General features: G+C 35.9%; 1 long non-coding RNA gene across 3 annotated transcripts; it reads left to right on the forward strand.

The window, feature by feature from the left end:
- The first annotated feature begins 18211 nt into the window (after positions 1-18211).
- Positions 18212-48875, forward strand: LOC128548880 (uncharacterized). Of its 3 annotated transcripts, XR_008367300.1 has the most exons (6): positions 18212-20992; positions 21859-21912; positions 26462-26634; positions 39030-39082; positions 44187-44273; positions 45232-48875. It is a non-coding gene; the product is annotated as an uncharacterized LOC128548880 (long non-coding RNA). The 3 variants fall into 3 exon arrangements; XR_008367299.1 differs by lacking the exon at positions 21859-21912 and having other exon boundaries at positions 18218-20992; positions 45213-48875; XR_008367298.1 differs by lacking the exon at positions 21859-21912 and having other exon boundaries at positions 18220-20992.
- The last annotated feature ends 12073 nt before the right edge of the window (positions 48876-60948 follow it).

Consider the following 60948-nt stretch of genomic DNA (forward strand, 5'->3'; position numbering starts at 1 on the left):
ACTTGTTGATAAATAAAAATAAAATATCTTAGTTGTTTCTTCACATGTGCCATTTACAAATTGCGTATTGAAACGTCTATCATAGATAAAATTTGTAATATGTTTTGTTTGAAAATGTCACAAGTATTACGCATCACCGATTACTCTGCAAATAGTCCCGATGACAAAAAACTTCAATTTTCTTCTTATGTTGGTCAATGTTCGGGCGCTCGAAACCATGGATAACTCGAGCATTTTGCTCATCCCCATGCAACCTCGAGCGAGCGGTGTTTTACTGTATTATACCTTTTGTATTGTATGTTGCCAGATTATTTTCATTAATATGCAATTCTATAAATAGCACACATAAAAACTTCACTAAGTTCCATTTTAACATCAATAAACATGTAAGATTTTGTTCAGTAACAACAAACAAAAAGATGGAGGTATATAATAAAAGATTCATTATAACGGTAGCTACTGATCTGGGATTTTGTATTCAGCTCTCGTGGATTTTGCAAAATCTGATTTGGCAAAAATCTTGGTCAAATGCAGCATCCCAAATCAAGCTACTTTTACCTATTTAAATTAAATTGGAATTATTCATAGGGACTTCATAATGTTCAGTACGAATTAAATCTTAAAAAATAATAAAATATTAATTCAAATGTTTACAATTTGAAATCCACAAAGGCAGGTGGTGTTCGACAATTTTTAAAATTTAAACCCAGGGTTTTGGGAAGTAAGCAACCCCTGCTTAAGACAAGTGACTTTTTAAAAAGGGTACCACAAAGGGCAAGTTAACTTATTTTATTTTCAGCAAAATGTGAATGAGATAGAGCGCTGTTTCATATACTGAATTTTCACGTCAAACTTTCCACATTTTTGTGAAGGCTCCGGGACAACACTGTTGCGCAGTGGTATTTCAAATTTTTTAAAAACTTCTCTTTAAATAATCCTGTCAGCCATAGCATTGTAATATTTTACAAACTTTTCAAATTTGTATTTAGTATCACCAAGGGAGCAGCTATATTCACCAAGGGACAGCTAGTATCAGCCAAGGAGCAGCATTTTTTGCTGCTGAAGTCAGGTTTTTCCCTTTTAGATAGGTACAGTTAATTGAAAAAGTCGGGTCAGAAGTCACTCAGGCGGCTAAAACCAGGGTTTTTGGCTGCTTAGGGGGTTCATATGTATTTTTTATGAATTTTGGAAAAAAGTGCATTTAAATAGCTGTAGATTTGCAAAGGGGGCATCAACATGATTTGTTTTTTTTTCTTAGTAATACAAATTATTAAAACAGAAAAATGCAAAATTTTACTTTTCATGATAGCTAAATTTTTGGGTGGGGGGGGGTATATAGGATGAATTTTGGGTTTGGTCCATTTTTTTCAGGGTTTCCGGAAAATAACTCAGGGGGGCTTGACAATTTAGATAATTTTTTGCTACCGGGTTAACATCCTAAAATACAGGTCAAGACCAACTTTGAGGTCAGTAGGCATAGGCAAGATCACAATGATCGGGAACGTTAAATGGTTTCGGTGAAAACTTGAGCCGGGGGCCCGGGATCACAAACTTAATAGGGGGGTTTTTCCTTTGACTAGCAAATGACCCCTATATTTTTGGGTAAAGGGTAAGGGTCATCTTGTTCTTCTAAAACTTTTCAGATTTTTTTGTCTCTAGAAAAAAGGTAAAATTTAAAAACGGGGTTATTTGAAAGTTTAAATAGGTCACTAGGCAGATCATTTTATCTCTTTTAAATCTGTTTTAAGTTCAAAACTGGAAAAAACCACAAAACAAAATTTCTGTGTGAAAATATGCACTTTTTAAAATTTTTAAGCATTAACACAGTTTTTTGGATCATTTATTAATGTTTTTCAGATTAATAAAGCAATACTCCACCTTCTTCCAGGGCCCTCTTTTGGGGTTTTGGGCCGAAATTGGGCCCCATTCCCCCCTCGAAATAGTATTTTTTTTTCCCCCCCAAAGTATAGAAAAATTCCCCCCAAAAAAAAATAAAAAAAATCGATACCCGATAGTCTTAGGACCCCGGGGTCCGGAGATTTTCAAAAGCGCTAAAAGGACCCGCATATAATTGCCTTGCTCACTCGGGGCCCCGGGAGACATTTTCACCCCAATGTCACCCCCAAAACTGGGCCCTCGTAAAAATGAAAATGCAGTCCCCTACTCCTCCATACCAACGTTTACCAACCAAATTATCCCAAAATCCCAAAAGGTCATATGGGCTAAATGGTGTTTCAAAACTCCTTCTCCCAAAAAATAGATAAAGATTGGGGTCCCGAGGCTAAAGCCGATCCTTCTTAAAAATCTTGTGAACAAATCTCCCCCACAGTCACTAAGCCTTTCAAAACCCCTTGACACAGGCCTATCCCACACTACCAAGGCCCAAATTCACTCCTTTTTTTAAAAAGGGGTGACAAAAGAAACCCTGCAAATTACCGGCCTATATCCCCTTGCATCCTTTGTAAGTTCTGGAACTATCAACCTCTAATTACCAAGCTTTTTCCATTTAAAAATGTCCTGTATGACCTACCGGGGGTTCGGGAAAAAAGGGTCATTGAAACGCAGTTACTCGAACTTGTAAAATTTACCCCAAAACTAATTAAAGGGCCCCCAGATGGCCCTATCCTTCGGGATTTCTCTAAAGCATTTGAAAAGTAACCTCTGAAATTTCTTATAAACTTCATCAACATGGCGTTCAAGCACCACTTGCAATGGTCAATCTTTTTGTTTGGGCAGGCCAGTCTGCCCTTTGTAATGGTGAAAATCGAAAATTCCTAACGCCGGACCCCCACAGGCTCCGCCTAGCCCCCTTCTTTTCTACTCACATTAATGACCTCCCAAAAAATCTAATTTCACGGTTCGGTTATTCACCTTTCACGCTGTCTACTTAACGAAAATATTTTTCTGCCCAAAAAAACTCCCCAGAAATTTAAATAGGACATATAAAAAGAAAGTGGGACTGAGTTAAACCCCTAAAAATGCACTGTTAGAACATAACAAGTCAAAAAACCCTTTTAAAATAAAATACACCTCCAGGGCCCAAAGTTTTAAAAAATTTTCCTGATGCAAAGACCTTTGGGTCACTAATCTCAGATTAATGGAAAAAACACTAAATTTATCACTCCAAAGCTCCCCGAACACTAAACTTCTTTAAAACAAACATCCCTGCAAAAACCCAAATTTCGAGAAGTAGCTTATAAATCACTATCAGCCACAGCTGAATATGCTATGTTTTTGGAACCCTTACCCCAACAAAACATCCACCAGATCGAAAGATTCGCGGGGGGCAGCGCGAGGGGTAAATCTGACTACTCCCCTTACAGCAGTTCACAACATGCTAGGTCAGCTGGATTGGGGTACCCTTTAAGATAGGGGATCTGATTCACGCCTCCTTATGTTCTACAAAATGTAATGTTTGGTTCTAGCCCTCCCCCCCTAGTCAGCCCCCATCCCCTCTAACAAGACAATCATCCCACTCCTTACTCAACTCTGAACGGACAATGATAAACGGGCCAAATTTTTTGTCCTGTCCTTAGACACCTATTTTCTTTGTGAAGGATATAATATTAGAGTTTGATCACTGTGGTAATGAAAGCTGCTAGGATAGTGTCTTAGTTGATAAACATTAGACAGAATTAAGTTGGGTTATAGCGATATAAACAGTTGTTGAATTGCAAAATGTCTTGTCCATAGACACATGTCTTGTCCGTAGACACTAAAGAAATGAAGGTTTTTTGACAAATATCATCTATAAAATCATACTGGAGCTATTTATCCAGTTTCAGTGATGCTTCACACTTAATGTTAATACAAAATATAGGATAAATATATTTCTAATGAAACTTACTTCTTCCAAATGCAAAATGTTACCCATTTAATCTTGCACATACGATCTGAATCTGATAAGTACAATGGGTATAGAATAAGTTTTAATCTTATACATCACTTTCATAATTGTTAAAAGCTATCAAAAAGGAATAATACATTTCTTTCAAACCCTCCCATTGTTATGGCTAAAACAAGGCATGCAATGAAAGTGTGTATGGACAAGACATTGCGCAAATACTATTCAATATATTTTCTGTTTTCAGTAAAATATTGACACTAGACCTTAGAAATAAATCAAGAGACCTTTGAAGTAGATCAAGAGACCCTGAAATGCAAAACAAACAATCTTAAATAAAACATGTTAGTAGTAAAACAGGAAGAATGAGAAGATAGATGCAAAAACTTAAGCCTGAAAGAAGTCAGGCATATAATCCATTCAAACTGACGGACAGACACAAAGACGGAAGTAAATCAATATGTCTCCCACCACAGTGGTATTGGAGACATAATTAAGCTACTTATTCAAGTGCTAAATTCATTAATGAACAATGATAATGAAAGCTGCATAAGGTCACTTGCTGTTTACCATTTCATGAAGTGTCGGGTCTCTGTGGCCTTACCAACCTGCTTTGAACAAAAACTGATAAATTCTTATAATAAATGAATGTCAGAGGTATTTTGGTACCTAATGTCACCTTTGACCTACAACAATAGGAATAATCAGTCATCATATGATATTTGACAACTGTAGACTAAAACCTTCTCCAGTTATTGCATGGAAACCATTACATGTTTGAAGTTTGTTGTAACCTTGACCTTTTATTAACCCACTCTCAAAATATGGACATCTGTTCACCATATGCAGTCACCTTTTTAAGTTTGGCTCTTGAAGGCCAAAGCATTCTCTACAGTAGACACTATATTATAACCAGAAACTAAATGATCTACCAACAGACACAACAACTACTGGCTAGAAAAAGAGAATGTATGTTGGGAAGAAAAAAGCATAATTTGTAAGTCATTAGCTGACTCAAAACTAAGAGATAAAAGCTCATCACAGTGAGCATTTATGACATGATAAAATTATTCTGTAAACCTGTCAACATTCAAGGGAGTATTATTTCGTAAGAGTATGTAAAATATTTTTTGCTAATTTTAAACTGTTTATTCAGATCGGTAGACTAATATGAGTCATGGATCTCACAGAATAAAAGTCAGTGAATATTTCCAAATATACAGCTATTTAAGCAGTTAGCTAGAGGGTTTGTTTCATTAGTTCTCCTGTTAAGACACAGTTTTAATCTTTTTTAAGATATTGTTCTCAGCTATAAGTTTAACAAGTTCTTTCTACTTTCTTAATGTTTCTATCTTTATGAATTATGTTGGCCGAGGGCAATGTGACTGTCTTGTCCCTATACACTTGCTCATGTTGAGTTTTAACAGACTTCTTCATGTTAAACTTTGTGTTTATACTTTTTTATTAGCTCACCTGTCACAAAGTGACAAGGTGAGCTTTTGTGATCGCGCAGCGTCCGTCGTCCATCCGTCAGTCCGTCCGTCCGTGCGTGCTTGCGTAAACTTTTGCTTGTAACCACTCTAGAGGTCACATTTTTCATGGGGTCTTTATGAAAATTGGTCAGAATGTTCACCTTGATGATATCTAGGTCAAGTTCGAAACTGGGTCATGTGCGGTCAAAAACTAGGTCAGTAGGTCTAAAAATAGAAAAACCTTGTGACCTCTCTAGAGGCCATATATTTCATGAGATCTTCATGAAAATTGGTCAGAATGTTCACCTTGATGATATCTAGGTAAAGTTCAAAAGTGGGTCACGTGCCATCAAAAATTAGGTCAGTAGGTCAAATAATAGAAAAACCTTGTGACCTCTCTAGAGGCAATATTTTTCATGGGATCTGTATGAAAGTTGGTCTGAATGTTCATCTTGATGATATCTAGGTCAAGTTCGAAAGTGGGTCACGTGCCATCAAAAACTAGGTCAGTAGGTCAAATAATAGAAAAACCTTGTGACCTCTCTAGAGGCCATATATTTCATGAGATCTTCATGAAAATTGGTCAGAATGTTCATCTTGATGATATGTAGGTCAAGTTCGAAACTAGGTCACGTGCCATGAAAAACTAGGTCAGTAGGTCAAATAATAGAAAAACCTTGTGACCTCGCTAAAGGCCATATTTTTCATGGGATCTGTATGAAAGTTGGTCTGAATATTCATCTTGATGATATTTAGGTCAAGTTCGAAACTGGGTCAACTGCGGTCAAAAACTAGGTCAGTAGGTCTAAAAATAGAAAAACCTTGTGACCTCTCTAGAATACTTAAAATAGTTGTTCAACATTATCACCCACATCATATGACACAAGGTGCATAACTCTGGCACTATTTTTTCTTGAATTATTCCCCCTTTTTACTTAGAATTTCAGGTTAAAGTTTTGATGCACTTTCACTCTACCTCTGTTATTACTGAATGGATTTGATTCAAACTTAAAATAGTTGTTCAGCATCATCACCCACATCATATGACACAAGATGCATAACTCTGGCACAATTTTTCATGAATTATTCCCCTTTTTACTTAGAACTTTAGGTTAAAGTTTTGATGCACTTTCACTCTACCTCTGTTATTACTGAATGGATCTGATTCAAACTTAAACAATTGTTCAGCATCATTACCCTTATCATATGACACAAGGTTCATAACTCTGGGACCAATTTTTCATGAATTATTTCCCCTTTTTACTAAGAATTTTAGGTTAAAGTTTTGATGCACTTTCACTCTGTCTCTGTTAACACTGAATGGATTTGATTCAAACTTAAATTAGTTGTTCAACATCATCACCCACACTATATATGACACAAGGTGCATAACTCTGGCACCAATATTTAATGAATTATGCCCCTTTTTGCTTAGGATATACTTATATAGTGTTTTGATACATTTTATCTTTACCCCTCTTATTACTTTAAGTCGATATTTTTGACATAGACTCAGGCTATTGTGCAATATCTTCATCCACAATTGGAGTCATTAAACACTCCAGTGACAGCTCTAGTTTCCTCAGATGTGCCCAATTTCACTATCCAGCATCGAAATAGTCGAGCGGGCTGTCATCTGTGACAGCTCTTGTTCATCAAAGGTCACTTGAAAGCCTGCGAATAATTGAAAATATGGAGTTCTGAGCTTGAGCAGCTAACTTATCCTGTGCAGAACTCCAAGATAATTTGGGCGTGAACAATAATCCCATATACTTATAAACAGAGGTAATATTAACTACTTCCCCTCTGAAATACCATTTTTATAATTCCTAAGTATGCCACATTACGGAAGACAATAATTTCCGTCTTATCAAGATTTACCTCCATACCAGTATTTTGACAAAACATATCCACATAGTTTAACTGTTGCTGCAGTTTAACTGCCGTTTCAGCACAGTTTGCTACATCATCAGCAAATAATAGACATATGATATCAGGAATATCATTAGTAATAAAGATAACTGACCCACAATTTTCCCTGCAAAAGGGTTGTTAACTCATCAATGAATAGCATAAAGATTGTAGAAAATGACTTATCCCCTTGTCTTGTTCCGATGTTACATGGAAAAAAGTCTGTAGTCCCACCATTAACTGTTTTAACACAAGATTGCAGATTACTATACATAACCTTCAGTAAATAAAGGAAATTACCATGTAGACTTTTTAGCTCACCTGAGCAATGCTCAGGTGAGTTTTTCTGATCGCTCGATGTCCGGCGTCTGTCGTCCGTCGTCTGTCGTCTGTCAACATTTAGCTTGTGTATGCGATAGAGGCTGTATTTTTCAACTGATCTTCATGAAACTTGGTCAGAATGATTACCTTTATGAAATCTAGGCCGAGTTCGAAAATGGGTCATCTCGGGTCAAAAACTAGGTCACTAGGTCAAATCAAAGAAAAACCTTGTGTATGCGATAGAGGCTGTATTTTTCAATTACTCTTCATGAATATTGGTCAGAATGATAACCTTGATGAAATCTAGGCCGAGTTCGAAAATGGGTCATCTCGGGTCAAAAACTAGGTCACTAGGTCAAATCAAAGAAAAACCTTGTGTATGCGATAGAGGCTGTATTTTTCAATTGATCTTCATGAATTTTGGTCAGAATGATTGCCTTGATGAAATCTAGGCCGAGTTCGAAAATGGGTCATCTCGGGTCAAAAACTAGGTCACTAGGTCAAATCAAAGAAAAACCTTGTGTATGCGATAGAGGCTGTATTTTTCAATTATTCTTCATGAATATTGGTCAGAATGATAACCTTGATGAAATCTAGGCCAAGTTCGAAAATGGGTCATCTCCGGTCAAAAACTAGGTCACTAGGTCAAATCAAAGAAAAACCTTGTGTATGCGATAGAGGGTGTATTTTTCAATTGATCTTCATGAATATTGGTCAGAATTATTGCATTGATGAAATCTAGGCCGAGTTCGAAAATGGGTCATCTCGGGTCAAAAACTAGGTCAAATCAAAGAAAAACCTTGTGTATGCGATAGAGGCGGTACTTTTCAATTGATCTTCATGAATTTTGGTCAGAATGATAACCTTGATGAAATCTAGGCCGATTTCGAAAATGGGTCATCTGGGTTCAAAAACTAGGTCACTAGGTCAAATCAAGGAAAAACCTTGTGTATGCGATAGAGGCTGTATTTTTCAACTGATCTTCATGAAATTTAGCCAGAATGATTACCTTGATAAAATCTAGGCCGAGTTCGAAAATGGGTCATCTGGGGTCAAAAACTAGGTCACTAGGTCAAATCGAAGAAAAACATTGTGTATGCAATAGAGGATGTAGTTTTCAATTGATCTTCATGAAATTTGGTCAGAGTGATTGCCTTGATGAAATCTAGGTCAAGTTTGAATATGGGTTATCTGAGATCAAAAACTAGGTCACTAGGTCAAATTAAAGAAAAACCTTGTGTATGCGATAGAGACTGTTTTTTTCAATTGATTTTATGAAATTTGGTCAGGATGATTGCCTTAATGAAATCTAGGTCGAATTTGAATATGGGTCATCTGAGGTCAAAAACTAGGTCACTTGGTCAAATCAAAGAAAAAACTTGTGTATGTGATAGAGGCTGTATTTTTCAATTGATCTTCATGAATTTTGGTCAGAATGATTGCCTTGATAAAATCTAGGTCGAGTTTGAACATGGGTCATCTAGGGTCAAAAACTAGGTCATATCTAAGAAAATGCTTGTTTTATCGCAAGAGACCAATTTTTTGGTCCAATCTTAATGAAAATTGGTCAGAATATTTGTTTCCATGAAATCACTAGGTCAAACATGTTTTACACTGTTATGGTGTTTCTTAGGTGAGCGACCTAGGGCCATCTTGGCCCTCTTGTCTTTTCTAGTGATTCGAATAGCTTGTCAAAGGCCTTACAGAAATCAACATATAAACAATAAAAACGACAACCCTTTTTGGAGAGATGTTTCTATACCATTGTTTGTAATGAAAATATATTGTCTACCGCAGAGTACCCATGCCGAAAACCAGCCTGAGATTCATCAATTTTATTGTTCATTTCAGCCCAGTCTTAAAGTCACTTGTTCACAACACCTGAAAATATCCTATACATGGCATTTGTTATAGAAATACCTCGATAATTTCCTGGATTACCAGTCGATCCAGATTTGTGTACAGAACAAATAATACTTCTACCCCAAGAATCTGGGAAACTACCTGCTTCCGTAATTCTATTAAACAAAGCATGTAAATATGGTGCTATGAGAACCATAGTATTTTTAAAAAATTCTGATGGAATACCATCAATACCGCAACTTTTACCATTTATCAGCTTTGTAATGGAATACCTTATTTCATAATTGAAAATGGCTCATTTAAACAATTTGCACTCTCATCCAAATTAATATCTGTTGTATCAAATTGAATTGGTTCACTCTGCTCATCATAAAGCATAAAGCAGTGAACTAAAATAGTTATGCCAATCACTAGCTGTTATACTAGGATCAGCAGACTTACTTGTGCATGACTGTTTGAGCAATTTCCACAATTTTGTAGGATTATCTCTAGTTTCTAGAAGCGACTGTCTTCTACTACGTTGGAATTCGGCCATTTTCCTACTACATACATTTTTAAACTCATTTCACCTATCCTTGTATGTTCTCAAATCATCATTTGAACTGGACATACGAAATTTACGCAATGTGGAGTACTAAGCTGCTTTAAGTTTATCACATTCCATGTCTCAAAATGGAGGCTGGGACGCATCTTCCTTCCAGCTTCATAATAAATAGAAGTGATTGTATGTATAGCAGTATCAATATCTTGACTTATATCATGAAAAAAGTTTATCATTATGAACTTGTATCATTTCAGCAAATCTTGTTTGGAAATCTAGACTCTGTTCCCCTCCACCAAATTTAGGTACCATATGACTTTAAAGTATCAATATTCATTGGGTTATTCCCTTTTTGAAGGAAAAAAAAGTTAATATACATGAAATAGGAAAATGACAGAGTCATCACGATCTAGAACATTAAACCCTGATACCAATGGAAATAACCACTAAAAAGCTATTATATAATCTACAACACTGGCTCCATTATTCGCAAAGAAAAGTGAATTACCTTCCCTTTAAATCATCGTGCAATCTACCTTTTTAAAATATGCACATCAAAAATACACACAGATTGCTAGGGTTTTACCAAAATTTCCCCTTAAGTTATCTTAATTGTTTCGTGGAATGTCAAAATTGCTCCCTTTTTCTGTTATTACTTGATGGTTTGCTTCAGACTTAAAATAGTTATTCGCCATCATCTTTGCATATCGCATGAAAAAAGGGGCCCATAACTCTCACACCAGTATTTTTATAAATTATCCCCCTATTTTATTTTAAATTTAAAAAAAATTGAGCATTTTCACCCGATTTTGATTGTTACTAAGTAAAATTTGATTCAGACTTCACATGCTTGTTTCATATCATCACCCATATCATATGACACAAAGTACTTTTCTATGGCAGGAATATATAGAGGATATTTGTTTGTTTTGAGTGAATATGGAATATATCTCACTGAGAAGTGAGAAATTTCAAAGTTTTTCACGAGCGCATAGCACAAGTGAAAATGTGAAAATTTTCTCACTTCGAGGTGAGAGATGTTCCATATTCTCTCAAAACAAACAAATTTTCTTTTTATTTTATGCTTAATTACGTTGAGATGTGCATTCTGCAACAAATTTTAATCTCAGCGCAGGAAACAAGCGCGCGTAAACAGACATGACGTCAGACGTGTTGCGACGTTATAAAGACGCACACACCATAAAGTTCCATTTTATTTTATTTTTTGCTGCATAACATTATGAAATTCTCATTAAATAAAATAATTTGAATCGAGAAATAGTAAAGTGCGACTACCATTTTCATCCTGTTTTAAGCAAAACATTTGAAATTCATACACAGTGTATGCGGGTGGTGGTGGGGGTGCAGAGCTATATCTCTCACAGTGTTAAGATATAGATTTTATATTTTCACAGTGTGAGTGATGAGATATGAAAATATTTAACTGATAGAATACAGTATTTCATTAGTTAGCATAAAATAAAATTAATTTAGTCTCCTTCTGTACTTAAAAATTCCAGTTAATGTTTTGGTGCACTTTATCTTGTATATATAACTAAATGGATTGGACTGAAACAGTTGTCCAGTATCATTCTTCACACTGGGGGTATTAATCACTACAGTGTTAGCTCTAGTTTCTTCAGGTATGTCCTGTTTTGCTATCAAGCATGGAAATAGTCATGCTTGCTGTCTCCACTTACAGCTCTTGCTTTTTCTGGGTTAGACAAAGATTTGGGGCACAACAATCCCTAGTTTTCTCCACTTACTAGAGTTTATGTTGTCAGAAATTTCACCCATACACTGTTGTTTCCTCTGCTTTATGACCAGTGATAGCTCTAATTTCATCAGATATGTGCCGTTACATCAGTGATAGCTTGCTTAGCTCAGTAGGGAGAGTGTTGGTCTATGGATCGCGGGGTCATGAGTTCGATCCCAGGGCGGAGCGTATGTTCTCCGTGACGATTTGATAAAAGACATTGTGTCTGATATTATTCGTCCTTGATAATTCAAGTGGGGAAGTTGGCAGTTACTTGTGGAGAACAGGTTTGTACTAGTACAGAATCCAGGAACACTGGTTAGGTTAACTGCCCACCATTATATGCCTGAAATACTGTTGAAATACGGTGTTTAACCCAAAACAAACAAAAGCTCTAGTTCATCAGATATACCCCATTACCTCAGTGACAGCTCTAGTTTCATCAGATATGCCCTATCACCTCAGTGATAGCTCTAGTTTCATCAGATATGCCCTATCACCTCAGTGATAGCTCTGGTTTCATCAGATATGCCCTATCACCTCAGTGATAGCTCTGGTTTCAGCAGATATGCCCTATTTCTTCAGTGGTAGCTCTAGTTTTATCAGATATGCCCCATTTCTTCAGTGATAGCTCTAGTTTCAGCAGATATGCCCCATTTCTTCAGTGATAGCTCTAGTTTCAGCAGATATGCCCCATTTCTTCAGTGATAGCTCTAGTTTCAGCAGATATGCCACATTTCTTCAGTGACAGCTCTAGTTTCATCGGATTTGTCCCAATTCTTCAGTGGTAGCTCTTGTTTTATCAGATATGCCCCATTTCACTTTTTACCATTAAATTTGTCTGGCTTGCTGTCTCTTTGCATTATTGGCTTCATATAGTGTAATAGCAGATTTAATGTTACTGGGTTATTTGGTGGCTATAATAATAGCCTGAGGCTGTATTAAAGGGTCAATGGGTTCATTTTATGTCCACATGTGAAACTGGTAAATGATACTGGCACACATGATATGGGTTAAATTCTATCCAGTTTTAAAACCCAAACATATGTATGTTATAATGTAGTACAGAACACACTGAAAACAAAGTTAAAAGACAGTCAGATATGGTTAAACATAATAAAAGCAATACCCAGTTCCTGTAAGTACTGTATTTCACATTGAGAAAAATAGCAACAAATAACCGTTTGTCCTATTAGTATATAACGCTTATAACACATATAGTTACACATAGCAAATAGCACATCATACTTCTCCTTTCCTCCGGAGCGGCACATCGCAGAGAAGGTACTGGGTATTGACAGATGTGGGCCTTAGTGCCATAGCCAACTCAGCTGTCGGTGGGCCTGACTAATCCGGAGGAAGTGGCCCTAAGAGGGACTGTTTGTGAAGAGGAGCTATGTACTTGGCTGAAGGCCTGCTGTTTAGACGACCTGCTGAATACTGATGGCATGCAGAGAAGCCCCCGAGCTGCTCAAACTCCAAGCTCAACATGGAGGGCGAGCGGGGAGGGGCACAACACCCACAGCGGAGGAGCTGCGGCGGATTCCAGTGACAAAAACAGAGGCTTGCAGCTTTTCAGGGCGCCTTCTAACAACCACATCTCTTTATGGGTCTCTGTCGTTTAGATCTCATTGACCATGACAGTGATTCACTTTTGGCATCAAAATTATTTTTCATTGGGATATACTGTATGGAAATTGCGCAGAGGTAAATTTTCACCACTGTGGCTTCAAAAGTATCTTTAACTGCATGCCTGGTGACATGCTGGGGGTCAATACTCTTACATAGCTTAATGCTATATTGTGCCTGAAAGCGCGGATGGACCCTTATTAAACTTAAACACTGACTGACAGCACATCATATGACTTACCATGTATGGGATGAACGATCCACAACTGTTCACTCAAACCAGTGACTGTTACTTGATACTGCATAGTTAATGTTAGCACTGAATAAAATAGAGAGATGTAATTAGAGAAATACAAGTGTCATTCAGAAACTCACTTTTCATCAGTCATGAGTTACTAAACTTAAGTGAAACTAATAAAGTAGATTTAATTCCTTGTACTATAAACCAAGTAATAAACACAACAGGACAAATACAAACCATTGGAAATACAATTTTTTGGGCAATCTTTACAACAAAGACTAAAAATTTTTTTGTTTTTTTTCCAAAACAATACTCTTGACAGGTTAGAGATACAAAGTTGTGGAATTGTCTCCCCTTACTAAATCTAAGACTAATGAAAACTGACCCTGTTACCTTAAATTTAATGACAGTCATACAAAATATTTTAAATAAATGTGAGATTTTTTTTTTTTTTAAATTCATTTTCTAGTAAGAACTCTTAACCTAGAGATTACCTGCAAAACCTTGCCTTTGAAGCCACCTGTACTCAGCAATTGCTTGCTTTATAGCAGCCAGTCAGCTGACTTACTAAATTGACATTTTGTTCTAACTTAACTTCAGTAGTCATCTTCCATAAACAGTCACATTGTGCCACTCATTTGGCTGACTGCTTAATTAGATTTTACCTCCTTTCACACTGGCCATAGCTTTATCAGATCAAGTGGTTCCAACGTTGTTTGAGCGGTGAATTTTACGCCGATCAGATGGAGAAATATGGCCGATACTACAAATTTCCGGAATTGTAAGTACGAGTTAAAGGAATTTCTACCCGTTAGATAACGAATCAAATGAAAATGATGGGTGCACCTGGAGCGCAAATGTGTCTATATTTTAGCACATGTGTCTATTTAGCTGAGATTTGTGCCGTTTATTTAAACACTTCTGTACAGTCCGGCGGGGGAAGGAGATTTTTGACAGTTTTTGACAATATCGCCTCAAATTTAGTGTTTTTCGGGAGCAAGTAACTGTTAAAACACTTTTTATGTAAAGGGCTACCTCTTAAAACAAAGCGTGTGTATTTTCATATAATTATTCAGGGTTGTTTCTGAACAATCGGCCGAAAACCTAATACAACGCCGTTTCGAGTGGGTCGCTATGCAACGCAATCAAGTGGATACCGTTCTGTGTCTTACTTGCGAAGTCTTATTCGTCTTAAAAACAGTCATTATTTTCAAAGTCTAACAATGAATAAATTAATTTGGAGAGTTTTATATCATCATAATGATCCCGCCATTTCTAATATATTGTACTTTTACATTTTTATGCTCACTTAACATTTCACATATTTTTGCAGACATTGTCAAAAAACATCAACACATTTATAAACATAAAGCAAGAATGAACATCGAACAATATCATTAAGTAAATAATAGTATTAGTTCGTTAAAACAAGAACCAGTTCACGGATATTTTTCTCCTCCACGAATGGAACTGAACAGCATGCCGAAATCGGGTTGACTCTTTAAATCAGTATAGTTACAGTTGGTCACTTTTAATCCCTTAAAACCAATACATTGTGATTTCATTACTGATTTGTTTGGCATTTAAGCTGTTCATATAAAATAAATAAAGTTTGGTCCATGATAAAAGTATTGATCAGTTGTTTGTATATATTTTCATTCATATTCCTGGTGAAACGTTCATTTATTTTCAGAGAGATAAATCACAGAGACCGTTAAAACTGGCCAGGGAAAAGGCAAGATTTTATTTGTCCTCCAGAAAACAGAAACGATGTAATAAAACTCTATGGCCGCCCTTTAAAAATGAAAATACAAATGAAATACAGACACCAATGAAAAAAAAAAGTTTTGTTGGAGACAGTTAAATAGTACAACTGTAACACGTCTCTCTTAGTATTGCTAGTCCGTTTATTTTCTTTCATTAGTGTCTGTATTTCATTTGTACATTTATACATTGATACCACACCCATTAAAATCCGTTCACTTTAGCTGTGTCTATCCCTCGCTACTCGTGTATAGTGCATATTTTCTGACCTGGCGAAGATATTTTTAGTACAGACTTTACCATTAAAAACAATAGGTAACTTGTGCATATCGGATTTATTCGTACGGAATGAAACCAAATCTAACGATGTAGCCGATTACCCTAAACTAAATGATAGAATGGCCCATTTATGACCTTTCTATAAATATCTCCGCCAGGTCAGAAAATATGCACTATATTCTAATACAAAAATGGTTGGAAGAAGGTCAGCGTACGCCGTTGAAGTAGGTCCTATATTAAGAATCGTTGTACTCTTGGCATAGGGTGTAAAGACATTTTTGATGATATATGTTCTGTTTATGGGCATAATGAGATATCTTTTTCGACAGTTATACGTTGGTTTAAGAAATTCAAATGTGGGTTAGTTTCAACAGAAGATGAACCACATGGCCGTCGGCCGAAAACAGCAACGTTTGCCAAGATGGTTGCTAGAGTGAAAGAAATAGTTGCTACTGATGCAAGATACTCCGCTAGGCAAATAGCTAGTATGATTGGCATCTCATAACAGCAGCTCATACAATTCTGAAACGTAATTTGAAAATGAGGAAGATTCCCCATCTGTTGACAGATGAGCAGAAAAAGGCACACGTGCAATGCGCAAACTTGTTGCTTAAATAGCTTCCAAATTACAATGCACGATCTTTCGCAAATGTCGTCACTGGTGACGAGACATGAGTTCACTTTTTCGAGCCCAAACGAAAGATTCAGAACAAAAAAATATGGGCAACAAAGTCTGGCAAAAGACCATGCATTGCAAAGCGGACCATGAGTGTCAAGAAGGTAATGTATGCCATATTCTTCACAACACTGGGTCCTGCCATTCAGGTTGCTGTTCCTAAAGGCAAATCCGTAAATTCGAAGTTTAACAAGACTAAAGTTTTTCGAAAACTGAAGAAATATTTCAAAACTCGAAGACCCGCAACTGGTTTGGCCAATGTCAGATTGCTACATGAAAATGCGTCATCACACAAGGCGTCTATTGTACAAGACGTTCTGAAGCAGGAAAAGGTTGTTGTGCTCCCTTCATCACCCTCCTTATTCGCCTGACCTTGCCCCGTGTGGCTTCTTTTTGTTCCTTAGGCTCAAGAATACCTTTCTGGTCGAAACTTTGTGCAGCGCAAATACCTCGGTTCTGCAATATTCCAGTGTCTTCATAGTATACCTAGAAAATACTACGAGAAAGGCTTCAAGGATTGGATTAGAAGACTGAAATTTTGCAAATCTGTTGGAGGTGAATACTTCGAGGAGACCAAATAAAATTTTCATTGAAATCTATCAAGGATACATTTTTATGTGCTCAGATGCATTAATATTTGAACAATCCTCATAAAGAGTCAACCCGCTTTTGGCATGCTGTTCAGTATACCATTCGTGGAGGAGATAAATGTCCTTGAACTGGTTCTTGTTTTTACAAACTATTACTATCATTTACTTAATGATATTGTTCGATGTTCATCCTTGCTTTATGTTTTTGTGTTGATGTTTTTGACAATGCAAAAATATGTTAAATGTTAAGCGAGCATAAAAATGTATTATATATATTTAGTACAAGATATTAGAAATGGCGGGATCATTATAATGATATAAAACTCACTAAATTTATTCATTGTTAGGCTTTAATGACTGTTTTTAAGACGGATAAGACTTCGCAAGTAAGACACAGAACGGTATCCACTTGATTGCGTTGCATAGCGACCCACTCGAAACAGCGTTTGCATTAGGTTTTTCGGCCAATTGTTCAGAAAACAACCCTGAATAATTCTATGAAAATGCACACGCTTTGTTTTAAGAGGTAGCCCTTTACATTAAAAAGTGTTTTAACAGTTACTACTGCTCCCGATATAAAACTATATTTGAGGCGATATTGTCAAAAACTGTCAAAAATCTCCTTCCCCCGCCGGACTGTACAGAAGTGTTTGAATAAACGGCACAAATCTCAGCTAAATAGACACATGTGCTAAAATATAGACACATTTGCGCTCCAGGTGCACCCATCATTTTCATTTGACTCGTTATTTAACGGGTAGAAATTCCTTTAAATCATACTTACAATTCCGGATATTTGTAGTATCGGCCATATTTCTCCATCTGATCGGCGTAAAATTCACCGCTCAAACAACGTTGGAACCACTTGATCTGATAAAGCTATGGCCAGTGTGTCCTTTTTTTAGACAAGAACTGATTTTATACAGAACGAGAAAATTTATTCTATGATTGAAGGGAAGTAACTCAATTAAATTATTTCTTACAAATCATATGGTAATCTTGCAATTTCCTTTCCACAAATATCACATTGAAATATAAAATAATACAGTATTTCAACGGACTATAAGTGTTTGTGTGTCTATTTTGATTCTTTTTGTAGTGATGCTGCGTGAATGCAAAGCGAGAAAAAAGCTACATACCTAAAGTTCAGTCATACAGGCCTGTAGGTTTTTGCAGCATCTTGTTGTGAGATATAAGGAGTTGCATAGCAGATTAAATGCATAACATAAGAGACTAAATATCAGGATATAATAATAATAATAAATTTTATTTGTGCACTTCATGTCAGTACAAATTACATAGCATAATACATAATCACAGTATTTCCCAGATATCACAGTTGTAATAAAAATGTCATCTATCACATAATAATGATTATAATTTATCACAGGATGTTATACTTGTTTTGATAATATAGTGACTGAAACAAAATGTAAATGAGGTCCATCATAGCTGTCACATTTAGATCTTAAAGGCACTCGCTACAGTTTTACCGGACGGGTCGATATTTACCCCAACACCGTGCCAGTTTGGTTGTGTTTTTATTCGATGTAGCTGGCACAAGACCACAGTTATTTGCCCTTGGTTGACCACAGTACGGAAGTGGTTATGGGGAAAATAGTTCCTCTGTTTGATGGTGAACATTGGTGAATTTTTGAGTGAAAGACCTGCAATAAATGGCATAATTTAATAGAGGAGATATGAAATAGTAGGTACATGTACAATTTGACAGAATGAGAATGTCAGAATATGCATAACATGACTTTTTGATAGGGCCTGTTTTGCCTGTTTGCGGCCATCTAGAGAGTATTCTTCATACGCATGTGATTTGGTTCAAAATGGTGGAAAAAAGAGCCGGTCAAGCCAATGTTTACTGTGGCTGGAATTTTTTCTCTTGAATAGTTCTGTTGAGTTCAGGTATTTTTATAGGGGTTGAAATGCATGCAAAATTGCTATAGTGTCCAGTGCCTATATAGAACATATAGATCTAGTAAAAATAACTGTGGTCTTAGGCCAGCTCACTGCAGACTCGGTGTGGTCTTCTGCGCATGCCTGGAAGTGTCACGTACGGCAAAAATTTGCAAATTATTGTATGTTTGCATGCATTAAATGTACAAAATGTATAATATACTGACTAAAGGTTAGGGTATCACCATGCTTACAAAATATATACATTTAAAGTACTTTTAGTTCAAATTGCTTCAATCTGACATATATTTCAGTAGTCTGTTATTTATACCAGCGCTCAAACACTGCATTGAGTCACAGCTGTTTCTAATCCCGTACCATACACGTACCGTACATTCGTAAACTATAGGTTTTGTAAAAAAAAAAAAAAGGGCGGAAACTTTCATCATTCTATGCCATCAAAATGCTTCAGAAACACCTTAAAATCCGCTTATTAAGAAATCTGCCGTTTGATAATTTTATATATATATATCTCTAAGTCATTTGCTCAAACACTGAAAGAGTATTTTGTACCAACCTGCGTTGTATAAATGCCTGCCACACCCCATCTCGTTGTAATTTGATTTAAGCAAAATCTAATATGGTGACCTATCAATTTCCTTTTTGTTTTAGATTAGGTAGACATAACAAAAGGTATGTGCAGAGTTTGATTAAATTCTATGTGAAACTCGATAAAATAGCAGAAGTACCAACTTAAAACTGACAAAAATATGCAAAAATAGCCCTTAAGTCTGCTGAACAAGTATTCCTTTCTTTGCAAAATCATGTTCTTTTGATTTCTCTGAGCATGTTTCAAATAGATATATTGTTTTCCGTTATAAAAATGCTTAGATAATCAAATTTATGCTGATTATTGTACTTTACTGAAAGATATTTTAGGATTACAGGAATTTTGAAAAATGTTTAAAATAGTACCATATCTAGGGGCAAATTAAATTGAAACAAAGCTGGTGACCTAGTATTTTTATTTCATTTTTCAATACATCATAACATGATCTTTTAATTCAGAACATTTCATCAAAATCTATTATTGAGAAAAAAATTACGAAAATGTAGCGTAAGTGACTGATTACTCTTAACAAAACTGTGTTATTTGGTGGTATAAAAGTGACAATGAAATCACAAGACAAAGATCTTACGTTGTTATATCACATATTATAGAGTGGTTAATACATTCTGTTTTAAAACAGTATTCCGTTTTTGAATACAAAGGTGTTAGCACGTCATGATCTCATGATTGATGCTACAATTTAGGTGTTTGTGTCATTAGCATGCAGTTAAACCCGTCTATAAAGACCACCCTTGGGAGTGCAGAAATTTGGTCTTTATTGGGAGGTGGTCTTTATTCACAGGTTAAAATACAATTTGGGAAACAAAACATGTTGTCTTTAGAGATGGTCTTTAACACAGGTTTGACAGTATTATATAGGTCTTACAAAATCAATGACACCGTGATACAAACATATGCAGAAACTAAGGGTCTAATAACTTTCTACAAATTGACATGGTAACACAAATACTAAACACTTATTTCATAAAAAATACCATAAAAATTTGTCAAAACGACACTAGTTAAAAATATATATATAAAGATTCATCTCTTTACATCAGCTGGAAACTTATTCCATTCCTTAATTGCAATGAATTGATGTAAACCCATTGACTTGTGGCATATAAAAATTTAGATGAGATCTGCTCCTGTAAAACTGGATATCACTGCATTGTGTAAAGTGTTCATGCATGTAACTGGCAGACTTGTTATGGGAAATCTTATAGACATGATTGAGTCTTAGTTGTGTACACCTGTATTCTATATTAAAAAAACCAAGGTCTTTAAAATCTGCGACGCAAAGAGATGTTCTACAATGGTAATTGTGAATAAAACGAATTACTTTGTTTTGAGCCACCTGTAGTTTACACTTCAGCATTTTAGTAAGACCACAGTACCACAAGGTTGATGCATAATCTAGATGGCATTGTATCAAAGAATTACAAAGAGTTTTTCTGAGAGATTTCTTTTAAGGAAGTAGATATCAAATTGATGTTTTGTCTTACAGATAGCCATACAGATTTGAACCAACAACCTGATAGAAAGTTTTACCTGTTGTGTAAACAAGATGAGCTAGCTGTGTGAAAGGTATATTTAATATATACAAAACAATGATGAAATTAGACAAAAAACCTTTTATGCTCACTTGCCCCTCATCGATGTGGGTTCGAGTCTCACTCGGGGCGTTGAATTCTTCATGTGAGGAAGCCGTCCAGCTGGCTTACGGAAGGTCGGTGGTTCTACCCAGGTTCCTGCTCGTGATGAAATAATGCACGGAGGGGCACCTGGGGTCTTCCTCCACCATTAAAGCTGGAAAGTCGCCATATGACCTATCGTGTGTCGGTGTGACGTTAAATCCAACAACAACCTTTTATGCATGCATACTTTTTTGTCGAGCCTGCTTGCGGAAGCGAATAGATATAGTTGTCCAAATGGTTGTTTGGTGTATGTCTGTGCATCTGGCATTGTTTGTCCATAACTTTGACATGCATTGAGTGATCTTGTTTTTATTTGGCATGACTTTTAACCTCAGTTAGATGGAGTGTCATGTGCAAACCCCAGGTTCCTATCTCATGGTCAAGGTCATAGTTGGAGGTCAACGGTCATGTCAGATCTTGTCCAGCCCATAACTTTGACATGCATTGAGGAATCTTTGTTTATTTTAACTCAAAGAGACGGACTGTATCTCAAAGGTCAAGGTGTCACTTAGGGGACAAAGGGTAAGCTCGACATGTTGCCCATGGGCATCTAGTTTTCTTGTATTAATATTATCAAGACAGATATTCTGTTTTCTGAGATGTAAAAAGGGCACATATATAAATCACCACTGGGCTTCATTTAATGTTGTTGCCAGTCACTGTAATATTTTAAGAATGTCACATTTAATAAAGAGAGAAATATGTAAATGAGATATAATTTTGGTAGTTAAAGTCTATCTTGGTGATATGTTTAAGGTTGTCTTGCAGGAAAAGAAGGAAAATGACTTTAGAAAAGATGAGATACAACAGGTACAATGAGTTCTTTGCCCCTTCTAAACGTAGAAATTTTAGTTGAAGTTTTTATAAAGTCCAAAATCTTCTTCATTACTTAAGATATTCAATATTGAAACTTGCTGTACTGGTCATCAGGACAGTGTACATCAGTGTGACAAGATGTGTAACTTTATCTTTAATTGTCCAGAATCAGGCCCCTGTAGGTTAGGGTTAGGGATTAGGCTTAAGATATTCAATTGAAACTTGATGTACTTTTTCAGAGTGACAATGTACTGTAACATTAGTTTGACAAGATATGTAACTCTACCTGCAGTGTTTCTAGTGTTATACAGTAAAACTTTACACTCATCATTTATATAGTAACAGAAGGTTAAATTAATGCATGATGCTGGGATATGATAAACACGTAGGATTTTGAGCTGATTTTGTTGATCATATGATGACCGAATATTCCAATATTCGTTCAGAAGGTTGACCGAATATTCGAATACCAAAAATGCTATTCGTTGCCATCCCTATTTACTAGCCATTTGTAGTATAAATTGTTCTTTATCGTTCCACAAACTACGCAAGTTCACAGCATTTGAAAAACTTCCGGCTGGCAAGCCACAAACAAATACAGTCTTAGAACGGCTCAGCAGTAGATGTTATCCCGCAATCGCTAATTATTCATAATAATCAATAAATGACTGCACCAAAGGCAATATATTTCTCAAAGTTCTGCAATGTTTTTGTCACAAAAACTGGTGACGCTTCCTGACGAACCAGTGAATGGGTAAATTGTCCCCCAATGGATTAGTCCTTTCGAGAGAAAAAAAAAATTCTATCACAACCTTCGGATTTATCTGCTAGAAATCACTATCATTGAATCCTCTGATCTCTAATTATCAGATGGCAGATTATTGATATCGCTGTAAATCTTGCAAAAAAACTTTGAAAAAATTTCTCCCTCGAAGAAGCGCATGCTAATTTAAGGTATCACACCACTATGGCTAATGGGCGCCTGAGGTTCAAATTCCCCCAGGACACAAGTTGTAAACACAGATATGAACACCAGCTGATACATATGTGTTCAGTTGTTGCTTATGAATTACCAGAAGGACTGCATGTGTCACATTGTTGTAAATTTTCCCTCTGTTGTCATGTGTCTCATTTAAGCTTGGAGCCACAAAATATTATCAATGAGAGACATCATATAATTTGGTACTTATTACTTTAATTTGTATTTATTCATGTTCATTTGACTATATACATATACACAAGACAACAGTTACTTGAAAGGCAAGGGGGAGTGTGGGGTGGGGATATATAAAATGGCCCTATTGCTGTATGGCTGTCACTTCTAAATCGGCTAGCGAGTCGAGACACACATCACTTGATTTGCATATAAATGGTCTGATAAATAGAGATTTTTCTAAAATCAGGCTTTATGTCAGTTAATCACTTGGAATAATGTAACTGTTCATGTACTTTGTAACACCCATTACGGTTTGCATACCGGGACATTTTTGCCTTTAGCTTACTGCGTTATGTCTTACATCTGCATTGAACAGAGTCTGTTCTCAGCAAATGATTAATTACAGAAGTACCCTTAGCTAGAGAAGCACCAAAAGACATGTTTAATCAGTACAGAATCAGCAAAGCCACTAAGTTCAGTTGAAGAATCTGACAATGGATTCTACCAAAACAGTTCCGAGAAAATGTTTGATTTTCAGGCATACACGGCTGATATGATTTGTTCACTGCTTTGCATTTTTGGGTAGATGTCAGGGTCCTAGTTTGGTCTAAACTGGAAGGGCCTAGGAATGACTGAAGACATGCCCTGAGAATTTCTTCATCAGACTTGGACATTTTCAGTTGTTTTATTTAATCTGCGGTAATTACTGGTGTAAACTAAACTATTTTACAGAAGACAGAACAGTAGCCCTTGAAACACACTATTATTGAAGATATTATGTTTGGCATTTTCTGTTTTGTAAGGCTGAGGTCACCTCAGTATATAGAGTTGGCTTTTTTTCAGCTCAGCCACACACAGGGCCTGGACAGAATATAAGATTCTTTCACTGGCTGTAGGTGAAGGTGGGAAATTCTGGCCTGGTGGGTAATTGTTTAGACAGTAATGAGGCTCTAAACTGTTATCCAAGAGATGGATATTCCCATCTGCAGCCACAGCCAGTGATAGAATCTATTTCTTGCATACCATATTCAAGAAATAATAATAAAAATAAAATCAATTGAACAGGGTTCTTTATAGAACTATTTCTTATAGCAACATATTTAAACAAAGTGTGGAAAACCAATGTTTGTAAACAGTAAAAATGTCATGACGTTTCAAAAACAAATAACAATCTTTAGTTCCAGTTTTGATTTATCAGTTGCAGTTTAACGTTATGAATTTTTGATAAAATAACCTTTTTTTAATCGAGAAATATACTATCAGGAACAATGAGAAAAAGTCTTGAAGTTTTATTCTGTTTTATGAAATAAAATATAATTCTTCTACAGATAATAGAGTCTGTAATACGTCATTTACAGCACGAGAGTACATTCCGGGGTATAAGATTGATTTTACCAGCACCGGTAAAAATATCGGAAAACACAATATGATATGCAAGAAAGGGAGAATCTGTTTCTATAGTTAGCTTTGATTTGGCCTGTAAACATAAAATACTAAATGAAAGAATCAGTGTGTGGAGGAACTTTAAAAGTGTGACTCTCAAACTAGGGAAACCCTGCCCAGAAAGCACCGCCATTGTTATGTCGGATAATGCAACCTATGGTAATCCTATCGTCACACAACCTGCATCCTTAACAACACTCACCGTACCGTCTAATTTACACACTATAAAACAGAAAGCGAACAACAAATACGACATCGAATCCCGCTACATCAACCAGGATAACATACCTTATTTCAAGGTAATACAAAAACTACACGTCCAACTGACCAAAGACAAAAATAATTTCCAACAAAAAAATTGTGACCTGAAAAAATATACCAAAGGGAGCTTTATTAGTAACTATCAGTGTTCCAGCACTTTATACAAATACACCATATCGAGATGGAATACTTACCGCCATACAAGGCCTTGAATGCAGACCAGTAAAAGAGCCTAAAACTGGAATATTACTCAGATTACTATACTCGATCCTTACAAAAATCTGTTTTCAATTTATTGGAAAATAATATGAACAAAAGTCAGGAAGGACAATTGGTACTAAATGTGCCCCAAGCAACGAAACACTCTTCTGGCACTACTTTGAGCAAGAACTTCTAAAAAGATATCCGCTCTCACCAATAGTATGGTGGATGTTTATTGATGATATCCTAATAATAGGGCTTCACACTCGAAAGGAATCAAATTCCTTCACTTTAGCCTTAAACTGTCATCACAACACAATCAAGTTCAAAAGCAAAGTCAACTCAGAATCAGCCATCTTCCTTGATGATATAGACTTAAAAAATGAGGACAGCACCCTCATAAACATCATCTATACCAAACTTCCATCAAGATCGGCCACATCTATGAACATTCCAGATAAAGAAAACATACAGCTACCAGATGGAGAACCACAGTCTTGTACACGACTGAAAGACAATGCCGAGTTTGAACATAGTACAGCTAAATCAGCAAGCATAGAAACACTCTGCGAAGATGAGAACCACGACAAACAATCACAGAACTAAGAAAAAGTCTTAATGTACTCTATTCTAAACAAACTCAAGTAGACATTAACACTTACATTTATTTTATAACAACTTTATTTCCACGATACATACAATTGTACAAAACTTTCTACTTTATTTTAGAAAAACACCAGAATCTATATGATGTCTGTACCCTGAAGAAGGCTCTGTAGAAGCCGAAACGTCAGTCTTTATAAAAAAAAAGTCAAACTTAACCTGCTCTGGTTGTGTGATTACACTACACTTTGGTGTTTTTTTATAAATGGGACCTTATTTAATTCTCTCTTTACCTTTATGATATATGAACTTAATGTTGTGTCCTTGATTTTGTAATTTTGAGGCTATCTTACAGAGTTTGTTACCCACATATACACCTATGATCTTCTTATCTTTTGAGTTATTTTCACAAATTGTTGAGGTGACAATTGTCCCAGCCTGAAAAGCCAGAAAAGGCACAGACAAGTCTGGGGGTTTTATAACCTAATTATTTATTTTCAGCTTTTATATGTTCCCTAACCTCATGCATTTTTTTCTGTAGTCTTTCAGTTGCTTCCCCTAACATATTTGATTGTTTTTGCATACCTGCTGGGCTAGATGGAATAATGCCAGTATTTGCCAAAGTTCCAATAGCGCTTGTGTTACTAATAGGGGTGGACATAAGGCCTATTTGTAGCCCTACATTACTTCTGGCAGCTTATCTACCTTTCTTCCAAGTTGCAACAAATTTGAATAAGCGGTAAAACATGATACAGTTTCCACATTCAGTACATATAAGGCACTTGTACCAACCGAAACCCCATTTCCTAGAGGCAGCAGTGTCAATGTATAAATCACCATTGCATGACCTATAAGTTAGCATGTGGTACTTTATTTCAGAATTAAATATAACAGAGAGTTTAAGGAACCTGTACAGCTTGTTTGTGAGAAGATCAGGGTGATTTTAGATACCTTCTGAGTCAGAGTGTGCATATTGTTCAGCCAAGGTCTGAGTCCTAGACAAGGGTCTGAGTGGTGTGGTATTTGCTTCAGAATCATCCACATCACAGAATGTAAGTATATCGTTACCTTCATGAATATGTGCCTGAAAGGTGTCTGACTACAACCAAACAAACTTTCTGCCAATATTCTGTACATAAGATAGCTTCTTACCTTTTTAGCTCACCTGAGTTTTTGTGATCGCTCGATGTCTGTCAACATTCAGCTTGTGTAAGCGATAGAGGCTGTATTTTTCAACTGATCTTCATGGAATTTGGTCAGAATAATTACCTTGGTGAAGTCTAGGCCAAGTTCGAAAATGAGTCATCTGGGGTCAAAAACTATGTCACTAGGTCAGATCAAAGAAAAAGTTTGTGTATGCAATAGAGGCTGTATTTTTCAATTGATCTTCATGAATTTTAGTCAGAATGATTACCTTGATAAAATCTAGGCCAAGTTTGAAAATGGGTCATCTGGGGTCAAAAACTAGGTCACTAGGTCAAATCAAAGAAAAACCTTGTGTATGCGATAGAGGCTGTATTTTTCAGTAAGTCTTCATGAATTTTGTTCAGAATGATAACCTTCATGAAATCTTGGCCAAGTTTGAAAATGCTTCATCTGGGATAAAAAACTAGGTCTCTAGGTCAAATCAAAGAAAAACCTTGTGTATGTGATAGAGGCTGTATTTTTCAATTGATCTTCATGAAATTTGGTCGGAATGATTGCCTTGATGAAATCTAGGTCAAGTTTGAATATGGGTCATCTAAGGTCAAGAACTAGGTCACTAGGTCAAATTATAGAAAAATCTTGTGTATGCGATAGAGACTGTATTTTTCAACTGATTTTCATGAAATTTTGTCAGATGAAATCTAGGTCGAGTTTGAATATTGGTCATCAAGGATCAAAAAGTAGGTCACCAGGTCAAATCAAAGAGAAACCTTGTGTATGAGATAGAGGCTGTATTTTTCAATTGATCTTCATGAAATTTGGTCAGAATGATTGCTCTGATGAAATCTAGGTCAAGTTTGAATATGGGTCATCTGGTGTCAAAAAGTAGGTCACCAGGTCAAATCAAAGAAAAAACTTGTGTATGCGTTAGAGGCTGTATTTTTTTATTCATGAAATTTTGTCAGAATGATTGCCTTGATAAAATCTAGGTCAAGTTCGAATATTGGTCATCTAGGGTCAAAAAGTAGGTCACTAGGTCATATCTAAGAAAATACTTGTTTAAACTCAAGAGACCACATTTTTAGTCCAATCTTAATGAAAATTGACCAAAATATTTGTTTCCATGAAATCACTAGGTTAAACATGTTTACACTGTTATTGTGTATTTCTCAGGTGAGCGACCTAGGGCCATCTTGGCTGTCTTGTATACTTAAGTTTGGAATACTTTCCTGAAATCCATGCTGTCAGCCTATTTCTAGCTCTTTCGAAGAAAAGTAGAGCTATTGCACTTGCTACGGCTTCGTCATTGCTGTTGGTTCATGTTTTTGTTAAAGTCAAATATCTCTGTTACTATCAAAGCTATTGATTTGAAACTTAAAATAATTATTTACTATTAAAATCTACACCAGGAGAAACAATTCCCATAACTCTGACTTGAATTTTAACAGAGTTATGCCCCTTTTCAACTTAGAATTTTTTGGTTAAAGTTTTATAAAGTTTTTACTGGCAAAGCTCAAATTCAGAGTAAAGCACTGAGAAAAGACGAGCGTGCTGTCTTACGAACAGCTCGTTTTCCTTCTTTTGGCAGGGGACATTATAACTTGATCTGGAAGGTAAGTCTCCATTATTCTTCATTGCACCAAGAGAGACAAACTTACTGACACTTAATTAATGTTGAATTTTGATTTGGACATCAAAGAACATATAACTTCAAGTGCCTAAAATAAACTAAAACAGAAAAAAATAAAAAAAGAATGGAAAAACAAGGGGTATTTTTTATGACTTCATAATAAAATTATTTAGCCATACTATATGTGAAAGCCTGTTTTTTTGGATACGCTGTTATCATTCGGGTATGAAACAACTAGTTATTATCCAAGATTTAATGCGAAACTGCGAATCAAGCTTAAAAAGTTGAACGCTGAATTTGCCCAGCGGACAATAGTTTTCAAATGAATTTGGCGCCTTTACATGACCGTACGAAACTGGAAATATTTTGAAAAGTACTCATTTCTTGGACCTGAAACTTGGTATATTTATTGCATTTGCCAATGGATTGTTAGCCCACCATCATCAGATGGTGGGCTATTCAAATCACTCTGCGTCCATGGTCCCGTCGTCCGTTCCGTCCGTCCGTCCTTCCGTTAACAATTTCTCGTTATCGCATCTCCTCAGAAACTACCAGGGGGATTTTGACCAAACTTTGTCAGAATGATGTATTGTTACCCTAGTTGTGTCCCCCTGAAAATCAGACTGGTTCAACAATTTTTTAGTGAGTTATGGCCCTTTGTTTATTTCTATAATTTACATAGATTTATTTTGGGAAAAACTTTGAAAATCTTCTTGTCCAAAACCACAGAGCCTAGGGCTTTGATATTTGGTATGAAGCATCATCTAGTGGTCCTCTACAAAGATGATTCAAATTATTTCCCTGGGGTCTAATATGGCCCCGCCCCGGGGGTCACATGGTTTATATAGACTTATATAGGGAAAAACTTTGAAAAACCTCTTGTTCAAAACAACAGGGCCTAGGGCTTTGATATTTTGTATGTGACATCATCTAGTGGTCTTCAACTAAGATTGTTCAAATTATTCCCGTAGGGTCAAATATGACCCTGCCCCGGGGGTCACATGGTTTACATAGACTTATATAGGGAAAAAGTTTGAATATCTTCTTGTCCAAACCACAAAGCCTAGGGCTTTGGCATTTGTAATGTAGCATCATCTAGTGGTTCTCTACCAAGTTTGTTCAAATTATCCCCCTAGGGTCAAATATGGCCCCGCCCTGGGAGTCACATGGTTCATATAGACTTACATAGGGAAAAGCTTTTAAAATCTTGTCAATAACCTACATCATTCAAATTTGGACCACATGTATGGTTTTAAGTGGCAAGATGAACCTTGACATGAGTTGACCTTGATTTTGACCTAGTGACCTACTTTCACATTTCTGTAGCTACAGCCTTCAAATTTGGACCACGTGCATAGTTTTGTGCACTGAAAAAAACTTTGACCTTGACATTGACCTAGTGACCTACTTTCACATTTTTGAAGGTACAGGCTTCAAATTTGGACCACATACATAGTTTCGTGTTCCGAAATTAAATTTGACCTTGATTTTGACCTAGTGACCTATTTTCACATTTCTCAAGCTACAGCCTTCAAATTCGGACCACATGCATAGTTTTGTGTACCGAAACAAACTTTGACCTTTACGTTGACCTAGTGACCTACTTTCGCAGTTTTGAAGGTACAGGCTTCAAATTTGGATCATATGCATAGTTCTGTGTTCCGAAATAAAATTTGACCTTGATTTTGACCTAGTAACCTACTTTCACATTTCTCAAGCTACAGCCTTCAAATTTGGACCACTTGCATAGTTTTGTGTACCGAAATGAACTTTGACCTTAAGATTGACCTAGTGACCTACTTTCACACTGTAATGTAATACCTAGGTTTATAATTTTCTATTTTGGTATTTCTTTCGGATAATTAAGATTTTAACTGTACATTTCAAAAGTCAGACAAAACTTGTCAACTCTGCAGTAGCTTCGGGGTGTAAAATGTCCGTGAATTAATTACTACGTTTACGGAAGTGAAATAATGTGTCTGCTGTGTTTTCCTGTATAATCCTTTATAAACTCAATATACTCTGTGATCAAGGGGAGAGGCTGCCCAAGTGGCGGGCTAAGGGACTTGTTCCCGCTCTCATGAGCTGAAACTTAATAAGCTTTGTTAAGAGCTAGTTTGAAATATATGTATAATTAAGAAATGTTGTTAAATAGATCAGTAAACAGAACTGTTTTAAAAGACTTATTGAACATTGATTATATTCATGAAATTAGACTGAACATTTATAAGTTACTGTGCATTGCTCTTCGTAGTAAATAAAAATGTTGGAACTGTCCTATTGTGTTGTGTTTCAAGACAAGCTTCAGGTACAACGTGCTACGTTACAACACTTCTGTAGCTACAGGCTTCAGATTTAGACCACATGCATAGGATTGTGTACCGAAACAAACTTTGACCTTGACATTGACCTAGTGACCTACTTTCACATTTTTGAAGGTACATGCTTTAAATTTGGACCACATGCATAGATTTGTGTTCTGAAGTGTAATTTGACCTTGATTTTGACCTAGTGACCTACTTTCACATTTCTCAAGCTACAGCCTTCAAATTTGGACCACTTGCATAGTTTTGTGTACCGAAATAAACTTTGACCTTAAGATTGACCTAGTGACCTACTTTCAGATTTCTCAAACTACAGCCTTCAAACTTGATGCACATGCATAGTTTTGTGTAGAAAGAACTTTGTCCTTGAAATTGATCTAGTGACCTACTTTCACATTTCTCAAGCTACAGCTTTCGAATTTGGACCACATGCACAGTGTTGTGTACGGAAATGAAATTTGACCTTGAGCTGGTCAGTAAGTCTTGAAATTTGGAACACTCAAAAATGGCACATTGGTGGGCGCCAAGATCACTCTGTGATCTCTTGTTTTAATAGATAAAGGCAGTATTTATGAAGATGATTTTTAAAAAAATCTCTTTATAGGCTGATCACAAGTAGACCCAATTAAAATATAGTGCTATTTTTTTCTCATTTCTTTTCACCAGACATTGATTGATGCCACTGATGTTGATTATTACAAGTGATATAGGTTGTGTAGATGACATACGTTCACTCTGGGTAAGTTTAATAGGCAATTATGAAAACAAGAAGTGGTGGAAGGAAACCACTGTCAACAAGCCGGAACCAGTGTAAAAGTTGCTAACAAACTATTTTCTTTTGATTTTTTTGTTGCACTAACATTGAGCTTTTGAAAGATGGTAGGCTGCCAAGATCTGATGTATTAGAAAATAGATTTGCAGAGCAGGTTTTGAATTGTGATTTATATAGAATTATATAGGGGCTCCATTTAGTGGTGTTCAGCCTATATGGATTATATTGTAAATTTCAAAAATCTTTTTCTCTGAAACCTGAACGCCTAGAGCTTAGATATTTTTCATGTTGCATTGTCTAATGGACGTCTGCTAAGATTGTTCAAGTCAGTATTGGTCCGCCCCATGGTCCCTTAAATTTACACAGAGCTCTATAAGAAAAAACATGAAAAAAACATCTCTGAAACCACAAGGCACAGAGCTTACATGTTTTGCATGTGGTATTGTCCAGTGGACCTTTACCAAGGTTGTTCAACTCATGACCTAGGGGCTATTAAAAGCCCCTCCATGGGGGTCACTTGGTGTTACTTTGACTTATACAGGATAAAGTTTCAAAACAATTTTAATCATAATTCATAGGTTGTTTAATTATAATTAGCTGAGAACCCTAAATAATTATGACACACATCAGGCCTGTAGGAAGCATTTTGAGATTGGGAGACACAGCCTATGTTTTCATAATTATTGATAAAATTAACATGTTAGTTCTCATATTTTCCAATAAAGATTTTCTTCTATACTGTCTTGTTATTTACACATTCTTATATCCACTTGGACTTGCACAATAAGCCACTTAACTCCATAGTAGGCGTCAAAATCACATTACAGCAAAAGCCACAAGAATACCACTAGCAACACATTACAACTGTCAGAGCTGCAATTTGATTGACTTGTGTTCATTAAATTTTGCAAAAACATAGCACTGATCTCCATATTCAAAGACAACGTACGCTTTCTATAGAATGGAAATTTCTGAACATCCACAAAATGCATGTCCATACTTGTAAATTAGCAGTGCTCAGTCTGAAGTATTTAAAGAGGAAATATTTAATAAGATACCACTGTGAAATACAGACCATATGACTGTAACAGGCAGTCATTTTAAAAACTGCAGAAAATTCAGTCAAAAGTTCACCCTGGTCCAATTTTTCAACACTGTTCCTTCAGAGACCCTTTACTAATTTTTTTCAGTTACAAAATATGGCCCCCAGTGGACAACGCTGGTTTTCTCTATATATCGGTATCTGTTAGAAAACTTTGATAATCTTACAAACCACTGGCCTGATTTCAAAATAAATTTACACAACTATCATTATGAAACTTAAGCAATGGGACTTAGATAAGCGATTTAGGGCCATTGTGGCCCTCTTGTTAAACTATGTGCTGAAATATGTATATACTGTTTGCATAATACATGTGACACTTTAGTAAACAGTTACTTATTGTTAAATTGTTGTTGTTAACAAATATATGTTGAAGACCTCCCAAGAATGTCAGTATGCTGATAAAAATTTACAAAAAAGATCCTTGTGCCATTAACAGAAAAAAAGACAGATTTGAGACAGAAATCTGTGACTATTTTTATTTTAAAATTACTGTAATATACAGGTTTGGTTTCAAATAAAACTGATTTTCTCTTTATTTTCCTTCGCTTTTTACCATTCTGTTCTATTCAGAAGTTAAATTCTGTCCAAAATAAACCATTTTTGAAGTCATGAATATGTGCATAGTCGTGAATATGTAAATAGACATGAATACATGTATGTAAATATTCATTAATAATACAACTGAATCCTTTTCTTTTTAGATGTAGTTGAAGTATCTGTGGCTTCTTGTACCATACTTTAGCCAAGACAAGACAGCTTTATTCTCTAAATCAGCAGAATGTACTCAGCATTTAGACACATGTAATATTGCACATTTTTAATAAACGGGAGATAATAACTTCCGATAATAAGAACTGAGATAAAAACAATCAGCAATACCAAAGGGAGTTAAATAGGCTGAACAGCACTAAATCCGTCTGTTCTTTATTTCATATAAAATCCACTTACTTCATAATGGTTTTTTGACATTTTCTGGCATATCAGATTTTCAGAGACTTATATTCCCATAAAGGACTAGATTGCTACTTTAGAAAAACAAAGGGGAGTGTTAACTTTTATATAAGAAAACTACAGTTCGTTAAATACAACAGGCTGAATTTACTACTTTTTGCTTGTTTCAGTTTCTCTTTTCGAGACATTAAATTCTTACGCCGCCATTTTTACCTAGCATGCGATAGGAACATGCCGATTTCGATAGAATGCAAAGTGATACATACTAAAATGCGGTAGGGTAAAACTAAACACGTTGCTGTTGAGAAAAGGCACTAGGATAGGAGAAAATATTAGCTGACTGCACTATTTATATTTGGACTACTTGTGGCTAGACCAGCGGAGGCTTACATTTGATTTGGTAGTGATCAGCCTATAATAACAGTCACAAAAGATACATATTGTTGCTTAATATTCAAGTTGAAGAAAAAATCCTGAAATCTTTTATTTGTGTATAATAAGTGGATGATCCAGTGGTGAAAAAATTGCAGTATTTATATAATAGAACCTGTCTGCTGAAATTAATTGAAAAGCTTTTCTGAAATGAAATTTTATGTTTATATTAATCTGGAAGTCAGAGAAAACTTATAAAATCCTACCATATAGGCTATCAACACTCATTTTAACACAATGTGTATGCTTTTAACATAATTTAGTACAGAGGGCATGATACAGAATCAACAAAAGCTGTCTTAATTTGATATTCTGAAACATTACAAGATGGAACCAGCTTCCGATGTAACCAGATTCAGAACTTTATAGACAGTACTGAAAACTTGATAGCTGTTATTTGTACCAGTGAAATTTAGTTTCAAATGTTTTCAGAAACCTGAACAACAGCACTCACCATGCAGGACTAATAGCCAGTAAGATCTACTCGCCCTTAGAGAACAGTCACTTGCCCTAATAAAATTACAACTATCTGAGTGGCATTTTTAATACTGTCACTTTTATGAAAGGAGTATTATGTACAATAAACAAATGTCAAATATAACACACAGTAGACAAATAATATTCTCTTGTACACTACATTTCCTTTTTAATTTGATTAATCATTATTGTTCTGCTTAAATTTTCTTTTCACTGCAGACATTTTTTTTTTCTTTCACTGTATTTTTGTCATCTCCACCACCCGGTTTCTCTCCAAATAAATTACGGATGTTGGTTTGCCATGCTTTGACAAAGTACGGGGAAAGTAAAAGGTGACAGTGATATCATAAACTCTGATAAATAAGTTTATCTTGACTTGCTTATGGTACATGCTTTTCTTGTAATAACTGCATCGATAATAATAATCATCACAGTCTAGCTCGCAATCAATATCGGTAAGCGATTGAATTTTAAAGCATCTGCCATCGCATCTTTGCGATGTCATTCAAAACATTTATGCTGTATTTGGTAAAGTTACAACATAAAAAGCACTTGCCCAATCGGTTGAGTATATATACAGCGAGGTCCACTAGTTTGTCCTGTCCTGTCCAGAGTTACAGCCCCTGAAAGGACCAGAATTAGCTATTTTGACCTTGTCTGCACAATAGCAGCTTTATTTATGATTTGACTTTTACCAAACTTGTACACAACTTGTGTCACCATAGGATCTTAGTTCCTTTCTTGAACTGGCCAGATTTCATTATAGGTTCCAGAGTTATGGCCCCTGAAAGGGCCAGAATTAGCTATTTTGACCTTGTCTGCACAATGGCAGCTTCATTAATGATTTTATTTTAACCAACTTGCACATAACTTGTATCACCATAAGATCTTGATTCCTTTCTTGAAATGGCCAGATTCCATTATGGGTTCCAGAGTGATGGCCCCTGAAAGGGTCAGAATTAGCCATTTTGACGTTGTCTGCACAATAGCAGCTTCATTTATGATTTGAATTTAATCAAACTTGCACAAAACTTGTGTCACCATAAGATCTCAGTACCTTTCTTGAACCTGCCAGATCCCATATTGGGTTCCAGCATTATGGCCCCTGAAAGGGCCAAAATGCGCTATTTTGACCTTGTATGCACAATAGCAGCTTCATTTATGATTTGATTTTAACCAAACATGCACACAACTTGCATCACCACAAGATCTTGGTTCCTTTCTTGAACTGGCCAGATTTCATTATGGGTTCCAGAGTTATGGCCCCTGAAAGGGCCAAAATTGGCTATTTTGACCTTGTCTGCACAATAGCAGCTTCATTTATGATTTGACTTTAACCAAACTTGCACACAACTTGTATCACCATAAGATCTCGATCCCTTTTTATACGCCTGAAGGGACATTATGTTATTGCCTCGGTGTCCGTCTGTCTGTCTGTCTGTTGGTTAGCAATTTCCATTCCACTCCGTAACTCTTGAACCCCTTGAACGATTTCAGAGAAACCGGACACAAATGTTCACCTCATCGAAGCAATGTGCAAAGCACATGTTCGGATGGCTCACTTCGAGGTCAAAGTCACACTTAGGGGTCAAAGGTCATATGACTTTGTTTTTTAGCTCACCTGTCACATAGTGACAAGGTGAGCTTTTGTGATCACGCAGCGTCCGTCGTCCGTCCATCCGTGCATCCGTCCGTAAACTTTTGCTTGTGACCACTCTAGAGGTCACATTTTTCGTGGGATCTTTATGAAAGTTGGTCAGAATGTTCATCTTGATGATATCTAGGTCAAGTTCGAAACTGGGTCAGGTGCCGTCAAAAACTAGGTCAGTAGGTCTAAAAATAGAAAAACCTTGTGACCTCTCTAGAGGCCATATATTTCACAAGATCTTCATGAAAATTGGCCAGAACGTTCACCTTGATGATATCTAGGTCAAGTTCGAAACTGGGTCACTTGCCATCAATAACTAGGTCAGTAGGTCAAATAATAGAAAAACCTTGTGACCTCTCTAAAGGCCATATTTTTCATGGGACCTTTATGGAAGTTGGTCTGAATGTTCATTTTGATGATATCTAGGTCAAGTTCGAAACTGGGTCACGTCCGGTCAAATACTAGGTCAGTAGGTCTAAAAATAGAAAAACCTTTTGACCTCTCTAGAGGCCATATATTTCATGAGATCTTCATGAAAATTGGTCAGAATGTTCACCTTGATATCTAGGTCAAGTTCGAAAGTGGGTCACGTGCCATCATAAACTAGGTCAGTAGGTCAAATAATAGAAAAACCTTGTGACCTCTCTAGAGGCCATATCTTTCATGGGATCTGTATGAAAGTTGGTCTGAATGTTCATCTTGATGATGTCTAGGTCAAGTTCGAAAGTGGGTCACGTGCCGTCAAAAACTAGGTCAGTAGGTCAAATAATAGAAAAACCTTGTGACCTCTCTAAAGGCCATATTTTTCATGGGATCTGTATGAAAGTTGGTCTGAATGTTCATCTTGATGATATCTAGGTCAAGTTCGAAACAGGGTCATGTGCAGTCAAAAACTAGGTCAGTAGGTCTAAAAATAGAAAAACCTTGTGGCCTTTCTAGAGGCCAAACTTGTGAATGGATCTCCATAAAGATTGGTCAGAATGTTCATCTTGATGATATCTAGATCAAGTTCGAAAGTGGGTCACGTGCCTTCAAAAAGTAGGTCAGTAGGTCAAATAATGAAAAAATGTTGTGACCTCTCTAGAGGCCATATTTTTCATGGGATCTGTATGAAAGTTGGTCTGAATGTTTATCTTGATGATATATAGGTCAAGTTTGAAACTGGGTCAACTGTTGTCAAAAACTAGGTCAGTAGGTCTTGAAATAGAAAAACCTTGTGACCTCTCTAGAGGCCATACTCTTGAATGGATCTTCATGAAAATTGGTCAGACTGTTCACCTTGATGATATCTAGGTCAAGTTTGAAAGTGGGTCACGTGCCTTAAAAAACTAGGTCAGTAGGTCAAATAATAAAAAACCTTGTGACCTCTCTAGAGGCCATATTTTTCATGGGATCTGTATGAAAGTTGGTCTGAATGTTCATCTTGATGATATCTAGGTCAGGTTTGAAACTGGGTCAACTGCGGTCAAAAACTAGGTCAGTAGGTCTAAAATTAGAAAAATCTTTTGACCTCCCTAGAGGCCATATTTTTCAATGGATTTTCATGAATATTGATCTGAATGTTCACCTTGATGATATCTAGGTCAATTTCGTAGCTGGGTCACGTGCGGTCAAAAACTAGGCCAGTAGGTATAAAAGTAGAAAAACCTTGTGACCTCTCTAGAGGCCATATTTTTCATGAGATCTTCATGAAAATTAGTGAGAATGTTCACCTTGATGATATCTAGTTAAAGTTCAAAACACGGTCACGTACCTTCGAAAACTAGGTCAATAGGTCAAATAATAGAAAAACCTTGTGACCTCTCTAGAGACCATATTTTTCAATGGATCTTCATGAAAATTAGTCAGAATTTTTATCTTGATAATATCTAGGTCAAGTTCAAAACTGGGTCACATGAGCTCAAAAACTAGGTCACTATGTCAAATAATAGAAAAAACGACGTCATACTCAAAACTGGGTGATGTGGGAAGAGGTGAGCGATTCAGGACCATCATGGTCCTCTTGTTGTGTATATTGCTCTGCATTTGCGTTGCATTGCAGTGCTCTTGTTTTTATTTAGCAGATCCTTCTTTTGTTCACTAAGTATTGCAATAATTTTTTTTAATTACTTCCCTTTTATGTTACTATAAATAGCTTATTTAGTAACTTTTTTATTATTGGCCGTAAGGAAAAACCGAGACCACTTTTCTGTGGTACAATATGGATGGTACCTCCAATTTTTAGGTGTATTTTGACATATCTCTACCTTGTAAGAATTTTTTTTCTTTTTGGTTAAATTTTTTCCCTTTGTTGTTCCTGTCCTTTGGACTTTATCAGTCAAAATTTTGCTGCTATCCTCCTCTGATGTAATCCTTTGGGCATGAAACTACTGGCCTGATTTGAAAATATTTTTATTTGAAGTAACTTTAAGAAAATTTCAACTATATTTTCTCATTATTCTTTTGATTGATCTTGATTATGATTTTTTTTACCTTCTTGTCCTTAAGTGCAATGATAACAGGTGAGCGATATAAGGCCATTATGGCCCTCTTGTTGATATTAAAACATTGTGCTAACAATTTAGACATTGAAACCATTTCTGTCAAAATCTTTTGCAAAATCAGGCAAGATGTAGATATGTACTGTGGGCAGAAAGGCTTCATGATCCATGTATGTTGAGTGTTGAATATAATCAATAGGAATTTTACTGCTTTGTTGAGATCAAATTTCATTGAATGACTCCACTTTTTTTTTAACTCATCTGTGAAATCCATGAAAATTAGTCCCCAGTGAAAATTAATTACATAAACATGTATATAATCAATCACAAACCATAAATAACAGCTCAAGTCATCATGGTTGAAATCATGGAGACCATTTCAGTGTGAAGGACTAGCAAAAAATAACTTTATATGTAGACATAGATACCAGAGTTTTCATTCAGCCTGCATTTATATCTTCTTTGTTTCTGGTGTTTTTCAGCTCTCACCCAGGTGTTCCTGTTACACAAGCATGAAGAAAAGGAGTTGCTGGAGGTATTGTTATGTATGTAATTATACTGAATTTATACCCCTGTGCTATACACACTGGAGGTACATGTTAACATAATTACCGTGGGGTTTTCTTTTCAATGAAAATACTTCAAAATGGAAAGAAAAAAAGTTGGGTCACCAAGCAGCTAAAAAATATATCTAGAAAAAACTTTAAAAACTGGTGAAACTTGATATTTTTATTTTTAGTTCATCTAAGCCAAAGACGCATGGTAAGCTTTTGTGACTGCTCAATGTGCATCCGTCCGTCAGCTATTTCTAAACAAGAGGGCCATGATGGCCCTATATCGCTCACCTGAGTATGATTGCTCTTAATGATAAGATCAAGTTTTGACATAGATCACATAGGCATACACATTAAATATCATCAGGATGAATATTTTTTGCAACAGTCCCTTTTGACCTATGGGTCACATACTAGTCGGGGTCAATCTCCATACCAAGTTCGAGGGTCCTAGGCTTAAATGCTGCATTTTTGTACTAGCATGACTATTCTTTACCCTCGAAGATTTAAATAACATTTAAAACCAATCTCATTAGATGCTGCTGAGGTATATTCATTTACATAGAATAAAGGGAGATAATTTATCATAAATTCAGTCAAAAGTTTTCTACCCTGATTGTCCAAATGCATCTGATGGCATAAATGACATTTCAAATCAGTATCTTCACTGGTTACTAAGATACACCCATTTTTAATTTGAAACAAAGGGAGATAATTTGACATAAAATCAGTCCAGAGTTATCAACTATCATCCTGTCACTAAAAAATCTTCTTCAAAACCACTAGGCAGATTTACACCAAACTTCACAGGAATGATCCTTTGGTGGTCCCCATTCAGAACTGTTCAAAGAATTGAATTCCACACAGAACTCTGGTTGCCATGGCAACCGAAAGGAAAAACTGTGATGCTCTGATTCATATCGGGGAGCTCTTTAATTTTCAAACCGTGACCAAACGTTATTGCCTTCTTATGTCTGGACCTCGAGTTGTCAGCAATTTCTCCTGACCACATTTAAACCTCTTCAGGGCATTGACTTTTTAATCATATGCAGCATAGCATTTGTCTTTTTCCTTGGCTTCTAGCTCACCTGAGCCAAAGGCTCAAGGTGAGCTTGTGTGACCACTTGACGATGTCCATGATCCGTCATTCGTTTGTCAACAATTTCTTGTCTGCACAATAGTGGTATCATGTATGATTTGATTCTAACCAAACTTGCACAGAACTTGTATCACAATAAGCTTTTGGTTCCTTTCTAGAACCAGCCATATCCCACCATGTGTTCCAGAGTTACAGCCACTGAAATGGCAAAAATTAGCTATTTGTCTTGTCTGCATGATAGTACAGTCGAAACTCGGTATCTCAAACTCGCTTACCTCGAAATTCCGCTTAAGTCGAAGAAATTTTCAAGTCCCGTCAAATTTCCTTCTTTATTTATGTAATTCAACTTCGGTTACGTCAAAATTTGACTTACCGAGACTCCAGATGTCTCGAAAGGGATTTTCAGTCCTGTCAATAAAATTAAAGTGCATTGTAAACTCGGTAAGTCGAAGTGAGAAAAATATGCGAGTAAATTTCGCACATGTCATTGTAAATGTGGTTGGTTTTTAACACATGTCTATGTTTATTGCCTAACCAGAAAGCCGTGATGCCGACATATCAAAGGTGTGGCGATTATCAAAGTTAGATGACATCATCCTTGTTTGCACATGCCATAATGATAATTGTTTGATGTAAACATTAGATTTCTTTAATCAGCATTTATTTTTTGAGACATTGTGTAAATTGCTTTTAATTTAAACTAATGAATTAATTGGTTTGACCAGTTGGGATATTTAATAAGGATTCAGAGGTACATGTTTTTGTAATTGCGATGAGACTGTATAAAAATTAACTTCTTGGGGGAAAGTATCATTCGTTCAAAATGTCAGATCGAAATGCTGTCAATCCTCTGGGAAAAAAGCGTAGTACAAAAAAAAACTTGAATCAAAAACATTTGAGGTTAGTATCATTTTTATTCTTCGAAAAACTTAAAACTTTGATAAACACAAACTGTACAGAATCGTGTACGCGTAATTGCCGACAACGTATACACGACATCAAGGAAACAGTTCTGATTTTTCATTAAATCTGTTTGTAATGTGTACTCATTTCGTCTGCATACGTCCCTTCTCATAACTCGAATTTCGGTTATCTCGAAATAAAAAGCATGGTCCCTTGAAATTCGAGATACCGAGTTTCGACTGTAGTTTCATTATGCCCCCCTTCTAAAAAGGAGGGGTATATTGTTTTGCAGATGTTGGTCGGTCAGTCTGTCTGAATGCATGAAGACCAATCCATTGACGGATGAACACTCAGGAACACTTTGGCCTAGGTTCATGAAAGTTGATAGGGAGGTTGATCATAACCAGCAGATGACCTCTATAGATTTTGAGATCAGTAGTTCAAAGGTCAAGGTCATAGTGACCCGGAACAGTTAAACGGTTTCTGGATAATAACTCAAGAAAGCTTGGGCCTAGGATCATAAAATTTGATAGGGAGGTTGGTGATGACCAGCAGATGACCCCTATTTATTTTGAGGTCAAAGGTCAAAGTCACAATGACCCGAACAGTTAAACTGTTTCGGGACAGTAACTTAACACTTGGGCCTAGGATCACAAAACTTGATAGGGAGGTTGATCATGATCAGCAGATGATCCCTATTGATTTTGAGATAAGTAGGTCAAAGGTCAAGGTCACATTGACTCTATAAGATCTTGGTTCGTTTCTTTAACCAGCCATATCCCACCACGGGTTCCAGAGTTACAACCCCTGAAAGGGCAAAAATTGGCTATTTTGGTCTTATCTGCATGATAGTGGTTTCATTTATGATTTGAATTTAACCAAACTTTCACACAACTTGTATCACATTAAGATCCTGTTTCTCTTCTGGAACCAGCGATATTCCATTATGGGTTCTAGAGTAACAGCCCCTGAAAGGACGAGATATAAACTATTTTGGTCTTGTCTGCACAATAGCAGTCTCATTTATGATTGAATTTTAACCAAACTTGCCCACAACTTGTATCACCATAAGATCTTAGTTCCTATCTTGAACTAGCCATATCCCACCATGGGTTCCAGAGTTCAGCCCATGAATGGGCAAAAGTTGGCTATTCTGGTCTTGTCTGCATGATAGTTTTATTTGTGATTTGATTTTTACCAAATTTTCACTCAACTTGTATCGGTTCTTTTCAATATTTCACTGTGGGTTCCAGAGTTACTGCCCCTGTGCATTTACAAACTTTGTCCGAAGCCGTTCTTCTTCATGCATGGAGGGATTTTGATGTAACTTGGCACAAATGTTTACCATCATGAGAGAGTGTCAGGCACAAGAACCAGGTCCCTAAGTCTAAGGTAAGGTCACATTAAGAGAACAAAGGTCAGATACAGAGGTCCAGAGCATTTCTTCTTCATGCATGGAGGGATTTTGATGTAACTTGGCACAAATATTACTATAAATAGCTTATAATATAACTTTTTATTACTGGCCATGGGTAAAAAATTGAGACCACTTTTCTGTAGCATGCGTGTTACATCCAATTATTATGTGTATTTTGACCTATCTCTACCTGGTAAGGAGTTTTGCCTTGACTTATATTATATAGAAATTTTTTAGCTCACCTGAGCACAAAGTGCTCAAAGGTGAGCTTTTGTGATCACCCTGTGTCCGTTCTCCATCCGTCGTCGTCGGCATCGTCATCAACAATTTGACTGTTAACACTCTAAAGATCACAATTTTGGCCCAATCTTAATGAAACTTGGTCAGAATGTTACCCTCAATAAAATCTTAGACGAGTTCTATATTGGGTCATCTGGGGTCAAAACTAGGTCACCAGGTCAAATCAAAGGAAAAGCTGGTTAACACTGTAGAGGCCACATTTATGACTATCTTCATAAAACTTCATCAGAACGTTAATCTTGATGATCTATAGGTCAAAATTAAATCTAGGACATGTAGGCTCAAAAACTAGGTCACTAGATCAAATCAAAGGAAAATTTAGTTAACACTCCAGAGGCCGCGTTCATGACCATAACTTTTGGTCAGAATGTTAATCTTGATGATCTTTAGGTCAAATTTAAATCTGGGTCAGGTGGGGTGAAAAACTAGGTCACTAGGTCAAATCATAGGAAAAGCTTGTTAACACTCTAGAGGCCACATTTATGACTACCTTCATGAAACTTAGTCAGAATGTTAACCTTGATGATCTTTAGGTCAAGTTCAAATCTGGGTCATGTGGGGTCAAAAACATGGTCACCAGATCAAATCAAAGGAAAAGCTAGTTAACACATTTATGAAAATATCTTAATGAAACTTGGTCAGAATGTTAATCTTTATGATCTTTAGGTAAGTAGGTCAGGTGAGCGATAAAGGGCCTTCATTGCCCTCTTGTTTATGATTAACTTCTCCATGTTGCTCTTTTTGTATTTTTGCCAGATATGCCCCTTTCATAATTAATGTTGTTTTTTTGGCAATCTTTGCTTTCTGGATATAACTTTAGTACAATATAAGATAAGACTTGAAACTTAAAATGTATCTTTATTATCATCATCTGCATGACTTGTGTGGTAACAATCCCCATAACTCTGATTTGCATTTTTGACGAAATGATGCCCCTTTCATACTTAAACTTCTTGACAAACTTAGTTTTCTGGACATAACTTTGGTACTATATAAGATAATGACAAAGCTCAAAATATATCTTTACCATCATTATCTGCATGTGTGATAACAATCCCAGTAACTCTGATTTGTGTTCTTGACAGAATTATGCCCCTTGATGTATCTTCCTTTTAAAAGTATTGAAACATATATTCATTTTACTGTCAAATTGCCAAATAGTGGAGCGGGCTGTCTTACGGACAACTCTTATTTTCTGTACTCTGGACCATAAAGTATCAACTCAGATTATATTGATTATTGAGTTTTAATTTTAAACTCCATGATGTCTCCTCAAAACAATAGCAAGCATTTTAATGGTTCTCCCACTTCCAGTAATGTTTAATGTTTCCACATATATATATCAAGTATATTACAACATTTTCAGGCCCATTGAAACCAGAGATTACATCTATTGGTGATAATTTGACGAAGCCAGTTGCAGAGTTTTTACATGAGACAGTTAGGGAGAAATGTGAGTTTACATTTTGCTGGAACCTTGTTACAGGAATTTCTCCATTACAAACGGAACTGTAGGCCTGGAAGATTTTTTATGCCTACATTTAATCAGAGTGCTATATGTATGTTAGTTAGTCAATTCATCCATGCTAAGCACTTGATGCCTTGAGCTATCACTTTTAAACAGTTCAAGAGATTCCAGTGAAACCTTACACAGATTCAAATCATGTTGAGAAATATTGTGCCATGTACATGTGTCAGACTTTTACATCCAAGGTCAAGGTCACAGCCAAGGGCACTTCACTTCATGGATGTTCATTTTTAGTTTACTCTTAATTTATTTTAGCTCAATTGTGATGAAACCTTCAAGCTTATTTGAACCACATTCAAGTCCGCTTCCTTGAAAAAACAGTACTGATGTCATATTAGATGATGTGGTTGTGACTCCATTGTGTCTTGAACCCGTGACCCCCGGGTTGAGCAACTGACACCTTAACCATTAAACCACTGCTCCCCCATGTCTGTCTGTTACTAATGACCTCTCTTGTTCAATTAACTCGTATGATATTTTGAATAGTTCCGTTTGTGCTCTGCCTTTTACCAGTAGGTCTTTGTGCACACCAGACAAAAGGTTACAAAAATCATGTGAAAATTTTAATTGGATGATTTGTTTTTGCAGATTTACTGGCATTTTAATTTCTTTACGATTAAGATTTGTTGTAAGTACATTTCATTTAGACAACCATATACACAGTGAAACATTGTATATTTCATTTTTGCAAGAAATCTATTACAACACTAATAGATATTAACTTAGAAGTCATTGTTGTTCTTAGGGGATATTAGAATATTAGACGTTATGCATCTACATAAAACAGCTAAGAAACACAAAATTGTATGGTGACAATATTTTATGATTCTGTTGATTTCATATTCATACCAATTGTTTTTTCAGGTACATGTACATACTGTAGTTTCAGATTTGCAGTATCAGACAGTATCCTAGGAAACCCACAGACATTCTTGATATAGGACCAACGCAATCAGACAAGCTGGCAAGATTTTACATTCAAGAGTGGTGACATTCTGCTGAAGATTCAAGTCTGGAGATACCATTGAATCTGTTTTTAGATTTAAGTTTAAAAATGACATTGACTTACTACATGTATACTGCTTTAAGTCAAATCTTTTATCAATTTTTGTTTTTATCGATATATTAAGATCTGGGAAAATAACTTTATTGGAGAAAAATTTGTATGACAAAATAAAAGAAAGAAAAAGGTTTTTATAGTAGAAATATTTTTTTTAATAGATACTTATGAAGTGACTTTAGCATGTCTTTTAGATACACAAGATTACAATGATTGCTTTTTTTAAATTTTTCAGGAAGTGCAAAAAAAACAAAAACTTCCTTATTTGACAAGAAACAGCTTTTTTCAACCTTAATATATGTTACAGCAATTTAAAGGACTTTTATAAAATATCATTATTTATGTTAAGAGTTACATGTATCCTACCATATTACTTACTTACTTTCAACTGTATTGCATGACTTTTGTAAGTTTTAGCAGTTGGGTCATTATCACAAAAATATAGTAAGTAACTTCTAAAATTTGACAAGCTGATCTATTCCATCTGTATTCTTGAAGTTTACTGCTTAAGAGTGATAATTAAAACTGTAAATGATGCCGGTCCATAATGCTGTTGGCCAGTCTATAGTTCTGGTCCCAATTTCACAAAAAAAACTTAAATAATTGTTTAGCTAAGTCTGTTATTTCAAATGCATCTTCAGTGTAGAACTGTATATGTATATCTAATAGATCAAAACACAACAATACTGATTTCTACAGAAAAAGAAGTACAGAAATAAGAAATATACTTAAGTTTGTTATATCATGCTTAGATAGAAATATCATATCACAACACTGAGATAAGTACTGCAAACAAATAATACTAACCATGTATAATTTAGCTACAAATATATTGTTATAGAAAAATCAACATGAAATAACAAAAACTTAAGCAATAGCACGATTTTAAAATAACAGACTTAACTAAGTACATTTAATTACTTAAGTTTTTTCATGAAATTAGGGCCAGCACTAAAGTTTGTTTGGCTATAGTCAAAATTTGAAAGAAAAACTAGGAAATATTTCTGATGTCATACAGTACTGTTTAATAAAACATTTATTGAATCTCAGGGTGGTCATAAGTCAAAATTATTACGTGACTCCTATGAGCCACCGGTCCATAGTTTGTATAACATGTCCGGTACACAATCACACATGTTTTTTTACTTGGGAATAAGTCAAACATTTAAAAATAAAATGTGAACATTTTAATTTCTTATGTCATGTAATAAAATACTTATTAAATTGCTTGCTAGTTAATAGTCAAAACTATTAGCCCTAAGTCCTTTGGACCACTGGCAGTAGTTTCGACTATTGACTAGCAAGTTATTCAATAAGTATGTGCTATTGACTATTGGTCCTCTGGCAAAACTGTACAACTATCAACCTTTAATGGTCAATGATTAAAATTATACAGCCAAATAAATGACTATAGACTGTCATTAGAAAACTATTGACTGAGAAAGGCAAGGGTAATAGGATACTGATGATGGTCAATAGTCATTTTCCAGGGTTGAATGATTTAAACCCAATGACCACGTTAAAGATAGTTGTTTTATTATATTGAGCAGCAGTAAAAAGTATTACAAGGAAAGAACACTTCATGTTGTTCAGTGCCACATTTATTGATATGTTGCAGGTGCATCATTTCCATTGTTGTTTTGGTTTCCAGGCAGAATTTCGGTAAAATTATAGGTAGAATTAATTTATTTTAAATAGGTCTTAGGTGGTAGTTGCTTAGTTTGCCTGAGCACAAAAAGTTCCTGATGAGCTATTGTGATCACCCTGTGTTTGTAGTCTATCATTGTTGCCAGTCATTATCAATTTGACTAGAGGTCACAACTTTTGTCACAACTGATAAGAATACTACCATTAATAAAATCTGGACAAGCGTCTTTTTTGGATAGGTTATCAAAAACTAAGTAAGTTAAATCATAGAAAAACCTCACTGACACTTTAGGGGCTACATTTTTTGCTTGATCATTGTAAATCTCTGTCAGAATGTTTGTCTTTATAACAAAATTAAGGCTGAATATTAGATCGAAAACTAGGTCAGTTTGGAATTGAGAAAATATCAATTTTATTTCACTGATATATTCCAGTATTTCTCCGAAAAGCATAAAATAATCCTGAAATTTTTGTTTTATAGTCCATCAGCAAAACAAGTCCAAATAGATTAGGCAATGAAAATGCCTGGCAGACTGTATAAAACAAGCACTGGCCATTGAGGAGCTAATCATTTTCTTCCCAAAGTGACTTTTTTCTTCTTATTTCAACTTGTCTTAAACTGCTACCAACCTTAAGCCTGATGGATTTGTTCCTTCAGCTGAGCCCACGAATGAACATTTGTTGGGTACAGAGAACAATAGGTAACAGTAAATTCTATCAAAAGAAATACCCAGTAAAGGTCCATCTGTGGGAACGTCCGGCTGCTAAAAAGGTATGACTGTATAAAGGTACTTTCTAGACGTACAACCAGTCAGGAAGTTGTATATTCCTATCAACACTAATACAGTAATTATCAGCAAAATTTCTTTCTAGAAATGATATACAGTATCAGTAACACATTTATATTGTTATTTTCATCTCTTGTACAAGTGTTGAGAAAAAAACCTGTTGTCTGAAGGACGTGAACTTGTGATCTAAGTTAAGGTCATCTGGAGGTCATGACAGTCACTGCGAACTTCTTTGTGGTACTGTCTGTGATGAAGGTTTGTTGTTTAAAGATGTAAGACATTAAGGTGTAATTTTAGTGACAAGGTGAGCTTTTGTGATCACCCTTTGTCCATCGTCAGTCCGTCCGTCAACAATTTCTTGTCTGCGCGATAATGGTTTCATTTATGATTTTATTTTAACCAAACTTGCACACAACTTTTATTATCCCCCGACGAAAGTCGGAGGGATATAGTTTTGGCGTTGTCCGTCCGTCCGTCCGTCCGTCCTTCCGTCCGTCTTTCCGTCCGTCCGTCCGTCCTTCCGTCTTTCCGTCCGTCCGTCCGTCCGTCCGTCCGGAGCCATATCTAGGAAATGGTTGGGAATATTTATTTAAAACTTCATATACATGTTCACCACAATGAGTTCTTGCGGCCCGTCAAGTTTCAGTCAGATTGCCCAAGTAACACCAGAGTTATGGCCCTTAGAAGTTTCTAGTGTTAACTATATAGGGTACTATAAATATGGCAATTTCTGCATCATAACTTTTGATATATTTGACCTAGAACTATGAAACTTAAACAGAATTTAGATCACCATAATGTGGTTGTGTACACACAATTTCATTTGGATTTATTTGTAAATTAAGAGTTATTGCCCTTTAATTGTATAAAAATCCACATATTTGTACATAACAAACTTACCATTTGGTAGAATTTCATTAAATTTCTTTCATTCTTTTCCATGAACATCTATTGTAAACATGTGAAGTTGTGTACCCACACCTGGTCACCCCCTTACCTTGATCACACACCTCCCCCCCTATCCCCCGACACCCCCCCCCCCCCCCCCCAAAAAAAAAAAAAAAAAAAATTCATTCCTTACTTTAGATTTTTTGAAACAAACTTCATATACATGTTCACCACTATGAGGTTATGGGCCCATCAAGTTTCAGACAGATTGCCCAAGTGTAACACCAGAGTTATGGCCCTTAGAGGTTTCTAGTGTTAACTATATAGGGTACTATAGATCTGTAGATATGCCAATTTCTGCATCATAACTTTTGATATATTTGACCTAGAACTATGAAACTTTAACAGAATTTAGAGCACTATAATGTGGTTGTGCACAGACAATTTTGGACGGATTTCTTTTTGTAACTTCAGAGTTATTGCCCTTTAATTGTCTAAAAATCAACATATTTGTACATAACAAACTTACCATTTGGCAGAATTTCTTTTCTGTGAACATTTATTATAAACATGTGAAGTTGCGCACCCACACCTGGTCACCCACTTGCCTTGGTCACACCCCCTCCCCCTCCCAACCCCACTCCCCACCACTCCCAAAATTTTTTTTTTTTTTTTTTTCATTTCTTATTTTAGATTTTTTTTCAAACCTTCCAAGTTGTACCATTCCCCCACCTCACTTCTCCACCCAGTCATGCCCACCACTGATCATGCATCCTCTGCCCCCACCCCCCGTCCCCCTCCAACTTCACCCTTTTACCTTTTTTTTTTTTTCATTTTTAATTTTCAATCAATATTTATAATCAACATGTGAAATTTTGTTTCCTCTCCCGTTCCCCTGCACCCCCACCCCCTAAAAAAATATATATTTCCATTCCTTTTTTTTTTTTTAAATGTTCAAACCTTCAACATGTTAAGTTGTGACTGCACAAACCTTGCCCTCAGCCATGTTCAAGATATCTTACCTGTGTTCTCTTAAGGACATCTGATCTTTTAAGTTCAAATGTACATGTAAAACAGCAACACCTGGTGCCAAACCACTCAAAGACAATATTTCATTCCAGTTAAACTTCAAGCTCACATTTCAATTAACTGCATTTAATTTTAAAAGCTAACCTTATTACAGTAAGCATATCCCATTCAAAATAAATTCTTTAGTCAGGATCAAAGTATCATACATTTATTATGTACTCTTTAATTAAACATTTGTTTTCTGTTAAATTGATTTTGACTAATGAAATTATTTGCTTCTTATTAACATCCTTAACTTTTTGCCGGATATATCTTTTTGCCATTCCTCACCACAAACCCTTTCGGCGGGGGATACCAATTCATCGAATTTGCTTGTCACCATATAATCTCGGTTCCTTTCTTGAACTGGCCAGGTCCCATTATGGGTTCCAGAGTTACTGCTCCTGAAAGGGCCAAAATTAGCTATTTTGAGCTTGTCTGCACAATAGCAGCTTTATTTATGATTTGATTTTTACAGATCTTGTTTCCTTTCTGGAACTGGCAAGATTTCATTATGGGTTCCAGAGTTATGGCCCCTGAAAGGCCCAAAATTAGCTATTTTGACCTTGTCTGCACAATGGCAGCTTTATTTATGATTTGATTTTTACCAAACTTGCACACAACTTGTATCACCACAAGATCTTGGTTCCTTTCTGGAACTGACCAGATTCCATTATGGGTTTTAGAGTTATGGCCCCTGAAAGGCCCAGAATTAGCTATTTTGACCTTGTCTGCACAATAGCAGCTTCATTTATGATATGATTTTAACCAAACTTGCATAAAACTTGTGTCACCATAAGATCTTGGTTCGTTTCTTGAACTGGCCAGATCCCATAATGGGTTCCAGAGTTATGGCTCCTGATAGGGCGGGAATTAACTATTTTGACCTTGTCCGAACAATAGCAGCTTCATTTATGATTTGAATTTAATCAAACTTGCACAAAACTTGTGTCAACAAAAGATCTTGGTTCCATTCTTGAACTGGCAAGATCCCATAATGGGTTCCAGAGTTATGGCCCCTGAAAGGGCCAAAATTGGCTATTTTGACCTTGTCTGCACAATAGCAGCATCATTTATGATTTGAATTTAACCAAACTTGCACACAACTTGTATGTTATTATGTTATCGCATCGGTGTCCGTCTGTCTGTGTGTTGGTTAGCAATTTCCCTTCTGCTCTGTAACTCTTGAACCCCTTGATGGATTTCAGAGAAACCAGACACAAATGTTCACTCATTGAAAGGATGTGAAGAGTGCATGTTTAGGATGACTAAATTCAATGTCAAGGTCACACTTAGGGGTCAAAGGTCATATGGCTTTGTTTTATGTGAATATTGCTCTGCATTTGCATTGCATTGCAGTGCTCTTGTTTTTATTTGGCAGATACTTCTTTTGTTCGATTACAATCTTTTTTTATTACTTCCCTTTTATGTTACTATAAATAGCTTATTTAGTAACTTTTTTATTATTGGCCGTAGGGAAAAACTGAGACCACTTTTCTGTGGTACAACATGGATGGTACCTCCAATTTTTAGGTGTATTTTGACATATCTGCACCTTGTAAGATTTTTTTCTTTTTGTTTTTGGTTAAAGCGGTGGTACTCAGGTGAGCGATATAGGGCCACCATGGCCCTCTTGTTTTACAACCCGCATAAGATTTTGATATCATTTTAAAGTAGAAGTTATCCCCGACACGAATGTGTAACTGTTTTCTTGGTTGTAAGTGAAACTTTTTAGCTGTGACATCGCAAACACTACCATACACGTCTGTTTTGTTAAAAAGCGATAAAAATGGTTTATTCACCCTCATTTGTTTATTTTTTAATTTACAGCAATGAATTTTTCATCTTTATCTGTGTTTACAAAGGTCTAAGGCGCTAGACAGTATTTTTCACTTTTATTTTCAAAATTATGGAAAAAATGAAGAAAAACGGCATTCTCAATTTTATGGGATTTTTTAGTAAAATTTGGCACACTTGTCTAATTAACGAAAAAATGGCTTGAAAGGACCATGTATGAAAAGGGCGTTTTGGGCCCCCGATCAAGTTTTGTTTGTAAATGCATCATTAGATTATTAAATATATCTATTTTCTTGATTTAGTTGCCAAATATCAGTGAATAAAGTCAGTTTAAAAAAAAAAAAAAAAAAAAAAAAATACTGGTGTTATATATACATCCGTCCAAGTGTGTGAATATTTGGTTTAGGAGGGGTATGCTTAAAAAGTGCCATACTGAAGTTATTATTTACTTAAATTAGACCTTGACTTGATCATTCATTGCTAATACAGTGTACAATTCATTTTGACATTTAATACCCATTATAATACTTGAATAAGAAAAACAATATAATGGGAGATAACTTTTCCTTACTCAAAACAGCTGAAAAGTAAGGTAAAAATTGTATTTTCTCAATTTTCCAAGATAAAGACACATCAAGAAATGTTTATTGTTTTATATCTATTTTATCTTATTTTGTAAGTTTAGAACTTGTCATGGTTACAAATCTAATTACTTGTTACCAAGGTAACAGATTGATTTTTAGCAATGCTCAGGTGAGTTTTTCTGATCGCTCGATGTCCGGTGTCCGTCGTCTGTCTGTCTGTCAACATTAAGCTTGTGTATGCGATAGAGGCTGTATTTTTCAACTGATATTCATGAAACTTGGTCAGAATGATAACCTTGAAGAAATCTAGGCCGAGTTCGAAAATGGGTCATCTGGGGTCAAAAACTAGGTCACAAGGTCAAATCAAAGAAAAGCCTTGAGTATGCGATAGAGGCTGTATTTTTCAATTGATTTTCATGAATTTTGGTCAGAATGATTATCTTGATAAAATCTAGGCCTAATTCGAAAATGGGTCATCTGGGGTCAAAAACTAGGTCACTAGGTCAAATCAAAGAAAAATCTTGTGTTTGCGATAGAGGCTGTATTTTTTAATTGATCTTCATGAATTTTGGTCAGAATGATTGTCTTGATGAAATCTAGGCCGAGTTAGAAAATGGGTCATCTGGGGTCAAAAACTAGGTCACTAGGTCAAATCTAAGAAAAACCTTGTGTATGTGATAGAGGCTGTATTTTTCAACTAATCTTCATGAATTTTGGTCAGAATGATTATCTTGATGAAATCTAGGCCGAGTTCGAAAAAGGGTCAGCTGGGGTCAAAAACTAGGTCACTAGGTCAAATCAAAGAAAGACCTTGTGTATGCAATAGAGGCTGTATTTTTCAACTGATCTTCATAAATATTTGTCAGAATGATTACCTTGATGAAATCTAGGTCGAGTTCGAAAATGGGTCATCTGGGGTCAGAAACTAGGTCACTAGGTCATATCTAAGAAAATACTTGTTTAAACTCAAGAGACCACATTTTTAGTCCAATCTTAATGAAAATTGACCAAAATAATTGTTTTCATGAAATCACTAGGTTAAACATGTTATAGTATGTTTCTCAGGTGAGCGACCTAGGGCCATCTTGGCCCTCTTGTTTATGCATTGTTTTTAAAAACATCCATTATTTCTCCTCAAATACTTGTAAATGACCTTGTCAAATCAGTGTAAAACAAACAGCAGATTTTCAGCAAAGCATTTGATAAAGCGAGTCATGAGAAAAGTGTCAGCTGGACTTGTATATGGAATTCAATTCTTCCAAGTGTCGAGTTATCCGGGTCAAAAGAAGGAAATATCATATTCCCTCATAATACCACCTGCATAATACATTACTAGAATATGTCGCCTCAACAGAATACCTTGCTGTGGATATCTCAAACGATCTGTCGTGAGATGCCAATATAAATAGGTCACCCAAAAAGGCAAATCAAACTCCATGGCATATCAGACCCTCGTCAGACCACAGCTGGAATATAGTTCCGAAGTCTTGTCTCCATACACACAAACCAAAATAGAAGCGGTCCGAAGACGGGCAGCACGTTGGGCTATGTTTGACGTTGGCCACAACTCCACTGTCACTGACATGCTGTACAGTCTAAATTTGCGCAGGCTATATCTCCGGCGCCATTACACCCGACTCTCTCTAATGTATAAAATCTCAAATTTACTGGTTGCATTCCCCATGGAAGATTATCTCATCCCCTTAAGAAGGCAATAACACTATTATCATTAGCTGTCTTACAGGGTAAACTCTGTCACCACTGACAAACTCGAATATTCCTTTTTTCCCCAGGACTATACATGTATATAGTCCTGTGGAATAATCTTCCACCTAACATTCCCTACCTTCCAATCCATGAGCAGTCTAATGCCGCTGTTTGCAACATTGAACATACTTCACCATAACCTTGCTCTTCATCCCTGTTTTTAGCTCACTTGAGAAATGCTCGGGTGAGTTTTTCTGATCACTTGATGTCCGGCGTCTGTCTGTTGTCTGTCCGTCAACATTTCGCTTGTGTATGCGATAGAGGCTGTATTTTTCAACTGATCTTCATGAAATTTGGTCAGAATGATTACCTTGATGAAATCTAGGCCGAGTTCGAAAATGGGTCATATGGGTTCAAAAACTAGGTCACAAGGTCAAATCAAAGAAAACCCTTGTGTATGCGATAGAGGCTGTATTTTTCAATTAATCTTCATGAACTTTGGTCAGAATGATTACCCTGATGCAATCTAGGCCGAGTTCGAAAATGGGTCATCTGGGGTCAAAAACTAGGTCACTAGATCATATCAAGGAAAAAAACTTGTATATGCGATAGAGGCTGTATTTTTCAAGTAATCTTCATGAATTTTGGTCAGAATGATAACCTTGATGAAATCTAGGCTGAGTTCGAAAAATGGGTCATCTGGTATCAAAAAGTAGGTCATTAGGTCAAATAAAAGAAAAACCTTGTGTATGTGATAGAGGCTATATTTTTCAATTGATCTTCATGAAATTCAGTCAGAATGATTACCTTGATAAAATCTTGATCAAGTTTGAATATGGGTCAACTTGGGTCAAAAGTTAGGTCACTAGGTCAAATCAAAGTAAAACCTTGTGTATGCAATAGAGGCTGTATTTTTCAATTTATCTTTATGAAATTTGGTCAGAATTTATTGCCTTGATAAAATCTAGGTAGAGTTTGGTTATTGGTCATCTGTGGTCAAAAACTAGGTCACTAGGTCAAATCAAAGAAAAACGTTGTGTATGCAATAGAGGCTGAATTTTTCAGTTGATCTTTATGAAATTTGGTCAGAATGATTTCCTTGATGAAATCTAGGTCAAGTTTGAATATGGGTCATCTGGGGTCAAAAACTAGGTCACTAGGTCAAATAAAAGAAATACTTGTGTTTGCTCCAATTTTAATGGTACTTGGTTAGAATTTTTTTTTCCATGCAATCACTAGGTCTATGTTTACACTGTTATAGTGTATTATGGTATGTTTCTCAGGTGAGCGAGCTACGGCCATCTTGGCCCTCTTGTTATTCTTTTTAATCACTAACAAATGTTTCTTTCCCTTTCATTTGGATCGATTTCCTTTTATTTTCTACTAACAGTTTTTGGGGGACCTGACGCGCACGGAAGTGTCTACGTCCCTGTAAAGGGTTGGTCAGTATCGGGAGATAGATAGTGTCGGAAAATAGTTTGTATGAGCGGTTAAAACAGGACATGACAAAAAAATGAAAGGGGTTCATATGACTTTAGCTCAAATTCGCTCAAAACACAAATCCAAGGGTACAGGAAGATCTTACATAACAATTTTAACTTTTCAAAAGCTACATAATTAAACAATCCAAGCCCTTTGTGCAGTGTAGTTTTATAAAATGAAAAATAAGGCAGGAAAGGTTTACAATATTAGTAACAAAGTACAAAATATAGTTTGTTTTCTGTCTGTTATACATTGTAACTCAATAATTTACTATGAACTATCTAACAAACATACATAAACAATATGAGATTGAAACACATCACTTAAACACTTGACCCAGCTTGTGGTGTAAAAGAGCAAAATTATGTACGTTACCATTTACTTCCTGTTGCAATTCACGTTTAAAATAAATGGTTGAAACTAGATACATACTGCATTGTCTTCTTTTTATTCAAGTGTGCAAGAAGTCACTCTGTAATTGTACTTAGGAACTGACTCATGAAAATTAGGGAAAAATTCATATAGTTACCTTTTTATTTAGCAGTTTCACTCATTTGATGATCATCAATTAAGATCAGATTAAGTTTCATATATACATGCTTTTTATCCCCCGCCGATGAAATCTGGAGGGGGGTATTGAAATGGCGTTGTCCATCCATCCGCAGCCATTTCTCAGTAACTACTTGGTAGAATTTCATGAAACTTGAAATAAACATGAACCAACATACTGCGATGATGCCCGTCAAGTTTTTTTTTTTGATTGGTCAATTTCCCTCAGAGTTATTGCCCTTTTTTTAATTAAAAATGTCCGTCTGCAGCCATTTCTCAGTAACTAACAGGTAGAATTTCATCAAATTTGAAATAGATATGAACCAAGATACTGCGCTGATGCCCGTCAGGTTTTTTTTTGATTGGTCAATTTCCCTCAGAGTTATTGCCCTTGATTTAATAAAAAATGTCTGTCTGCAGCCATTTTTCAGTAACTAGCAGGTAGAATTTCATCAAACTTGAAATAGACATGAAGCAAGATACTGCGATGATGCCCTTCAAGTTTTTTTTTCGATTGGTCAATTTTTAACTCACCTGTCACAAAGTGACAAGGTGAGCTTTTGTGATCGTGCGGTGTCCGTCGTCCGTCCGTGCGTCCGTAAACTTTTGCTTGTGACCATTCTAGAGGTCACATTTTTCATGGGATCTTTATGAAAGTTGGTCAGAATGTTCATCTTGATGGTATCTAGGTCAAGTTCGAAACTGGGTCACGTGCCATCAAAAACTAGGTCAGTAGGTCTAAAAATAGAAAAACCTTGTGACCTCTCTAGAGGCCATATATTTCACAAGATCTTCATGAAAATTGGTCAGAATGTTCACCTTGATGATATCTAGGTCAAGTTCGAAACTGGGTCACGTGCCTTCAAAAACTAGGTCAGTAGGTCTAAAAATAGAAAAACCTTGTGACCTCTCTAGAGGCCATATATTTCACAAGATCTTCATGAAAATTGGTCAGAACGTTCACCTTGATGATATCTAGGTCAAATTCGAAACTGGGTCACGTGCCATCAAAAACTAGGTCAGTAGGTCAAATAATAGAAAAACCTTGTGACCTCTCTAAAGGCCATATTTTTCATGGGATCTGTATGAAAGTTGGTCTGAATGTTCGTCTTGATGATATCTAGGTCAAGTTCGAAACTGGGTCACGTGCGGTCAAAAACTAGGTCAGTAGGTCTAAAAATAGAAAAACCTTGTGACCTCTCTAGAGGCCATATATTTCATGAGACCTTCATGAAAATTGGTCAGAATGTTCACCTTGATGATATCTAGGTCAAGTTCGAAAGTGGGTCACGTGCCTTCAAAAACTAGGTCAGTAGGTCAAATAATAGAAAAACCTTGTGACCTCTCTAGAGGCCATATTTTTTATGGGATCTGTATGAAAGTTGGTCTGATTGTTCATCTTGATGATATCTAGGTCAAGTTCGAAAGTGGGTCACGTGCCTTCAAAAACTAGGTCAGTAGGTCAAATAATAGAAAAACCTTGTGACCTCTCTAAAGGCCATATTTTTCATGGGATCTGTATGAAAATTGGTCTGAATGTTCATCTTGATGATATCTAGGTCAAGTTCGAAACAGGGTCATGTGCGGTCAAAAACTAGGTCAGTAGGTCTAAAAATAGAAAAACCTTGTGACCTCTCTAGAGGCCATACTTGTGAATGGATCTCCATAAAAATTGGTCAGAATGTTCACCATGATGATATCTAGGTCAGATTTGAAACTGGGTCACGTGCCTTAAAAAACTAGGTCAGTAGGTCAAATAATAAAAAAAACCTTGTGACCTCTCTAGAGGCCATACTTTTCATGGGATCTGTATGAAAGTTGGTCTGAATTTTCACCTTGATGATATCTAGGTCAGTTTCGAAACTGGGTCACGTGCGGTCAAAAACTAGGCCAGTAGGTATAAAAATAGAAAAACCTTGTGACCTCTATAGAGGCCATATTTTTCATGAGATCTTCATGAAAATTAGTGAGAATGTTCACCTTGATGATATCTAGGTAAAGTTCAAAACAGGGTCACGTACCTTCGAAAACTAGGTCAATAGGTCAAATAATAGAAAAACCTTGTGACCTCTCTAGAGACCATATTTTTCAATGGATCTTCATGAAAATTGGTCAGAATTTTTATCTTTATAATATCTAGGTCAAGTTCAAAACTGGGTCACATGAGCTCAAAAGCTAGGTCACTATGTCAAATAATAGAAAAAATGACGTCATACTCAAAACTGGGTCATGTGGGAAGAGGTGAGCGATTCAGGACCATCATGGTCCTCTTGTCTATATAGTTATTGCCCTTTAATTGTTTAAAAATCCACAGATCTGTACATAACAAACCAACCAATTGGAAGAATTTCATTAAACTTCTTTCATTCTTTTCCATGAACATTTATTATAAACATGTGATGTTGTGTACCTACACCACCTGGTCACACCCCCCCCCCCCCCCCCCCCCCCCCCCCCCCCCACCCCCATTTTTTTTTTTCATTTTTTCGTTTTCTATCAATATTCATAATCATCATGTAAACTGTTGTATCCTCACCCCCACCCAAACAAACCATTCATTTTCATTTACTTTGATTTTGACTAATGAAATTATTTGCTTCTTGGTAACATTCTTAACTTTTTGCTGGATATGTTTTTTTGCCGTTCCTCACCTCTGACCCTTTCGGCGGGGGATTCCAATTCATTGAATTTGCTTGTTGAAACTTTGTATTATGCTGAAGGGTTTTTCTAACTGGATACCTGGCCTAGTTGTTACTGACTTACATTGAATCCCACCAGGATTGTATTAATTCTTTAATCTTTTATTTAGGATTTTAAATAATTAATATGATGTGTAAAAGATAAAACGAAAATGTTTATTCCCATCCCAACGCGTAAGTATTTCAATTTATTTTTAAGTATATTTAATTGTTCAAATTTCTTCTTCTTAGAATACCACACACTTGTCTTCCTTGTACTATTTGTCATTCTTACAGACAATTAGTCCATACGGACATTTGATATAGTAAAAGGACACCAGCACTTGAGATGCATTGTGTTTAAAAGCCGTCTTCTTAGAATACCACACTTATCTTCCTTGTTGTACTATTTGTCATTGTTAAAGACAATTAGTCCATACGGACATTTGAAATAGGGACACCCGTTACTTCCAGTTAACTATCACGCATTTTTCAAATGAAGAAATCCAAATTTAGTTTATTGTTCTCGATCATTTAAAGTCAATTGAGATGATTGTTTTCCCTTGAACGAAACAATGACTTCTAAATCTTCTAAATCACGTATTGGCTCTTGAGGCATTGCATGTTGTAAAATATTTTAATATCTTATTTCCTGATATAAAGTTGCAGAAGAATTTTCGGACATAAACTAGTAAAATACTTATTAAAAGTCTAATTTGTAATTGTTGCTGACACCACTTGATTATTTATAATATTATTTACTTTTGTTTAAACTGTTATGCCCCGAAATATATTTTATAACACCGATCATTTCATTTTTCAATCATTTGAAACTATCTTAGCGATGTCTGTATCTTGATGGCCAATTGAATGCCAAATAGCAAAATACATGTATTTGGAATATACTTTGTTATTTTACTCTGACATCATTCTGTAACAGCATATTGCACACATTATCCTTATTTTCGACCATTAGAATACTTCATACTACCGGGCTGAAACCGGCTTCTTACCAATCAACCAAGCTTTCAAGGACACCTGCCAAAGTACTGTGTTAAGAGGCGGTAGGGTATGGCTTATCAAAAGCGCTGCCTTTCTAATTTAGTACAGCTTTCCAGATTTATTGCATACAAAATATAAATAAGGACTTTCTTTTGTTTGTTTGTTAATTAATTATGAAGCAACAAAGAAAGAAAACAAGAGGGTCATGATGACCCTGTATCGCTCACCTGAGTATATTGAACCACATGTTTCAAACTGATGCTAAAATATTAGCAAGTAGATCAGTAGGTCACATTTATGGTCACTGAAAGACAGTTCAAAGATTGGTATGCAAAACTGTACATGCCATCCAAATTTCAAGGCTGGATCTTAAACTGGAGTGGTCACAAGCAAAAGCAAAAGTTTACGCATGGACACACGGACGACGTAGACCTACTGACCTAGTTTTTGACTGCAGTTGACCCAGTTTCAAACTTGACCTAGATACCATCAAGATGAATATTCAGACCAACTTTCATACAGATCCCATGAAAAATATCGACTCTAGAGAAGTCACAAAGTTTTTCTAATATTTGATCCACTGACCTAGTTTTTCATGGCACGTGACCTCTTTTTGAACTTGAACTAGATATCATCAAAGTGAACATTCTGACCAATTTTCATGACAATCCATTGGAAAGTATGGACTGTAGAGAGGTCATAAGGTTTTTCTATTTTTAGACCTACTAGTTTTTGATCGCACGCGACCCAGTTTCGAACGAAATCATTTCCACAAGATGTTTTACTTACCTTTACGCCAAGCTCTTCAAGTAAAGCAAGAGTTTCGTCCCTTTATATGGCTATTTTAGAGTAAATGTTCGGAAAAAATATCATATTTGTTCAAAATTTACTACGAGCGCACCTTAGAACAATTTTCTTTCATGTATCATTCTCCGTTTTTGTAATCCTCAACACATATCCAAAAACTGAAATTGTTCTCCCCTGCGCTCGTATCGTATTTTGCTGATAAAGCGCATGAAAACATCTAAAAATGTACAAAATCTGTGCTGATGACATGAACCTAGACCATGGATCATGACTTTTAACGCAAAACTGATACATTTTTTCTTCAAAAAATGCAAGATTAAGCCTTTATCTTTCAAATAATTCATATCGTTGAGATGTATTTTTGCTTTCATTTTCTTCGAAATTTGGGGGCTAAAACTGTGCCTTATCATACATGGTCCTTTTTCCACCAAGTTTTTGTATTTTCAAGATAAACTTATTTTTGATAGAATATTAGAAAATTAAGTACTTTTACCATCCAGTTATTTTTAGCTCGACTTCTCAAAGAAAAATTAGAGCTATTGC

This window comes from Mercenaria mercenaria, chromosome 15 (genome assembly GCF_021730395.1).
Source record: "Mercenaria mercenaria strain notata chromosome 15, MADL_Memer_1, whole genome shotgun sequence".
Taxonomy (NCBI): domain Eukaryota; kingdom Metazoa; phylum Mollusca; class Bivalvia; order Venerida; family Veneridae; genus Mercenaria; species Mercenaria mercenaria.